This window comes from Pseudoliparis swirei, chromosome 8 (assembly GCF_029220125.1).
Source record: "Pseudoliparis swirei isolate HS2019 ecotype Mariana Trench chromosome 8, NWPU_hadal_v1, whole genome shotgun sequence".
Taxonomy (NCBI): Eukaryota; Metazoa; Chordata; class Actinopteri; order Perciformes; family Liparidae; genus Pseudoliparis; species Pseudoliparis swirei.
The window spans coordinates 345,077-397,550 of NC_079395.1; the positions used below are offsets into that span (position 1 = coordinate 345,077).

A 52,474-nucleotide genomic window follows, 5' to 3' on the forward strand; every position below is an offset into this window, starting at 1 on the left:
AGCAGAAGGCTGCTCAGTTCCGGAACAAAGATATCGGACAAAAGTTTACTGCTGGCAATTACAGCACAGCGACGAATTTAAGCGGCGAGTGTGGAGCATGTGAAGAGAACATGAGGAGGAGAGTGTCCCAGAAAGGGCGCCAGTGTAACAAGTGCAAGAAGCCAACCACTTTGCTATAATATGTGTAGGACGAAAACACAGTATCAGCCAACAAAGTACAAGCCCAAGAAAGTGCATACTGTTACAGAAAGCACGGAACAGGTACCAGTGGATCTGTACATTGACACTATTATAAAGAAAACGAAAATACAGCAAGGAACAGGCATTTGCAGAGGTGGAAATAGGGAAGGCAAGGCACAAGCTAAAGCTCAAGATAGATACAGGTGCCCAGGCTAATGTGATACCAGTAAACATATTTCACAAAATATTAGGAAGTATTACATTAGGTCCATCAGGCAGCAATATCTCAGGATATGGTGGACAGAGACTTGAAGTGAAAGGAACTTGCAAGTTAGCATGCAGATACAGGCAGAAAACAGCCATGTTAGATTTTGACAGTGTATGCAGAGAATGCCCCACCTGTATTGGGCGGCGTGCATGTTTAGATTTAAACATGATCAAGCTAGTGCACATGGTTGACGCACAACCAAAACACACGCCAGCATCACAGAAGAGTTTGCTGGACGTGACGAAGGCATTGGACTTTTCCTGGAGAATTTTCACCTAACCCTCAGCAACACCGTGGTGCCCACCACGCCGCATCCCATATGCTCCCATGCAACAGACTCAAAGATGAGCTTGATGATATGGAAAAAAGGACAAAATCCAAAAGGTCACAGAGCCGACTGAGTGGGTGAATGCACTAGTGGCAGTGGAAAAACCTAAAACAGGAAAGCTTAGGGTGTGTTTAGATCCCCGCGCCCTAAACAAAGCTATCCAGATACCCCACTATCCACTTCCCACTCTAGATGATGTCACACCAAGACTAGCTGGAGCACAGTACTTCAGTGGACTAGACGCTAGATCTGGATACTGGACAATAAAACTCAGCCAGGAATCATCCATGCTGACCACGTTCAACAGCATCTACGGCAGATATCGGTTCAACAGGCTCCCGCTTGGAATCATTTCCAGCACAGGATGAGTTCCAGAGGAGTTGACGAGGCCCACGAGGGCTTCAAGGTGTCGCAACCATCGTGGATGACATTCTGGTGTATGGGCTTCACTAAAGAGAGCACGATGCCAACCTGGCGCGCCATGCTGAGAGAACCAGAGAGAATGAATAAAGCTCAACAGAGACAAAGCATCATCTGTGAACTGAGGTGAGCTACTTTGGACATAAACTGACAAGAGAAGGCATCAAGCCCGACCCCAGCAAAGTCAAAGCAATTAAAGAAATGAGCCCCCCACGCAGCAAAGCTGGAGACCATACTGGGCATGGTCACCTACCTCTCCAGGTTTGCACCCAGACTTTCAGAGACAGTCGCCCGCTCAGACAACTGCTGAAAGAGAATAGTGAGTTCATGTGGGACTCAAACCAAGACGTTGCATTCCAGCAAATGAAAGACTTACTAACACAGGAGCCCGGCCAGTGCTCACATACTTCGACCACACAAAAGAGGTGAAACTACAGGTCGATGCTTCAAAATGCGGCTTAGGAGCAGTTTTGCTTCAGGGAGAAAAATCAGTCGCATATGCATCCAAGACACTGAATGAGACCGAAGAAAATTACGCTCAAATTGAAAAAAGAGCTGCACGCAGTGCTCTTTTGGCTGCAAGCGCTTTCACCAATATTCTGCCGGACGACAGGTGACTGTCGAGTCAGACCACAAACCGCTGGAGTCAATCATGTGAAATCCCTTGGCAGCAGCACCGCGCCTCCTGAAGCATGATACTGCAACTACAGAAGGTAACGACATTACCATGACACACAAGCCTGGAAAACAACCCGTCGGACGTACGCATCCAGAAAGCCGGTTGAGTGTAATGATAACTCTTATGAAGGCATGGATTTACAAATCCATCCGGTGATCAGCAGTGCACCGTGAGTGATCGCAAAATGGCAGAAATCAAAGCCGCCACAGCACAAGATGAGCAACCTCAATGTTGAGACAAGTTATCCAAGCAGGACCCGAAAGTCAAACAAACGATGTCCGCCTGCTATCGCTGAGGATTGGAATCATCGGACGAGATATCAGAGACTAATGATCCTGCCTGAAAGGTGAGGAAAATCATCGTGCCTCACTCCACCAGAGCTGAAATGCTTTCACGCACACACAGGACACTTAGGGATGGAAAAGTGTAAGCAGCGAGCAAGAGACGTTCTGTTTGGCCAGGAATGTGCAAACGGATAGAGGCACTAGTCGGATCTTGCAGCATCTGCCTTGAGCGACGCAGCTCCAATGCAAAGGAACCGATGCTCACATCCTATCCCAGAACGACCTTGGCAAACAGGAGCCACAGACTTGTTCACATGGAACAGTACTGACTATATAGTTCTTGTTGACTATTATAGCAGGTACTTTGAGGTAGAGAAAATCACCAACCTCACATCTACAACCGTCATAAAAAAGCTGAAATCCATGTTCGCCAGATTTGGAATACCACAGACAGTCGTCAGTGACAATGGACCTTGCTACAGTTCACAAGAGTTCAGAGGTTTTGCTCACGCATGGGACTTTGAGCATACCACAAGCAGCCCGCTGGACCCGCAGAGGAATGGTTTGGCTGAAAAGACTGTTCAGACTGTCAAAGCCCTCATGGACAAAGCACATGCACAGCAGATAGACCTTACCAGTTTACTGAATACAGAAACACACCAGTTGATGGACTGAAGTCGCCAGCGCAGCTGCTGATGAGCAGGCGCTTATACCAATTCTACCAGCACAGAGAAACAACTGCAACCTGAACTGGTCTGTCGCAGCCGTCACAGCAGAAGGCAACTGTGCCAGCAGAGACAGAAACAATATGATGACAGGAATGCTACGACACCGCACTCCCAGAAGGAGCTATGGTCCGTTTCCAGCTTCCAACAGGGACATGGGAACCCGCAACAGTCGTCGAGCCAGCAGGTACCCAGAGATCCTACAATATTCCCACTGATGGAGGTCACATCAGGCGAATCAAGCGTCACCTCTGCAGACGTAGGAAAGTGGAGCTGACCCGGTACTTCCACCGAACAACCACCAGATGGAGGTTGAGGACACTGAGTCTCAAGCAGCACAGCAGGACCCTGCAGGTCATACAGGTTCCAAAGAGCCACCAGACTGGACGACCACGAGATCAGGCCGCATCTCAAAGCCACCAGACAGATAGAACTTGTGATACCCAGCATTAGAAAAACTGAGGGATATGTTCATGAGAATGTTACATTTATCATAGTTGAAATGCCATTTAGTAACAGCTGTTCATATCTGATAACTGATAGTTTGTGTATCCTTCAGTAATCCAATGTTCTTGCAGATTTGGCATACATAACTGCCCATATTCAGTTTGTTACCTTTGCATTGAAAATGCGGAAGGTAATGTTTTGATCGCTGTATTTATTTATTTATATGTTATTCTGAAACTCAAAAAGTATTGAACCGAATCGCATGAAATTGGTGGGATGGTTGGTTATTTTTCGGGGGCCACTTGAGTAGATTTTGGGATCAATCGGGTCAAAGGTCAAGGTCAACATCTTTTTTTTACCATAGCACTTATATTTTTGTCCAATTGGCATGCAACTAATGCCAAATGTTCATAATTCAATGCCCAATCTTGTGATATGCGAAGGTATGCGTCTACCGAGTGCCCATTCTATTTTTGAAATGTTTAAGTAAGTGATGTTTACTATTTAATTTGGCAGCTATAGTCATGTTTATTTCAAAAGAAGGGGGATGTAGTCTGACTTCCGGTTCAAGGAAGTGTCGCTTTGTAAATGATGTCATCCAGGTGGGTGTTCAGATCGAGAATAAAGATGGACGACATACTGCGCCGTATATGATCACGCGAATACCAAGTGTCTTACTTAGACAATTAAATGTCAGTACACACACGTAAATATTACAGCTCTTAGATTTGATCACAAACGCCACACTATATACACGATATGCTGTTATGTTGTCATGGTAACAGGATGTATTCAAGTCCTACAGTCTCTCACACTTGAGCTCTTAACAGGTGACGTCAGGGAGCCTTTGAGGGTTCAGGGTTTATTATATTTTAAAATGTTATTGTATTGGGTCATCCAACAACAGAACACACCAGCCTCGACCTTTAGTCTGACTTTTCAACATGTAAACGTCTAAACAGAATGAAAGTCCATCACCAGGTGGCGCTAGAGGACCACCAAACCAGAGAGAGTCCAAGCCTGCAGACTGGAGAACTGGAGTCCAGCTGGGTTTTCTCTCTTCTTTACTGCTCACATGAACGTCTCACTTGTGTCGAAATAAAACCTTTTTTAAACAACATGATTTAAATTATCTCTCAAAGCATCAACAGCACACTGAATGCCCTTTGTTTACCTTTTTCCTTTCACACAGAGGGTTCCAGTGCATTCAATCTCTCTCCTTTCAATAAATACACAACAGAGCAGAAGGTGTACATGTTGTTTCACAAAACACACAGAGCAGCAGAATGATGGCAGGAATCAATAAAGTTACTTCTGACTATTCCAGGTAAGTTTCACATCTTTAACATATTGTCATGTATTCACTATTTATTATTTATTGTTGACGGTGTGAGACACGGTGTGGTTTGAGTTCTAGAGGACAGTAACTAATCGTATTAGTAGCACAACAACGACACCTTATGAATGTCTCTAAAGAGAAGTTGTGCCCAGCATCAGCAACTCAAAAGGGCCGATTCATGATACTGAGGAGCAGGAGACGTGGTTCACTAAAGAATCTTCATTTTTACACTCAATAATCACAACAAAGATTATAGTACACAGCAACTGCTACTAATAAAAGAGCCATATATACAACTATTTATAGAGATGTGTGTGACCTCTGTCTCCTAAAATGAATGTCATGGAGCATTGTTTATTTAATATAGAAATACATATGTATATATTTATATTTATTTATGAATATAGAAATTTATATTTATTCATGTATTTAAATATATATATTTTTTCAATATGTATATACAGGACTGTCTCAGAAAATTAGAATATTGTGATGAAGTTCTTTATTTTCTGTAATGCAATTAAAAACAAAATGTCATGCATTCTGGATTCATTACAAATCAACTGAAATATTGCAAGCCTTTTATTCTGATTTATTGCTGATTATGGCTTACAGCTTAAGAAAACTCAAATATCCTATCTAAATATTAGAATATCATGAAAAAGTATACTAGTAGGGTATTAAACAAATCACTTGAATTGTCTAATTAACTCGAAACACCTGCAAGTGGATTCCTGAGCCTTGACAACATCACTTGAAGAGCAAGAGTAATTTTTACTTGGTCTGAGGAATATTGTAACAGGTTTGAGATAGATTTTAGGTTTCTTAGCACATAGCCATAATCAACAGGTTTGCACAGCTTTAGGTTGATTTAATGAATCAGATATGAGACATTTTGTTTTTACCATTACAGAAAATAAAGAACTTTATCACAATATTCTAATTTTCTGAGACAGTCCTGTATATATAAATATAAATATAAATACACATAGACATACAGGACTGTCTCAGAAAATTAGAATATTGTGATAAAGTTCTTTATTTTCTGTAATGCAATTAAAAAAACAAAAATGTCATGCATTCTGGATTCATTACAAATCAACTGAAATATTGCAAGCCTTTTATTCTTTTAATATTGCTGATTATGGCTTACAGCTTAAGAAAACTCTAAAATCCTATCTCATAAAATTTGAATATTTCCTCAGACCAAGTAAAAAAAGATTTATAACAGCAAAACAAAATCAAACATTTGAAAATGTCCATTAATGCATTCAGTACTTGGTTAGAATCCTTTTACGGATTACTGCATCAATGCGGCGTGGCATGGAGGCAATCAGCCTGTGGCATTGCTGAGGTTTATGGATGCCCAGGATGCTTCAATAGCCTTTTAGCTCATTTGCATTGTTGGTCTGGTGTCTTCAGCTTCTTCTTCATAATACCCCACAATTCTCTATGGGGTTCAGGTCAGGGGAATTGGCAGGCCAATCGAGGACAGTAATGCCATGGTCAGTACACCAGTTACTGGTGGTTTTGGCACTGTGGGCAGGTGCCAGATCATGCTGGAAATGAAATCCTCATCTCCATAGAGCTTTTCAGCAGACGGAAGCATGTAGTGCTCTAAAACTCTTGGTACACAGCTGCATTTACTCTGGACTTGATGAAACACAGGACCAACTCCAGCAGCTGACATGGTTCCAAACCATCACTGACTGTGGGAACTTCACACTGGATTTCAAGCAACTTGGATTTTGCGCCTCCAGCCTTTCTCCAGACTCTGGCGCCTTGACTTCCAAATGAAATACAACACTTGCTTTCGTCTGAAAAGAGGACTTTGGACCATTCTGCAACTGTCCAGTGCTTCTTTTCCATTGCCCAAGTCAGACGCTTCTTCCGTTGTCTTGAGTTCAGAAGTGGCTTGACCATGGGAATACGGCTATTGTAGCCCATTTGCCGGACACGCCTGTGAACAGTGGCTTTTGATACCTGGACTCCAGCTTCAGTCCACTGTCTTTGAAGCTCCCCCAAATTCTGGAGGCGACTCTTCTTCACAATGCTGTTAAGGCTGCGGTCATCTCTCTCTTGGTTGTGCAGCGCTTCCGCCACATTTCCCTTCCAACAGACTTTTGTGGATGTGCTTTGAAACTGCACTCTGTGAACAGCTTGCTCTTTGAGAAACTTCTTTGTGTCTTACCCTCCTGATGGAGGGTGTCAATGATGGTCCTCTGGACAGCAGTCGATCAGCAGTCTTCCCATACTTGTGATTTAGTTTTACTGAACCAAGCTGAGTGTTTTCAAGGCTCAGGAAACCCTTGCAGGTGTTTCTTGTTAATTAGACGATTCAAGTGATTTGTTTAATACCCTACTAGTATACTTTTTCATGATATTCTAATATTTAGAGATAGGATATTTGAGTTTTCTTAAGCTGTAAGCCATAATCAGCAATATTAAAAGAATAAAAGGCTTGCAATATTTCAGTTGATTTGTAATGAATCCAGAATGCATGACATTTTTGTTTTTTTAATTGCATTACAGAAAATAAAGAACTTTATCACAATATTCTAATTTTCTGAGACAGTCCTGTATATATTAAAGAAAAATATTTAAAAAACATCTCTCTCTCTATATATAAATATAAATACACATATATATATATATATAGAGTTCTCGAGGACAGTAACTAATCGTATTAGTAGCACAACAACGACACCTTATGAATGTCCCAAAACAGGAAGTTGTGCCCCAGCATCAGCAACTCAAAAGGGCCGATTCATGATACTGAGGAGCAGGAGACGTGGTTCACGAAACAATCTTCATTTTTACACTCAATAATCACAACAAAGATTATAGTACACAGCAACTGCTACTAATAAAAGAGCCATACATACAACTATTTATAGAGAGATGTGTGTGACCTCTGTGAGATGTCTCCTGGCCAAATGAATGTCATGGAGCATTGTTTATTTAATATAGAAATATATATATATATTTATATTTGTATTTATGAATATAGAAATTTATATTTATTCATGTATTTAAATTAGGGCTGTCAATCGATTAAAAAATTAACTAATTAATCGCACATTTTGAAATTACATTAATTAATCGAAAGTTAAGTTAAAAGTTCATTCTTTTAAAGACAAACTTCACACAGAGCTGTGTTTTCAAAGAGGCCCTACATATACAGTGCCAGCGAGGTATTTAATATCGTGGATGATAAAATTGTTTCTTTAGTGAAACATCAGATTAGGAAAAAAATAAAAAGTATATTGAGACCCCATTGCTCCTGTAATCTTTAACATTGAACACAGAACCAGTGGCCTTGATAACTGACCGATATTCAAATATGTCACGTTAACCCTCTGGAGGCTGGGGCATTTTATACATTTTACAAAAATTAATTACTGTTTAATCCCTTTTTATATCAAGTCATTTGACCCGAATCAATCATTATTACCCTCCTGCCGCCAGGGTTAATTTGACCCCATTCAATGTTTAATGTCGGTGTTCTTCGGTAGTCAACAACAAACAACATAAAGTGCCTCACACTTAAACTTGGAAAACAATATTAATTCTAATCATTTTCTGGAGGTTTTAATTGTTACGTCAAATTGAACCCAAAGGGTAAAATATGTTAGTAAATATAAAGGTAACAGGAGGGTGAACATTGAATCGGTCAAAATGACCCAAAGGGCGGAGGGTTAAATATTTAATCGGTCAATGACCCAAGGCAACACAAGGTTAAAAGTGTTTCCTCTTTTCAAAGACAAAACTTCACACAGAGCTGTGTTTCAAGAGGCTCCTATATATAAGTGCCAGCGAGGTATTTAATATCGTGGATGATAAATTGTTTCTTCAGTGAAACATCAGATTTGTAAAAAAAAGAAGTATATTGAGACACATTGGTCCTGTCATCTTTAACATTGAACACAGCAGAACCAGTGGCCTTGGGAACTGACTGACATTCACATATGTCACGTTAACCTCTGAGGCTGGGGCATTTTATACATTTTACAAAATAAATTAAATTCACCGTTTAAAGTCTTTGCATGTGACACACCCCACGTGTTATACATCAAACATTCCAGAACAATCTCAGCTCTGAAATGAGCCTCATTGTCCTCAAGTGTTCTCTGGTTCTCTGATTGACAGGCTGCTAAATGAGCCTAACCTGTGAGGTGGGAGGTCCTTTGTGATTTACTGAGTGTTCATTGGTTTGACCAATCACGTTGAAGCTCTTTCGTGTCGCGTTCTTTCCGCGCCGCGTCACCGACGTCGCCCTCCGTTCCTCTGTGTCTCAGAGGGGGAGACGGGAGGAAGGAGGAGCAGGAGGAAACCCGACTGATTCATCCACGAGTTAAACTGATTTCTGCTCCTTATTTTCGCGGAGAAATGATTGTTTAAAAAACGGAAACAGTGTCAAACCGTACTGCCGCGGTTTAAAAAAATTAACAAAATAAAGTTGCGTTAAAATATTTTTGTGCGTTAACGCGGCCAAATTAATCGCATAGATTAACGCGTTAACGCTGACAGCCCTAATTTAAATATATTTATATTTTCAATATGTATATAAACAACTTCCTGACAAAGCTTCTTGCCAATCACCACAACTGACCTCAGTCTCAGAAGAGTCTGAAGCCTCTTCATCATCAGCATTTGGATGTGAATGACGATGTGGATTTAGGTTCCTGTCTGGTCCTGATCCCCCACAGTCCTCTCCATCAGTTTCTGTTTGTATTGGTGTAGCTGAGCTGCAGGCGGGAGGCTCCGCCTCTTTGTTGTTCTCCGCCTGGCTTTGATGAAGCCGTGAGGTCTGAGGTCCATCTTCACTCTTCACAGTAACAGCAGTGGATAAGAACTTGGTGATATCGGCCTCCTCCAGCACAATGAGCTGATCTCCCTCTAGACGGGTCCAGAGATCCTGCAGCTCCTCTTTTATGAGGAGGGGCCTCCTCTTTACGAGGAGGGGCTCTGGGTCCTTTATGAGGAGGGCTCCGGCTCCTCTTTTATGAGGAGGGGCTCCGGCTCCTCTTGGTCCTGGTCCTCAGGGGGGACATCTGGTTTGATCCAAACCAGCTGCTGGACATCTGCAGGGAGCACATTATGAACAACGGTGACTTCAGACTGATATCAACTTTCATTACTGACGAAATGTGTATTTGTTGCTCTTCATGTACAAACACAGAAATACAAAACAATAACATTTGTAAGCAGCGGGGCCCTATTTCTCGTACGCGGCTCAACAAAGTCGATCAAATGTCCTATTCTCCCGCTTAATTTAATGAGATGATTGACATCAGGCTCTCCGCGTCTCAAAGGCTGATCCGCCCTCAAACTGTCTCGTTAATTCTAACCAGACGTCAGTCCTCAGGACGTCAGTCCTTCTTCATCTCTTACTCTCTCTCGCTCTCTGGTACTGACAACCCACCCATATCTACAGACTCTGCACCTGTACGCCGCAACATTCGCACCCTCTGTCCCTCCTCTCTTGCCTCCTCTGTCCTATCTGCTCTCCCCTCAACTGACTGCTTCTCACTCATCCTAACTGCCGCAGACACTCTCTCCTCTCTGTCTTCATCTCTGATTATCTTTGTCCTTTAAGACACGACCGTTCGGAAATCCTCCGGCCCGTGGTTGTCGGACTCGGTCTGCGGTCTTGAGAGCCACCCTGCGAGCGGCGGAAAGAAGATGGCGCATATCGAATCAAGTGGAAGACTTGCTCTTCTATCAATCTCTGCTCTGCTCCTCTTCCTCTCTGCAGCCAAAAGCTCGTTCTACCTGACCAAAATTCTAGCCTCCTTCTCTAACCCCAAAAACTCTCTCTATCTTTTCCAACCTCCTTGATCCCCCTGTCCCCCTCCTCCTTCCACCTTTGTTTGGAGCCACTTTGTCGACTACTTTACAAACAAGATAGACGCATACACGCCTCCTCCTTTACAAATCCATCTTCTATCACCTCACCAACACTAACTTTCATCCTCTTTCCTCTTTCACCCCTTGTCTCCCAATCGTTCTTAGCTTGGTGACCTCCGCCGACCGACCACCTGCGCCTTGACCCGTCCCGTCTCCCATTCTCCAGGCTATTGCTCCTGACCTTCTGACCTTCCTCACCCATCTTATTAACAGCCCTCTCAACTGGCTGTTTCTAACTCTCTTGAAGGAGGCGGAGTCAACCCTCTCCTGAAGAAACCCACGCCAACCGCCTGAAGTCAGCAACTAGACCGTCTCTCTTCTACCTTTTCTCCAAAACTCTGAGCGAGCTATCTTGAGCCAAGTGTCCTCCTATCTCCACAGTAACAACCTTCTTGACCCTCACCAGTCTGGATTCAAGGCCGCCACCGACAGAGACGGCCCTCCTTGCTGTCTCTGAGCAGCTTCACATGTTAGAGAAGTTTTCCTTCCTCTGTCCTTATCCTTCTCGACCTTTCTGCAGCATTTGACACTGTGAACCACCAGATCCTTATCTCTCTCTTCAGGACCTGGGGATCTCAGGCACTGCACTCTCTTTTCTCTCTCTTCCTACCTTAAAGACCGCACCTACCGGGTAACTTGAGAGGATCTGTGTCTGATCCTTGTCCTCTACTCACTGGGGTTCCTCAAGGCTCCGTCCTGGGTCCCTCCTCTCTCTCTCTGTACACAAATTCTCTCGGCTCTGTCATTCGCTCGCATGGCTTCTCCTACCATAGCTATGCTGATGACACCCAACTGATCTTCTCGTTTCCACCGTCCCAAACACGGGTGGCGCGAATCTCTGCCTGTCTGACTGACATCTCTCAGTGGATGTCTGCTCACCACCTGAAGATCAACCCTGACAAGACTGAGCTACTATTCCTTCCAGGGAAAGGCCCCCCACCACGACCTGACTATCACCTTCAACAGCTCTGTGTTGGGCCCCTACCCGACTGCCAGGAACCTCGGGGTGACACTCGACAGTCAACTCTCCTGACGGCCAACATCGCTGCGATTTATCGCTGCCCCTGTAGGTACATGCTGCACAACATCAGAGAATACGTCTTCACTCAGAAGGCGGCCCAGGTTCTGGTGCAGGATCTAGTCATGTCACGCCACGACTACTGCAACCCCCTCCTGGCTGGTCTACCTGCTAAGGCCATCCGACCCCTGCAGCTCATCCAGAATGCAGCAGCCCGACTGGTCTTCAGCCTCCAGAAATTCACCCACACCACCCGCCTCCGCTTCCACTGGTTACCGTGGCTGTCGCATCCGCTTCAAAAACCATTGGTCCTGGGCGTACCGTGCTCTAGACGGATCGGGTTCTCACATCCGGGATATGGTCACACCGGACACCTGCACGTCAGCCGCCGCAACAGCCAATCGACTTGTGACTACTGCACCGAGCTAATCACTCAAATCCAGACTGTTTGCTGTCCTGGCTCCTCAGTGGTGGAACGAGCCCCACTGACATCAGGACAGCAGAAAGTCTCTACATCTTCCGTCGGAGACTGAAAACACACCTTTTCCGACTATATCTGGATTAAAACACAGATTAGCACTTCAGTGGCACTTAGATAGCACTTACTTATGGTACTTTTGTTGTTCGACTATGTTGAGGAAATGTTATTCCTGTATTCTTGTTCTTAGTTTGTACTCTAGGTTGAAATGCACTTATTGTAAGTCGCTTTGGATAAAAGCGTCTGCTAAATGACATGTAATGTAATGTAATGATTGCCCGTCCGACATCAAAAGGGGGAAGCGTCGATCACAGAAACATTGATTTTATAACGGCACAAAGTCAAATAAACTCAAAGGAAGAAATAACCACTATTTCTGCTCTATACTTGTGAAATCACACAAACGTGGAAACATCAAACTACTCAACGCGTTTGGTGTGAACATAAGTGTTAAATATATCGGCTAATTTTAAGTGCCTCGTCACCCCATCATATAACCATCTCTACTCTTCCAGAACAAGTCGATAATATAAATGTGTGCAAACATGTATGTGGAGATGATCATACAGAACAGGAGTTTGAATATGTGTGTGAATGTGTGTGTGTGTGTGAATATGTGTGTGAATGTGTGTGTGTGAATACGTGTGTGAATATGTGTGTGGGCCAGGGATCGTAATGAACACATCCAGAAGTTTAAGTGCTAAATAAACTTTATGAACAGCTCGGCATACAGCGGCTTTCCTGATGTTCTGCATCACCGACACTAGACCACACTGGACCACACTGGACAACACTATATTACTTTACATGTCATTGAGCAGACGCTTTTATCCAAAGCAACTTACAATGAGTGCATCAACCAAGAGTACAAACTCAGAACAACAAGAACCCAGAAAGCAAAAATTGTTCAAGAATGTCAAAGTACAAAAGTACCAGAAGTAAGAGCCACTGAAGTGCTAATCTGTGTTTTAATCCAGATATAATCGGAAAAGATGTGTTTTTAGTTTCTGGCAGAAGCTGTAGAGACTTCCTGCTGTCCTGATGTCAGTGGGGAGCTCGTTCCACCAATCAGGAGCCAGGACAGCAAACAGTCTGGATGTAGAGTGATGAGCTCGAAGGGCAGGAGTCACAAGTCGGTTGGCTGTTGCCGAGCGGAGCGAACGTGTCTGGGTGTACGGTGTGACCACATCCAGGATGTAGACGGGGCCCGATCCGTTCAGAGCACGGTACGCCAGAACCAATGTTTTGAAGCGGATGCTGCTCCACCGGTAACCATGAAGAGAGGGGGAACGAGAGGATCAGTTGGGTGTCATCAGCATGGCTATGGTAGGAGAAGCCAATGACAGAGCCGAGAGAATTAGTGTACAGAGAGAAGAGGAGGGGACCCAGGACGGAGCCTTGAGGAACCCCAGTAGTGAGAGGACAAGGATCAGACACAGATCCTCTCCAAGGTACCCGGTAAGTGTGGTCTGAGGTAGGAGAAGAGGGAGAGTGCAGAGCCTGAGATACCAGGACCTGAAGGGAAGAGATAAGGATCTGGTGGTTCACGGTGTCAAATGCTGCAGAAAGGTCTAGAAGGATAAGGACAGAGGAGAGAGGCTGCTCTAGCAGAGTGAAGGATAAGGACAGAGGAGAGAGGCTGCTCTAGCAGAGTGAAGGATAAGGACAGAGGAGAGAGAGGCTGCTCTAGCAGAGTGAAGGATAAGGACAGAGGAGAGAGAGGCTGCTCTAGCAGAGTGAAGGATAAGGACAGAGGAGAGAGAGGCTGCTCTAGCAGAGTGAAGGATAAGGACAGAGGAGAGGGGATGCTCTAGCAGGAGTGAGGATAAGGACAGAGGAGAGAGGGTGCTCTAGCAGAGTGAAGGAGAGAGGCTGCTCTAGCAGAGTGAAGGATAAGGACAGAGAGAGAGAGGATGCTCTAGCAGAGTGAAGGATAAGGGCAGAGGAGAGAGGCTGCTCTAGCAGAGTGAAGGATAAGGACAGAGGAGAGAGAGGCTGCTCTAGCAGAGTGAAGGATAAGGACAGAGGAGAGAGAGGCTGCTCTAGCAGAGTGAAGGATAAGGACAGAGGAGAGAGGCTGCTCTAGCAGAGTGAAGGATAAGGACAGAGGAGAGAGAGGCTGCTCTAGCAGAGTGAAGGATAAGGGCAGAGGAGAGAGAGGCTGCTCTAGCAGAGTGAAGGATAAGGACAGAGGAGAGAGAGGCTGCTCTAGCAGAGTGAAGGATAAGGACAGAGAGAGAGGCTGCTCTAGCAGAGTGAAGGATAAGGACAGAGGAGAGAGAGGCTGCTCTAGCAGAGTGAAGGATAAGGACAGAGGAGAGAGAGGCTGCTCTAGCAGAGTGAAGGATAAGGACAGAGGAGAGAGGCTGCTCTAGCAGAGTGAAGGATAAGGACAGAGGAGAGAGGCTGCTCTAGCAGAGTGAAGGATAAGGACAGAGGAGAGAGGCTGCTCTAGCAGAGTGAAGGATAAGGACAGAGGAGAGAGAGGCTGCTCTAGCAGAGTGAAGGATAAGGACAGAGAGAGAGGCTGCTCTAGCAGAGTGAAGGATAAGGACAGAGGAGAGAGGCTGCTCTAGCAGAGTGAAGGATAAGGGCAGAGGAGAGAGGCTGCTCTAGCAGAGTGAAGGATAAGGACAGAGGAGAGAGGCTGCTCTAGCAGAGTGAAGGATAAGGACAGAGGAGAGAGAGGCTGCTCTAGCAGAGTGAAGGATAAGGACAGAGGAGAGAGAGGCTGCTCTAGCAGAGTGAAGGATAAGGACAGAGGAGAGAGGCTGCTCTAGCAGAGTGAAGGATAAGGACAGAGGAGAGAGAGGCTGCTCTAGCAGAGTGAAGGATAAGGACAGGAGAGAGAGGCTGCTCTAGTAGAGTGAAGGATAAGGACAGAGGAGAGAGGCTGCTCTAGCAGAGTGAAGGATAAGGACGAGAGAGAGGCTGCTCTAGCAGAGTGAAGGATAAGGACAGAGGAGAGAGAGGATGCTCTAGCAGAGTGAAGGATAAGGGCAGAGGAGAGAGAGGCTGCTCTAGCAGAGTGAAGGATAAGGGCAGAGGAGAGAGAGGCTGCTCTAGCAGAGTGAAGGATAAGGACAGAGGAGAGAGAGGCTGCTCTAGCAGAGTGAAGGATAAGGACAGAGGAGAGAGGCTGCTCTAGCAGAGTGAAGGATAAGGACAGAGGAGAAGGAGGAAGAGAGACCGGTCTGTAGTTGCTGACTTCAGACGGGTCGAGGTGGTTTCTTCAGGAGAGGGTTGACTCTCGCCTCCTTCAGAGAGTTGGGGAAACAGCCAGTTGAGAGGGAGCTGTTAATAAGATGGGTGAGAAAGGTCAGAAGGTCAGGAGCAACAGTCTGGAGGATGTCAGACGGGGTCAAGGGGGCAGGTGGTCGGTCGGGCGGAGGTCACCAAGCTAAGAACTTGATTAGGAGACAAGGGGGTGAAAGAGGAAAGAGAGGGGGATGAAGAAGAAGTGGGTGGAGTGATAGAAGATGGGTTAGTAAAGGAGGAGCGTATGTCGTCTTCTCGTTTGTAAAGTAGTCACAAAGTGTCAGAAGGGTGGAAGGAGGAGGGGGACAGGGGGGTCAAGGAGGTTGGAGAAGATAGAGACGAGTTCTTTGGGGTGAGAGAAAGAAGACCGAATGTTGGTGAGGAAGAAAGAGCTTTTGGCTGCAGAGACAGAGAAGGAGGAGAGGAGAGATTGAGAGGAGAGCAGGTCGTCAGCTTGATTAGATTATCGCCATTTCCTTTCCGTCGCTCGCCATGTGGCTCGAGATCACCGAGTCAGACGACCACGGAGAGGAGAGGGAACCGGTCGAGTCTTAAGAGGACAAAGAGAATCGAGAGGAGAGACAGAGTAGAGAGAGAATGGTACCACAATGTACATTACTATAGAACATTGAACATTACTATAAAACAATGAACATTACTATAGAACAATGAACATTACTATAAAACAATGACCATTACTATAGAACAATGTACATTACTGTAAAACAATGAACATTACTATAGAACAATGAACATTACTATAGAACAATGTACATTACTATAGAACAATGAACATTACTATAGAACAATGAACATTACTATAGAACAATGTACATTACTATAGAACAATGTACATTACTATAGAACAATGAACATTACTATAGAACAATGTACATTACTATAGAACAATGAACATTACTATAGAACAATGAACATTACTATAGAACAATGTACATTACTATAGAACAATGAACATTACTATAGAACAATGAACATTACTATAGAACAATGAACATTACTATAAAACAATGTACATTACTATAAACAATGTACATTAATATAAAACAATGAACATTACTATAAAACAATGCACATTAATATAAAACAATGCACCACACTGTCACGTATTTCCACAACTGGATGTCTGAAGTCATAATTCAGCCAACGACCTTCTCTCGTTCTCTCCTTTCCAGCGGGAGGATTTATTCTCTGATCACGTGTCAAACAGAAGCTCATGTGATGCATCACAGAGTCCTTCTCAGGCAGCACAGGTCAGAACCCAAAACCACTCTGCTCTCCCAGAACAAGTCCGGCTCTTCCAGCACCCACATCCCGTGACGTGGTCCTGACCTCGGATCTGCTCGTGTGCTCCTTCCTCACAGGAGGCTCCTCCCCTCTCATTTATTATTATTTACTCGACACATCTCCTCGCCGTGTCGACGTAAACCCGAACACGAGCACGAAGACGGGAATAATAATGGAAAAGCACAAACCTGATCTGTGCAGCTGAACTCGAGGGTTGAACACGGCCTCCAGGAGTTTGTGTCGTCGCTCATTTTCCCTCAAACGAGAAACTTCCTCCTCATAATCTGCTGTGAATCTGTCAATCAGCCCCAGAGTGTGTTCAGAAGCCGCCTGGAGTCTCTGCTTCACCAACAGTCTCAGCATTTCTCCTGGAGACGGACACAGAAGGTCACAGTCCAACAGTCAGATCGTGACCTCCTAACGTCGCTTCCTAACCACTTCTCCTTGACCTCTGGGGAACACGTCACGGGGTCAAGGAGAGATGGGAAGGAGAGTTCATGAGGAGTTAGGAAAAGAGGATCAGATTCCACTCTCACCAAACTACGTAGTTATGATGCGACGGCATGTTAGTGAGGTCAGTCTGCACGATGGAACTACAACGTCCAGGAGATGGACTACAAAAAAGATCTGAGAGACTTTGTCATCAAGATGACATGAAACACCTGGTTCATAATATAACTTTATTAATATAAACAACCTGGTTCATAGTATTACTTTATTAATATAAACAAACTGGTGCATAGTATTACTTTATTAATATAAACAAACTGGTTCATAGTATTACTTTATTAATATAAACAACCTGGTTCATATTACTTTATTACTTTAAACAACCTGGTTCATAGTATTACTTTATCAATATAAACAACCTGGTTCAAAGTATTACTTTATTAATATAAACAACCTGGTTCATAGTATTCTAGCCAATTTTACCATTAAAAATGGAAATAAATGCAACAGAATTTATTTTTGCACAGAGGTCTTCTATGAAGTGTCCTGAATAACATACTAAAAGTCCTAAGAAATTACTGTTGCGGAAAAAGGTTAAATATGCAAAAATCCAAGATGGCCGCCATAAATACATAATGTCTCATATCTCGACTTTTAAAAGAGACATTTGAATAATTTAAAATATGATTACACATTTTTTTGACATGAGAAATCATTTAGAGTATGTTTTGACTTGATCGGATGTAATGGTCATGGAAAAAAAATCCAATATGGCCACCACAAATCCATTTCTTATCATATATATGTGCACTGACATATGACATTTCATTTAATTAAATTGTATACTAATATAATCAAGGCAGGTAAGTATTTTGTAGTTTATTAACTACATTGAACTTTAGTAACATACTCATCAACATAAATTCTACACATCACATGAAGAGTATAGCAGAAAAGTGACACAACATGCTACTATTGTCAATACAGTGATTGATCCTTGTAGATGATACACTGTTGGAATGGGTCCAACTCAACCGTCGTCATCATATGCATTTGACAAATCTGGTAACTGAGTTGGTACAGCGTACACCATGGCATTCTCTGCACACATTTGTGCAAGGCAGGCCATATTTTCGGCATGTGCACCTTTCGGATGGTACAGTCCTTTTTACAGCTATGACAGTTGACATCCAGCAGTTCTGATGAAGCGGCTGGTTGGTCGATCTGTATTGGCAGATATTGCCCATCAACAAAGTTCCATCCATAGTCCTCTGGGCTCATATTGATGCAGGCAACTTCCTATTCCATAACCTAATAGTATACACAAAGGCTGTGATACTAAGAGGAGCCAGAGGTTGGTGGTAGACTTTGGGATTCCATGGCGGTGAGTTTTAAAACCTTGTCACAAAACCGCTGGTATAAGAAGCCGTCTATTCCTTCGTCTTCGGCACCACCATACATTGACAACAATGCCTTCTCTCCTGCTGCAATGATCGCCTCCATTGCTGAATGAGATTGACTGAACACTTTGGCCTGATTGTAAAAGACAAGGTAATTCTCGATTTTCTTGAGTGCCACGCCTTCCGAGATCAAACAGACGACAGGTAGTATTACAGCCTGAAATTGCGTGGACAAAGAGCGGTGATCACAAAGTTTAGGACCGAGCAACTCCTGGATTGTTTTATGCAACAGACTCTCTTCTACTTGGTGGATTGTTTCTCGCTCGTGCCATGAACAACATGTGTGCGTCCATTTTGACATGGTGCAGTAGGAGAATCAGCAAGTCTGTGTCCTCCCTGCTCAGTTCAGTGTCTTTTGTTTGGGCCGAAGCAACTGCTGTTTGAACAATTAACGCAACGCCGTGCGTTGCCTGGTCTATGCTTCAGCCAGTTCCATCCAGCTTGTCGCTTAGATAATGGATGCATCGCTGCTTGTTTGCTTTGGTGTTCAGGAAATCTTCTTTCTTTGATTGAATCATTATGTCACCACGAAGTGTCTTGTCACACCAGCACAAGCCCCTGTTCATCTCAGTTGTGTAGCATCTTTAGTTGCGGACTCATCTTTGTACCCATAAAAGACAACGACAGCAGCGCCATACGTATGTGTGACGTACGCAACGGACATTTGACACACACTGTCAGATGTAGATCAGCTTGGTCATGACATGCAATGAAGTAGAACACCACCATCTAGTACATACTGGACATTTGCATTGGGTTCCCGTTGCTCTCCCTTCATAAACTCCTGAGCACATCGGCCAGTGTTGCCTTATTTGCCTGCAGGGGGAGTGCAGCTAATTCAAACAGTGCAGGTGGATGAGTGCAGAGCTCATACTTGAATAAGGATAAAACATCTTCTGAACGCTGTCCTATAGTTATTAACCTCTGAATTATCAACTGTGGATCCACCGTTACAGGTTGTCATTTGACCTCCACTGTTGATCTTGATCCAGGTGTCGTGGCCTGGTCAGCTTTCCTGAAGACATAATCCTCTACAGCAGGGATTCCCAAAGTGTGGTGCGCGCACCCCTGAGGGTGCGCGAGCTGTCTCTAGGGGGTGCGCGAGAGGAAAAATGTAATGGCGGTCTAATGGTGTAATAATTAATATTAAACATTCTCAGGGCTCTCACAGGGTGTCTACAGGAATAAACCAGTGAAATTTAAGACTTTTTAAGACTTTTTAAGACCACGTCGAAATAAAATTTAAGACCTAACTTACGATGGAAATATACATTAATCTAAATAAACTAATTCAAAGTAAACACACTGATGTCTGTTTAAAATTAACAGTATGGTGTAATGCAAAAGGATAACACAAATGTCATTGCTGTTGTAAATTATATTTATTAATAAATTTTCAGAACATGAACAAATGCTTATATCAAGTAAATATATTTTAAAAATACAGGCAACATAGTTCCTTTTGAACAAAAAAATCTATAAAATAACATAAATAACAATTCCAGCTGCTTTTAAAATGCAAATCATTTACATAATAGAATGTATGTGTGTGTGTGTGTGTTCTTATGTCTCTATGTGATGGATGTTTGTGCACAGGTTCATGTCTACTCCTGAGCTTTTGTGAATATACTAGGAAAACAATCCTTTTCAAACTGTATTAATATAAAAACTTCCAGTTGACATTTGGTCCATTCTCCTGGAAAAAAGAAATAAAAAAGGCAGACATTAGCCAAACAACAGTCACCACATCTCTTATGACACCACCATTTCAGATTAATGTCAGACTGGATAAATAGGAATGAATACTATTTTTACAAATTAAGCAACGTGAGCCATCCCTTGAGCCGAGTGAACACTATTTAGACATATTGACAGGTAAACACCACTCTACTTACTACCATTCTAAAACTATTTTTAATTAGTCTAATTCATGTGTAGTGCGCCTATCCATAGCTGTTATTAACTTGACACATGAGTAAAGCTTAACTATATGAAACACATACTCATATACATGAGGTTAGTTAATACATATATTTATGTTAGACTTACTTTGAGATGCTGAAGTAGGTCCTGGTGTCATGGCCCATGAGCTCCACAGGATCCTGACGGGAGGTGGTCATTTCACCAAGAGCACATGAAGTCCAGCTGTCTGCTCGCAGTGGTCTGGTCCAGAGTCTCGTGGAACAGAATGAAGAACACGGCGCCCTGTTGGACTTCGGTGATGAGCTCTTTGTTGCACGGCGCTGGATTTCCTCCGGTGACCTCCAGCGTTGTAGCGTTGACGTCGTTGCGAGCAGCGGAGCAGGAGCTCGCGGCGGCAGACCCGGCGGCATGGGCGGGCATTGGGGGGCCGTGCCCGCCCAATGAGTGAGCCGTGCCCGCCCTGGACTAGAAGCTATTTATTTTATCTTATTTTATTTGGGTTTTGTTTTTTTCGTCGGAGTAGCCTGCCATCATCTTATTATTCCTATCTCGACTCGTCGATCCTATAATTCAACCAATCCAACCAGCCTAGCAACGTGTTAGCCAATTACAGGTAGAGGGGGCGGGTCACGGGTCACTGAATCATACTATCGCTGTCAACAGATCAGTAACGTTACGCCGTCCGCCGTCGCGTCGCCACCAACCGTTATGGATATTCGGAATTTCTTTCAGAAGAATAAGGCGCTAGCGTTCATGCCAAGAGGATTAACGATGCGGACGGGAACGAGCAGGAAGCAGCACCATACAACACCCATTCCACTGGAACGATGAGCACGGAAGTCAACACTGAAGTAAGCACTCATGCTAGGAGGGTTAGCTACAGCAACTAGGGAGCACAAGGACTGGGAGCCAAGCAGCGTAACATTAACTCCGCATGCAAGAAACGTGAGTGAAGACGTCAACAACAACAACAACAACAACACGGTTGACGGTAACATTCCTGCAGCTGCGAGGAACAGCAACAGGTTATTGCAGCCTAGTGACCTTGGCACAGAGAAGCCCCAAAGACCGTCCATGCAGAACTTTCCTCCGCGCCTTTTCTCAGGAAAAAAAAGGTCATTTGCAGTTCCTGGTATGGAAGCTTTTCATGGATGGAGTATTCAGTTCAGGCAGATGCTGCATACTGCTACCCATGCAGAATGTTTCAGGGACCCAGATCCACTGACTCAACCTTCACTCTAACTGGGTTCCGTGACTGGAAGCATGCGGTGGAAACTGGAAAAGGACTCCACAAGCACGCTGCATCCAAAGAGCACCTGACTTGTGATGCCATGTGGAGGGACAAGGAAAGACGGATTCACACAAGTAAGGAAATCTCAACATTAATTAACACCGACCAACTGCAGCGCAACAGATATTATCTGTCTGCAATTATTGATGTTGTGGAGTTCCTTGCTGTGAACCAACTGCCCTTTAGAGGTGACCACGATGCATACAGTGGAATGAATGAGGATGGATGTGGGCTATTTTTGTCTCTATTTGAGTTTGCATTAAGGAAAGATGCAGAACTAGCAAAGATAGCCAAATCTATTCCTCACAATGCAAGATACACAAGTCACGACATTCAAAATGACTTAATAGACATAATGAGTGCTTTAGTAAGAGAGCACATAGTAAAAGAAGTGGGAGACTCGTACTACACTTTAAAAGCGGATGGAACCAGAGACCCAACAGGGAGAGAGAATATCTCCATAGTTCTCCGCTTTGTGAATGAACTGTGTGAACCAACTGAGCGCCTCCTAACAATAGCCACTGCTGACCAGGGAGATGCAGTTACATTGACTGACACCATCATAGAAGAACTGACCACAGCTGGCCTGAGCCCTGAGAAAATCCTCAGTCAGGTATATGATGGTGCCTCACTCATGTCGGGTAAACATGGAGGAGTACAGAAACTGCTGCAAAAACTGGACAGAGAGATACCATATGTCCACTGTTATAACCATCAGCTGCATTTGGTGGTCACCCATGCCCTGGCAGCGGAAAAGGCAGTGATGGATTTCTTCAGTGTGTGTAACATGCTGTACAAGTTCTGCAGAAGACCGACCGTTGCCATTCTCTAAAGGAGACACTCAAGCGCCTACTGGACCAGCGATGGAGTGGACATTTTGCTACAGGTATGTTGATATGGACTGATGGTCCATAGTTGATAGTTGATAATGATGATGCTCTATGTTTGTGATTCCTGCCTGAAGATATTAAAGTTGTTGTTTTTTGTATTCTACAGTCTCAGTCATTCTGAAATCATTTGATGACCTATCCACACTGTTCCAAGAGATCACCAGCACCCGGGCATTTGGAGCAGATGTGCGCGTTGAAGCAACGGGGTTGTGGCATAGCATGTCTGAGCCCAGCTTTAAGTTCATTGCTGAGATGGTGCACAAGATCCTTTCGTATCTTGACCCCCCAAATAAGATGTTGCAGTCTGAACACATGGATCTGGCTACAGGTAAAGAAAGAATATATTTTTTGTTAGTCTAGAAAAATGTAATTAAAAGTGTACTTATGTACAGTATCTTACACAATATTTTAGAACTTACTGTTGGATGTGTTTGTTTTGTTTCATTTCTCCGTCTTGTCATGTAATGCTGCACTTTTAATTTTGTTATATTCTGTACAGTAACAATAAGGAGGTTTGTATTTTCTTCTAGGTTTGCAGCTCATCAGCAGTGCATGCACCTGTCTTGAGAATATCCGCACTGAGACAGAATTCCAGACAATCCTGGCACATTGTGACAATGTTACAACAAGACCATCAAAGAGGAAGCACAAAACTCTGCCCTTGCTGACTATGTTGTTGAGGAAATCTGCACGAGTAGATACTGATGATACAGAGCTACGCAGGATTTATTATAGTTGTATTGACTCAGTATGTGGGAAATGAAAAATCGCTTGGAAACATAATTGTGACCTGATGGAGGCACTCAATGCCCTGGATCCTGCACAAGCGACATTCTTGGATGCCAGCAAGGTGAAGCCTTTACTTGACCTCACCAAGACACCTGCTGTGGACTCTGAATTCGAGGTGGCCGCAACTTCCTCAGGGCACAAATGAAAGAGTCTTCTCCACCGGATGAGGAGAAGTGGACAATGAAACAGGTGATTAAGGCTAGTCGAAAGTTCAATTTTGTTTTATTGTATTCAAAATCTCAAAAGCTATAAGGCTCCTTTTAAAAGGATTAAATAGCCTTTAATGTCATGGCATGGTCATTTGGGACCTTTAAAACACTGATATGTTTTGGCATCAAGCCATCATCAAGCAGTCAAACATCACATCTAACATGATTAGGTTCAATGAGATGAGCATTTATTTAATTTTTCAACTGCATACATATTTTAATGTATATTGGTGTCTGGGGAATCATTATGGTTATTATATTGATTTCAACCTAATTTCTCAATCCTTACAGATTCTGAAACAGTTCCAGAGGCCGCTGGAAGCAATGCCCACCGTCTTCACAGCATTTAAACATGGCCTGACTTTTGGAGCCAGCACCGCGTCCTGTGAAAATTCGTTTTCCACGCTCAAAAATGTCTACACAGAACATCGCCTAACTATGCTTCATCAACGCAAGGCCAATCTGATCCAGTTGGCATTTGAGAAGGACTTGACTCGGAAATTTAGGAATGAGTGGAAGGACAGTGTTTTAAGGAGGTTTCACACAGTCCACAAACGCCGCCTGCCACTCTACTAAAAGTGAGTTATTAAACCTTTGTCTGTTTTATTTCTGAGGTCTCCTCCAGGCTTTTAAAACCTAGACCTCATTTCCTCTCTCTCTCTCAACAAACAGGGTTACCACCAGCATATGAACTTTGCCTGATGTGTGAGGACAACACCTCACAGATCCATCCATCCATCTTCATCATCTTTTCTGAGGTTGGGTCATGGATGTAGCAGCTCCAGACGACCCCATACTTCCTTCTCCTGGCCACATCAACCAGCTCTGACCTCATAGATACTCCATATTTTGCGTTTTCAGACACTGCAAAACTCAAACTTACCAAGAATATTTGTCTTATTTCTAGTCAAAATGTCTCATTACACTTTTCACTTTATTTATTTTCTTTTAATAATAAACTGGCATATTTTTCTACTTATTTCAATTGAAAATTAGCAAGTGACAAGTGAAAAACAACTTACTTTTTGGGTAATGTGTTTTATTTTCAGTGAAATTAGACATTTTGACTGGAAAAAGAAATATTCTTGGTAACATTTTGAGTTTTGCAGTGCAAGAAGGTAACACTGCTTGGTGCTCCTTGTGCTCCCTAGTTGCTGTAGCTAACCCTCCTTGCATGAATGCTTACTTCAGTGTTGACTTCCGTAATCATCGTTCTAGTGGAATGGGTGTTGCATGGTGCTGTTTCCTGCTCGCCCGTCCGCATCGTTAATCCTCTTTGCAGGAATGCTAGCAGTATTGTTGAGTTTTTTTGTAAATAGTTATTGGTTTTCTTTCTTGTGTTAATGAAAGAATTAAGTTATGTTACCTAGATTTTATTTTTGATATTATATTATATTTATTATAATATAATTATATATATATATATTATTGAGATTATATTTTTTGTCTATTTTGTCTGTTTCATTTAAATAAATAGACATAACACTACACTACTGTTTGTTTGTTTTTGGATTTGGGGATGAACTGCCCCTTTTAATGAGAGCCAAATATGAGTTTTTAGCACCGTAGGAATAGCCACAGAGCCGTTGAAGCAAATAAAATGTAGCATGAAAAAGTGTGACCCCCCCAAAAAATTTAATGCCCCCCCTCTAATTTGTTTCTGCAGCCGGGTCTGGCGCTGCTGGCGGCCTTCGCTCGTCTCTGTGCTTCTTGCTCTGCTCGTGAGATTCCACCGCTGGAAAGTCTCGCGACACACAACGCAGCTTCAGAAGCATTTCACCCACCGTGACGAGAAACACTCGTTCTTTTCAAGCCGTTGTTGAACTTGCATCCTGCCATGTTTTCTAAACTAGTCGATGCTTCACGTTGTAGGGGATGGGACTGAATACGTGGGGCCCCTTTAAGAGAAGGGGCGTGGCCCCGGTGACACCAGAGACACTGCAAGGCGGCCGAGCAAAATACGGACCTGGCGGAACAGAATGCCTCATATTCGTAATGACATGACACCCAAAAAATTTAAGACCAATCCAATCTGAATTTAAGACTTTAAGACTTTTTAAGGCCTTATTTTTAGGAAAAGCAATTTAAGACTTTTAAGACTTTTATGACCATGGACACCCTGTCTCAAGTGTCACGCATTGAGCGTGAGACTCAGTGGCGTCCCTAGGCTAAAAAACATCCGGGGCTAAAGCCCCGGATGTTTTTAATTAGAATGTTAATTTAAAATAAAAAAGATTTGGCACACAAGTGGTTAACACCTCCAGGTCGCACGTGACGTCATTCACCCAAAACAGCGGAGTCAGACTGGCAGCAGGCGCACGTAACAGCAAGCTTCTGTCTGAGAGTGTTTCTATGTCTACAAATTTCGCTGCTTCACTCCTCTGGGCAAAGCCCAGCGCCGCCGCTCCCATAACGCGCATCGCTCTGCCGTGTTACGCGCTGACACATCCGCGCACACATGATCACGTTGGGCACCGACAATCTCACGAGAGCGAGGCGCTTGCAGTTGCTTCTCCACGGACTGCCTGGCCCAGTGCATGATGGGAGATCCCAACGAGGTCTGTAAACTACAAGTTGCCTACAGAATGAACTAACAGGAAGTGAGTGACTTCCTGTGTTTTCTTGACAGGCAGCTGGAGACCCTCCCACGTGATGACGCTGTTTTAAAACTCATATTGGAATTACATTTAGGTTATTTGCAAATAGTTGTTAAAATAAATATTTTGCATTTTGGATATTTTCTCAAAAATGAATAAAGTGAGGTGATGTAAAACATGGAGCAGGTTGTAACAGAGTCTTTGTCTGTAAATGAGGAACAAAGTTCACATTCACAGGAACCGCACCTGACCTGCACTGCTCCTCTCCTTGATAAGCCCCTCCTCTTCCTCCTGCTCTCAAACACAGGCGGCTGCACTCTGTCCACACACTTCCTGGTTCCTCCCACCCACTGACACGCCCACGCCCGTTCACTGAACCGTCACATGTTGTTCACATCAGAAGTCAAAGCAGAGTCGCTTCTGAGGAAGTGAAACTCAGACAGTCGTTGCTCCTGAGAGGTGAAAAGGAGCAGAAAGGAGTTCAGCCTCGAATCGTCGGCCCGGTGTGTGTGTGTGTGTGTGTTCCTTCTTCTTGTTATTGAAGTTGTCCCTGAGGAGGAGGCGGCTGTTGGACCCTGAACGCATCTTCCCAGCTGCCAGTGAGTGAACGCAAAGCGGGGGAGCCGAAAGAAACATGAATTCAACTTTGAACAACCAAAACATGAACAAGGGCGACACGGTGAGTCACGTGATCTGGTCGTAGCCGTGTAGCGTCAGGCACGTGTCTCTTTCTTCTATTCTTTCTTTCGGGGGTGAACATCTCCTGAACTCTGTCTTGTAAACGTGACGGACTTCTGTTGGACAGGATCGATGGTGGATTTGGATTTGGACCGTGACGAAGGGGGCGTGGCTGTGAGTGACGTGGGATGTTTCTCTGTGTCCAGTGTTTCAGTTTTTCTCGATTGCTAAGACACATTTCTTGAAACTCAAAACAGTTTGACCTGTGCTCAAAATCAAACACTGCTTTCAAATCATGAACAAAGTGATCCATATAATATTCACTACCAAGCAGTCAGTAAACAATACACCAATAAATAGAAAACACATTGTTCAAAACATATAGTTCTCAGGGAGAAGTAGATTTTTAATCAAAGAAGGAAAACATGTTTGATGAGTCGCTACACACTGATAGATTTACTCCTGTGCTTTGCTCTCTGCATTTCTTTTGTTCTTCCTCCTCCTTGTACCCTATTGTTACAGGACTGCACTCTGCAGCTCACAGCGTGTCCTTTGTCTCGGTCAGACGGTCATTCTTGTTCTTTGTTGGGATGAAGCTGCAACCAGTCAACATGTATTGGTCAGTCCGTCCTGTCAGCGTAACAATAGAAAGCAGGATGGTCAAGGCCCCACGGTGAGTTCATGGTCCATGATCCAGCCTCCAATGCACTGCGGGCCTCCTGCAGTCGACACTCCTCCAGTGAAGGAGTCAACATGTCACCAACGGGCTTCTTCTGGTCTCCGGGCGGAGCACTTTCCACATCACAAGCAACATGTCCTCTCCTGAGGCGCCGGGGGAAGAAGCCTCTTGTGTGTCTTTGAAGCAGCTGCAGAGAGCGGAGTCCAGAACATGTGACCACCGAGACCGAGACGGGAGCATCCTGACCCCGCCCCTGAACGTCACCATGGCGACGCACAACATCGGCTCACATCGGGCTGAGTCCAAGTCCTGCTGCCTCGCTGCCTGTGGACCATCACCTGGTCTCTGGCTGCTGCTCCAGGGTCGCCACGGGTTACCCTCTGTGTCCTCTTCCTCATCGTCGCCCCACTCGCACGCCTCCTCTTCCTCCTCTCGCCCACCCCACCCTCCTCCTCTTCCTCCTCACGCCACCCTCGTACACCCTCCTCCTCCTCCTCATCGCCGCCTCCTCCTCCTCTTCGCCCACCGCCACCTCCTCCTCTTCCTCCTCATCGCCTCCTCGCATACGCCCTCCTCCTCTTCCTCCTCGTCGCCCACCTTGCATACGCCCTCCTCTTCCTCCTCATCGCCCTCCTCGCATACGCCCTCCTCCTCTTCCTCATCGTCGCCCACCTTGCATACGCCCTCCTCTTCCTCCTCATCGCCCTCCTCGCATATGCCCTCCTCTTCCTCCTCGTCGCCCACCTCGCAAACACCTTCCTCCTCTTCACCCACCTCGCATACGCCCTCCTCCTCTTCCTCCTCGTCGCCCTCCTCGCATATGCCCTCCTCCTCTTCCTCCTCGTCGCCCACCTCGCATCTGCCCTCCTCCTCTTCCTCCTCGTTGCCCACCTCGCATACGCCCTCCTCTTCCTCCTCGTCGCCCACCTCGCAAACACCTTCCTCCTCTTCACCCACCTCGCATACGCCCTCCTCCTCTTCCTCCTCGTCGCCCTCCTCGCATATGCCCTCCTCCTCTTCCTCCTCGTCGCCCACCTCGCATCTGCCCTCCTCCTCTTCCTCCTCGTCGCCCACCTCGCATCTGCCCTCCTCCTCCTCGTCGCCCTCCTCGCATCTGCCCTCCTCCTCTTCCTCCTCGTTGCCCACCTCGCATACGCCCTCCTCCTCTTCCTCGTTGCCCTCCTCGCAAACACCTTCCTCCTCTTCACCCACCTCGCATACGCCCTCTTCCTCCTCGTCGCCCACCTCGCATACGCCCTCCTCTTCCTCCTCACCCACCTCGTGACACGCCTCCTCTTCGCCCACCTCGCCCTCCTCCTCCTCCTCGCCCACCATACACCTTCCTCCTCCTCCTCGCCGCCCACCTCATACGCCCTCCTCCTCTTCCTCCTCTTCGCCCACCTCCTCTTCCTCCTCGTTGCCCACCTCGCATATGCCCTCCTCCTCTTCCTCCTCGTCGCCCACCTCGCAAACACCTTCTTCCTCTTCGCCCTCGCCTCCTCCTCCTCCTCGTCGCCCACCTCGCATCTGCCCTCCTCCTCTTCCTCCTCGTCGCCCACCTCGCATACGCCCTCCTCGTCGCCCTCCTTGCATACACCTTCCTCCTCCTCCTCGTCGCCCACCTCGCATACGCCCTCCTCCTCTTCCTCCTCGTCGCCCACTTCTCATACGCCCTCCTCCTCTTCCTCCTCGTCGCCCACCTTGCATACACACTTGCCCTCATCCTCTCACATTGTTTCTTCTATCCATTCTCAGACTTTCTCCTTCCCGCCTTCAACCACCTGTTTGCTCTCCACTGGCTTATTTTGGTTGTGTCACATCATTTGATACGAGTTAAATCCATTTAGAGTGATTGTGTTGATCCATGACGTGTGTTCTCTCTTTGTATTTCATCGTTGCCCCTTGTGTTTACAGTATGGATGACGTGTGCATTAGAGGGCAGAATGTGTTTTGAGACTGAGGATGTGTTTAGAGTTTTGCTGAAAAGTCTAAGTGAGATCTGCAAATTGTGTTTTACCATGTGAAATAGTTTACGGGATTGACAACAGACTGCACAGTTAGCTAAATGAGTTCAGGCGTCTGAGAACTTTGTTCAACCAATGGGTTTTAGTGTTTTAGCAATTGATAAAAACTGTAATGGGGTTTGACCTCTGGGTGACCTCGACCCACGTGACTGAAAGGGTCAGGACGGGTCCATTTGTGTGGTTCTAGGACTACAGATGTGTAACCTGTGGCTCTATTTTAATTATTGTAACTCAGGTTTATGGACTAGTCACCAGGTTCAGCTACAGAGCTCAATTATTGTGGGGAAAAAGCACCAAATTAAATAGTTCAGGTTTTACTGGGATTCAACAAAAATCAATTAAGATCACACACATACACTACCGTTCAAAAGTTTGGGATCACCCAGACAATTTTGTGTCTTCCATGAAAAATCACACTTTTATTTATCAAATGAATATAAAATATAGTCGAGACATTGACAAGGTTAGAAATAATGATTAATATTTGAAGTATTTTGTTCTACAAAATTCAAGCTCAAAGGAAGGCCAGTTGTATAGCTCATATCACCAGCATAACTGTTTTCAGCTGTGCTAACATAATTGCACGGGTTTTCTAATCAGACATTAGTCTTCTAAGGCGATTAGCAAACACAATGTACCATTAGAACACTGGAGTGATAGTTTATGTAAAAGGGCCTCTATACACCTATGGAGATATTTCATTAGAAACCAGACGTTTCCACCTAGAATAGTCATTTACCACATTAACAATGTAGAGAGTGTATTTCTGATTAATTTAATGTTACCTTTATTGAAAAAAACAATGCTTTTCTTTGAAAATAAAGTCATTTCTAAGTGATCCCAAACTTTTGAATGGTAGTGTATATTTATAATGAATAATAATCTTCAAGGTGGTCAGTCATCCGTGTGGTTCACCCTGTGGGCAGCTCTCCATCTGATATCAAGTGGTGCTCCACGTGATCATCTGCTTCATTAACGTTAACCTGCTACTCAGTCAGACTGAAAAAACATTTATTATCCTTTGGGATGTTTCAGATGCTAAACTTTGTTTTTTGAATATTAAATATCCTATTTTTTTCTTCACTTCCTCTTTCAGCTCCTCTTCCAGGAATGAAGTACAGCTTGATAAGCCCCACCCTCTACCTCCTGCTCTCAAGCACAGACGGCTGCACTCTGTCCACACACTTCCTGGTTCCCTCCCACTAGAGCTGACACGCCGCTCACTGAACCGTCACATGTTGTTCACATCAGAAGTCAAAGCAGAGTCGCTTCTGAGGAAGTGGAACTCAGACAGTCGTTGCTCCTGAGAGGTGAAATGGAGCAGAAAGGAGTTCAGCTGGATCGGGAAACCTTCTCTTGTTCCATCTGTCTGGATCTCCTGAAGGATCCAGTGGCTATTCCTGTGGACACAGCTACTGCATGAACTGTATTAAAGCCCACTGGGAGGAAGAGGAGGGGAAGAAACTCCTCAGCTGCCCTCAGTGTAGGCAGACCTTCACACTGAGGCCTGTCCTGCTGAAGAACACCATGTTGGCAGCTCTAGTGGAGCAGCTGAAGAAGACTGGACTCCAAGCTGCTCCTGCTGACCACTGCTATGCTGGAGCTGAAGATGTGGCCTGTGATGTCTGCACTGGGAGGAGACTGAAGGCCTTCAAGTCCTGTCTGGTGTGTCTGGCTTCTTACTGTGAGAAACACCTCCAGCCTCATTATGATGCACCTCCATTAAAGAAACACAAGCTGGTGGAGCCCTCCAACAAGCTCCAGGAGAACATCTGCTCTCGTCATAATGAGGAGATGAAGATCTTCTGCCGTACTGATCAGCAGTGTATCTGTTACCTCTGCTTAATGGATGAACATAAAGGCCACGACACAGTCTCAGCTGCAGCAGAAAGGACCGAGAGGCAGAGAGAGCTGGAGGGGAGTCGACTCGACATCCAGCAGAGAATCCAGGACCGAGAGAAAGACCTGAAGCTGCTCCATCAGGAGGTGGAGGCCCTCAACCTCTCTGCTGATAAAACAGTGGAGGACAGTGAGAAGATCTTCACTGAGCTGATCCGGCTCATGGAGAACAGAAGCTCTGACGTGAAGCAGCAGGTCAGATCCCGGCAGAGAACTGAAGTGAGTCGAGTCCAAGAGCTTCAGGAGAAGCTGGAGCAGGAGATCACTGAGCTGAAGAGGAACGAGGCTGAGCTGAAGCTGCTGTCACACACAGAGGATCTCAAGCAGTTTCTACTCCACTACCCCTCACTGTCACCACGCTGAGTCTACACACTCGTCCGGCATCGATATCCGTCCTCTGAGACACTTTGAGGACGTGGCGGCTGTGTCAGAAGTCAGAGATAAACTACAGGACGTTCTGGGGGACAAGTGGACAAACGTCTCACTGGCAGTGACTGAAGTGGACGATTTACTGTCTCCTTCACAAGCAGAGCCCGAGACCAGAGCTGGATTCTTAAGGTATTCATGTGACATCACTCTGGATCCAAACACAGCACACACACAGCTGTTATTATCTGATGGGAACAGAAAAGCAACAGTTATGAGTGAAGAACAGTCTTATTCTAGTCACTCAGACAGGTTCACTACATGTTGTCAGGTCCTGAGTAGAGAGAGTCTGACTGGACGTTGTTACTGGGAGGTGGAGTGGAGAGGAAGAGGAGTTAATGTAGCCGTCTCATACAAGAATATCATCAGAACAGGGAGAGTGGATGAATGTCTGTTTGGATTCAATAATAAATCTTGGACGTTACTTTGTTTCAATAACAGTTTTACATTTCTTCACAACAAAGTCCAAACTCCCGTCTCTGGTCCTCGGTCCTCCAGATTAGGAGTGTACCTGGATCACAGAGCAGGTGTTCTGTCCTTCTACAGCGTCTCTGACAACATGACTCTCCTCCACAGAGTCCAGACCACATTCACTCAGCCTCTCTATGCTGCACTTGGGTTTTATTATTATTATTCTGGAGACACTGCTGAGTTCAGTAAACTCAAATAGACAGAAGTGAGTTCACGGACATCTGGTTAAAGTCTGTGTTTTAAGTCTTAAACTTATTTTGTTTCCATCATCGTCGCTGAGCAGACTTTTCTTCAGCTGTCAATCAAACCTTGTGGGCGGGACTTGTCCATCTTCTCCTTGTTGTTGTGTAGGTGTCTGAGTTCCTGTAGGTGGCGCTCCTTCCTGTGTGTGTTGCGTCATGGAGGCTCTCACTGCTCATGATGCTCTTTGTTTACCTGAACTCATATTTATCTGCAGGGAAATGTAAAATGCTCTGAGCTCTAAATGTTTGATGAATATTGTTATTGATGTATTCTTTAATTTAAGTTTCTCTTCCTCTGCATGGGTCTTAAAGAGAGAAAGCACCAGAGCTTCTTTATCCGAGATATTTTGTTCTTAGAACTTCATGCAAATTATTATATTAATACATTTGTGAGAATAAATGTTGTTGTTGTTGTTTTCCCAATCAACGTACACATGATGTACTGTGTTGCATTATAAAATAAAGTATCATAATCAATCAGTAAATCTCTCGTGGTTCTTTTCCATAACTGAGGTGGTGGTCCAACACGTCTCACAGACTTCACTGAAGGTTTCATGTAACGTTCAGGTTCTTTCCGTGCGTCGGCTTCACTTCTCAAACCCGGAGGTCGGCTCCTCTGGAGGTCACGAGTGTGACCCTGTTTCCTGCATGTGGTGTGTGTGCTGTGCCTTTAAGTGTCTGAACCAGGGATGTGAAAGAGGTGAGCGCTCCCCAGCTGAGTGCTTCTGCTCTTCCGGTCCACTGTGTCCTGACTCACGGTGTCGCTGTGGAAGCGAGGCGCCAACCCTCTGGTTCCCCCTCAGGGAAACACCCAGAATGCACTGGGGCCAGAGGCCACTGGACCGGAAACACAGGACTCACAGACGGGTGGAGTCACTTCTACATTTAATACATGCATCAAAGTGCACAGACAAGAAAGTAAAGCATGTGGGGTTAAATAAAAACATAACGTATACAGTCACACAATGTGTTGGTCATTTAGGAGTCACGCCCACTTACACTAAATAAAATGTACCTGTTGACAGCAACAATAAAAAGCCCACGCTAAGATGGCTGCTCTCTCACCGTGTGCTCTCTCAGGTGTGTCTGACTACAGGAAGAAAGGCCCAGGTGAGCTTCCCACTCCCTTGTCTCTCTGTCTGTGTGTCTGTCTGGACATCTGTCTGCCTCTTTATCTCTCTCTCTCTTTTTGTGTGTCATGCATGTCTGTCTGTCTGTCTGTCTGCCTGTCTGTGTGCCTGTCTGCTTCTCCGGTCGCCTCGTCCCTCACAGACAGGACCTCTCCTTTGCGGCGTTGCCCCGAGTGATGGAGTCGCTGTGCCTCTCCTCCATCCTCAGGAGGAGGCGTGGCCTCGGCTCCATCCTCAGGAGGAGGCGTGGCCTCGGCTCCATCGGGGCGTCACGACGTCTTCAGGTCGTTTACGTCAGAAAGACGAGCAGCAACACACACGCTCCGGGACAAAAGAATCCTGCTCAAAGGTTCTGGCTCCAGTCAAAGACTGCAAGGTTCTATGAGAACACGAACACCAAGTGGTTCTCCAAAAGTATTTATCGTTGGGCGAAAATGGGCTCAGTCATCGTTATATTATTACATATTATACTGTTAGATTATTGCTATCGATGCATTTTAATGTTCATTCGTGACATTGCTGTGTGGTTTAATTATAACATGCTTATTTATATTTCATTTACCTATTTAATACATAAATAAAACTATTTGCAATAAATGCAGTCGAGTGAAAATAAATATATTTCCCTTTGAATGTGGAGTTGAAGAATAAAAGAGCATCAAATGAAAACACTCAAGTCAGACTAACTGGGTAACTTACTTTAACACAGTAGTAAAGTACATTTACTCAGTTACCGCTGCATTAATAACATATCCGTTTCATATTTGTTATTTGTGTAGCGTGATTATTTTAAAAACTAATTTTCTTTTCCACACCAGCTCAATAGCTTGTGTTTGGCCTGCAGTGTGCAGCCTCCGACCACCAGAGGGCAGTAGAACACTGGTTTTCAGTCTGAGGTGAATTGAGACGCTCCTCGCACACAAATAAGACTCCACCATATCAGAATCAGAATCAGAATCAGAATCAGAAACAGTTTTATTGCCAGGAATGTTTACACAAACGAGGAATTTTTATTGGTGGAAGGTGCAACATTTGGACATGACAAACAAACAACAATCAACACGACAGAAAGACAACAAATAATGTGAAAGTGTTTGGGTGTGTGCTTCAAGTGGTGTGTTTTAGTTAAAAGTGTATGTATGTTACGCGTGCGTGTGTAAGTTAAAGTGCATGTAAATAAAGTGGCATGTGTATGGAGGAGGCCTCAAGTTAAAGTGCATGTTAAAGTGACGTGTGGAGGAGGGAAGAAGAAGGAGGAGGGAGGAGGAGTGGGAGGAAGAGGAGGAGGAGAGAGGAAGGTGGAAGAAGAGGTGGTAGTCCTGGGGGTGACAGTCAGTCAGTCCCGGGTCCATTGATGAGCCCGACTGCCGACGGGAAAAACTTTTGGTGTGGCGGGTGGTCTTTGTCATGATGGACCAGCCTCCTCCCGAGGGGAGGGACTCGAACAGGAGTGTCCAGGGTGGGAGGGTCAGCGACAATCTTTCTGGCCCTTCAGTGACCTGGAAGTGAACAGGACCTGGAGGAAGGCAGATTGCAGCCGATAACCCTCTCGGCCGAGCCGGATGATGCTCTGCAGCCTGCACTTGTCTTTGGCTGTGGCTGCAGGGTGCCAGACGGTGATGGAGGAGCAGATGATGGACTCAACGATGGCCGTGTAGAATTGTACCATCATTCTCCCTGGCAGGTTGAATTTCCTCAGCTGCCTCAGGAAGAACATCCTCTGCTGGGCCTTCTTGGTGATGGAGCGGATGTTCAGCTCCCACTTGAGGTCCTGGGAGATGATGGAGCCCAGGAAGGTAGGACTCCACAGCGACGGGGAGTCACACAGGATGAGAGGGCGGGTGGGGCTGCATTCCTCCTGAAATCCACAACCATCTCCACTGTCTTTAGAGCGTTGAGCTCCAGGTTGTTCTGGCTGCACCAGGTCACCAGGTGGTCAGTCTCCCACCTGTGGGTCTCGTCCCCACCAGAGATGAGCCCAATGAGGGTGGTGTCATCCGCGAACTTTAGGAGCTTGACGGACTGGTGACTGGAGGTGCAGCTGTTGGTGTACAGGGAGAACAGCAGAGGGGAATGAACACAGCCTTGCTGGGAACCTGTGCTGGTGGTCCGGGAGCCTGAGACGTGTTTCCCCAGCCTCACGTGCTGCTTCCTGTCGGACAGGAAGTCTGTGATCCACCTGCAGGTGGAGTCGGGCACGTGCAGCTGGGAGAGCTTGTCCTGCAGCAGGGACGGGATGATTGTATTGAAAGCAGAGCTGAAGTCCACAAACAGGATCCTGGCGTAGGTTCCTGGGAGTCCAGATGCTGGAGGATGTAGTGAAGGGCCATGTTGACTGTGTCGCCTGCAGACCTGTTGGCTCTGTAGGCGAACTGCAGGGGTCCAGGAGTGGGTCGGTGATGGTCTTGAGGTGTGACAGGACCAGCGTTCAAGGACTTCATGACCACAGAGGTCAGGGCGGGCCTGTAGTCATTGAGTCCTGTGATCTTGGGTTTTGGGACGGGATGATGGTGGAGACCTTGAAGCAGGCTGGAACGTGGCATGTCTCCAGGAGGTGTTGAAGATGTCGGTGAACACCGGAGACAGCTGGTCAGCACAGTGCTTCAGGGTGGAGGGGAGACGGAGTCCGGCCCGCTGCTTTGGGGTTCTGCTTTTGAACAGCCTGTTGACGGTTTCTCCAGGATGACGAGGGTCGCCGCTGAGTTGATGGAGGGTGCCCAGAGGTGTGAGCCCCTGATGGGCTGGGGGAGGGTGGGCTGATGGTCTGTGGCTTGTTGATGGGGCTGTGGGGGATTGCCTCAGGACTGCTCCACTCAGTGCGTTTACATGCAATCGAATTATTGGCTTAGTCGGACTGAAATCGAATTATCCGTTTCATGTAAACACCTTAGTCGGACTATGTGCGGTCCGACCGTCCGATTAACACCCTGGATAGCTCGGTCCGATCCAGTTGATAATTCGACTCGCGGCATGTAACTCTGAATTGATTCGAACTGACTTTGCCTTTGCGCATGCTCGAGATCCCGCCGCCCCTCCTCCCTCCCATGTCGTGACCCGGAAGTCGAAGAGACGATAAATTGTTTCTGCCGGCCAGGTTGCAACAAATAACCAGTCCGCTGCTAACCATGTTGGTGCCCTAAGCATAACTCCTCATGATGCCCCCCTGAGATAGGGTCTGTGTGCGGATGTGTCGGGCGCATCACGGCAGAGCGATGCGACGACCCGAAGTGTTAACGGGGAGTTGCTGAGCGATTAAATATATCTCTTGTTCTGCCTGTTTTCTGCCTAAAGGCGCCTAATATTTCTAGACTGAAATAATATCGGCATTATAATTATTATAACTATGAGGATTTTATTAGTTGCCTATTTTGTGGTGCCCCCCCAGGGCTTGGTGCCCCACCCGCAGCGCGTCGTGGGCGTTATGGGAGCGGCGGCGCCGCAAACAACGCTATGGAGAACCCAAGAGCCACCACACATTTCTGGACCAAGAGCAGACAGAATTTATGCTTAATGTATTGAAGGAGTTGAACATACTAAAGTTCATGGTTCTTTCTCGAAATGTTGATGTTGTTGTTGGTGGTGGTGAAGAGGTCAAGCGGAAATGGCTGTATCACCACGAGTTGTAATGAAAACAGCGCCACCTATCGTATCGGATATGACATGCTTTCGGCCAATGATTCGAATTACTCACTGCCATGTATATTGGGATAACAGCTGATCCCCCAAAAGATAGCATAGTCCGACTAAAGCAAGATTCGAATTATACCATCATGTAACCGCACTCATTGTCTTTCAAAGCGGCAGGAGAACTCATTGAGCTCGTCTGCCAGAAGCACATTGTTCATGGAGTGGGGTGATTTGGGCTTGTAGTTGGTGATCTGCCTGAGCCCTCTCCAGACAGAAGCAGAGTCGTTTGCTGAGAGCTGCTGTTGCAGTTTCTCAGAGTACAGTCGTTTAGCATCTCTCACCGCCTTGCTAAACCTGTATTTTGACTCTGTGTACAGGTCCTTGTCCCCACTCCTGAATGCCTGGTCCTTCTGCAGTCTTAGCTTCCTGAGCTCCGCTGTGAACCAGGGTTTGTCGTTGTTATAACTCACCCTGGAGCTGGATGGAATGCAGCTGTCCTCACAGAAGCTGATGTAGGAAGTTACAGCCTCTGTGTACTCATCCAGGCTGTTGGTAGCAGTCCTGAAGACATCCCAGTCAGTACAGTCCAAGCACGCCTAGATCCTCCAGAGCCTCACTGGTCCACTTCTTGAACTTCCTCACCACAGGTTTGCAGAGCTTTAGTCTCTGCCTGTATGAGGGAATCAGATGAACCATGACGTGGTCAGAGTTTCCCAGTGCAGCTCGAGGAACGGCGTGATAGGCCCTGCTGATTGTTGTGTAGCAGTGGTCCAGAATGCTCTTCTCTCTAGTAGGGCATTCAATTAACTGTCTATATTTAGGAGTTCGTGGCTGAGGTTTCCTTTGTTAAAATCCCAGTACAATAACTAAAGAGTCCGGGAAGGTCCGCCCACACACCGTATCTGTTCGGCGAGGGTCCGCTGTGCCTCGTGCACGTTCGCGGGCGCATGTAAACTCCGCCAGGATGAATGAAGCGAACTCACGTGGGAGTAGAAGGGTTTGCAGTGAATGATAAAGATTCCAGGTCCGGCAACAGTGCTGTAGGATCACCGTTACGTCGTTGCACCAGCCGTTGTTGAGGTAAAAGCAGATTCTCCACCCTTTGTTTTTCCGGAGAGCTCCGTGACCCGGTCCGCTCGAACAGCTGGAAGCCAGCGAGCTGGAGCGCAGAATCTGGTATCGATCCACTTAGCCATGATTCCGTAAAGCACAGGACGGAGGATGAGGAGAAGTCTGTCTCCCCACCAGCAGCTGGAGTTCGTCCAGTTTGTTGCACAGTGAGCGGACGTTGGAGAGAAATATGCCCGCAGCTGTACGAGATCCCCGTGCTCCGTAGCCGCATAAGCGCCCCTGAACGCTTCCTCTCCGGGCGGCGCCTCACCATGCTAAAGGTGAGCACACTTTACAAAAATGTCCAGTAACTCCACAGAAGTTAAAAACGTTGGAAATAAATCCGCTGGAGTTGTTCCCCTGATGTTCATGAGCTCTTCTCTGGTGAAAGAGCTCCGGGAATCACAGCAGAAAACAGTATTTAAGACGAAAACAACAAAAAACATCGCGCACCAACGCACCGAGGACAGATGTTTGACATTGCTCCGAATAATTGATTATTGACACACGGGAACTAACTAAACTACCAACACTCTCCGGGCGTCACATTTTCTTTGTCCGTTTTTCAGCCAAAGTCCCGAAAGTTGAGATAATTCGGACGTGGAAGGTTTCGTGCTTTTGAGGCGATGAGGAGCGTCATTCGTTGCAGAATCCTCCCAGTTCGCTTCTTTCCATGTCAACGTCATCGGAGGGGAGAAAGATTAAAAGAGTTATTTACTCAAGTGTAAAAAAGAAAAAAGGGATGTGTCAGTTGTATTTTGCAAAATGTTGATAAATGGGATTCCAGGACTTTCACAAAACACACATTTTGTGAAATCTCGCTATAGACATTAGAAAATGAGAAAATGTCGTATTTAAAATAACAATGAGAATTCCAAAACATACAGTATATAACCTTAAATGACAACAAATGAATGAGAGACAAAGAGAGAGACGAGCGGGAAAGAGAGATGAGCGGGAAAGAGAGACAAACGGGAAAGAGAGAGACAAGCAGGAAAAAGAGAGACGGGCGGGAAAGAGAGATGTTGATTTCAGCTGATACTTGTATTGTTATTAATTTGAATGTGAAAGTATTGTTAAATAATGAAGTGGAGGGAGTAAAGTGATAGAGCTACACGTTGCACGCCATCAACCAATCAGGGCCTTTCATATAAAATAAGAGCTTTGACATCAAACCACCACCAGATTTGGAATTATTCTAAAAATACCTGCATCATTTCGTAAATTGAGTCCCCCGAAAATGATTTCTTTTTTCTCCCAGTCCATCAAGCGTTTGCTGAGCTCGGCAATCTTTCCTCGTCATCCCTCATTTCCTTCACTCATCCGCTTGCCGCCTTTGTCCTATTTTCTCCGATGGAATGAATGTGTACGTTTGGATGTTTTTAAATGTCCTTTTGTGACTAAATCTCCACTGCTGGTATTTACCCGGGGAAAAAACAACAACAAAAAAGAAAGAAAAACATTGCTGCACGATTGAACACATGAATGTTTTTTTTCTGTGTCTCGCACCTTTATAGAAAAAGAAGATTTTTGGATTTAATATTTTCAAAGCGCTCCCCGTTTTGAACTTGTAGTGAACTACCGGGATTTCGCATAATTGAAGTGGACACCTCCTCCTCTCCAACAAGGTTATCTAAATTTAGAGGTCGCCTTCAAAATAAAAGACTCCGATGTTGCTTCATTTTCAACACGATGGGAATCCGTGAAAAGACGTAACGACGACAGAAGTTGGGGTGAGTTTTGAAAAAATGAAAAAAAAACTGATGAGATGAGCCAACACTTTTATTAGGAGGATGACATTAAAAAAAATATATATATGGTTCCCCGATGAGCCGTTCGCCTCTGTGGAGTCCGGATCCCAAAAAGTTTCCCCTTTTTTTGATTCCATTCGCGACGGAAGTCGTTTGTGTTGATTGTTTCAAAGAAGACGAGCGTGACGAAATGTTTGCGCGTCACAGTGTCCGTATCCACCTTTCCTTTGAATCATCTCATCACCATTCATTGGGAAAGCCAGCAATTAAATGAACAACCAGATGGGAGCCAGTCATCGAAAGAAATGCTCTGCAACATCGTTGAGCGTTTTGATGGTAACTGATTGGGTAGAAGAGGGATATGTATCAGTCTATGTTTTCAATGCGTTTACTCTGGGCTCAATTTAATTTAATGAGCAAAAATCCACATTAAAAGAAAAGCGGTGGTTTGTTTTTTTAGCTTTAGCATCTTTTTGATGTCGCTCCTGTTTTATAAAAGCCTTTTTCTGGTGTTGTTGCTTGTCTGTTGCGTCTCTCGTTGTCTATGTGAATCTTTGGTGGCCAATGAGTTTCTCCACTGAGGATTAATAACGTTAGCTAATCTGATTTCCGCTCGATTCGACTGACCTTTGGCCCCCCAAGTCCTTTTCACAATGCCGTGACGAGTGAGTCTGGGTCAACTCTTATATATAAATATATATTTATATATATATATATGTATTTATAAATATAAATTAGGGCTGTCAGCGTTAACGCGTTAATCTATGCGATTAATTTGGCCGCGTTAACGCACTAAAATATTTTTACGCAATTAATGCAAATTTTTTTCTTTTTTCTTTTTCTTTAACTTTATTAATCCACAAGGGGAAATTAGTTCTCTGCATTTAACCCATCCTTAATTATTAAGGAGCAGTGGGCTGCAGTGATGCGCCCGGGAAGCAACTGGGGGTTCAGTTCGGGTTTCCTCCTCCTCCTTCCTCCCGTCTCCCCCTCTGATACACAGAGGAACAGAGGGGGAGACGTGTCGGGTGACACGGCGCGGAAAGAACTCGTCACACGAAACCTTCAACGTGATTTGTCAATCCGTTTGTCTGTCAACATTTCGGGAAAAAAAACAACCAATGAACACTCAGTAAATCACAAAGGACCTCCCACCTCACAGGTGAGGCTCATTAGCAGCCTGTCAGTCAGAGCACAGAGAACACGGCACCAGGACAATGAGCCTCATTGAATAGAGCTGAGATTGTTCTGGAATGTTTGATGTAGAACACATGGGTATGTGTCATATGAAAACGCCTTTAAAAGGTGAATTTACATTTTTTTGTGAAATGTATAAAATGAGCCTCCAGAGGGTGAACGTGACATATGTGAATGTCAGTCAGTTACCAAGGCCACTGGTTCTGCTGTTCAGTGGTAAAGATGACAGGACCAATGGGGTCTCAATATACTTCTTTTTTTTTACGAATCTGATGTTTCACTGAAGAAACAATTTATCATCCACGATATTAAATACCTCGCTGGCACTGTATATGTAGGAGCCTCTTTGAAAACACAGCTCTGTGTGAAGTTTTGTCTTTAAAAAGAAGGAACAAACTTTTAATCGCGATTAATCGCGATTAATTAATCGCAATTTCAAAGTGTGCGATTAATTAGTTAATTTTTTTTAATCGATTGACAGCCCTAATATAAATATATATTTATGCAAATAAATATGTATTTATATGTATATATATATATTTACACATATACAGGTATATATATTCATATATATATTTATATGTATACATATTTCTACAAATATTAATGTTTAAATATATATTTATATGTATATATATATACATATTAATGAATATTTATATGTATACATATATATATATACATATTTATAAATATTTATACGTATAAATATATATTTATACGTATACACATGAATCTATATTTATATATATATATATATTATGCAAATATAACCTTAAGATATTACATTGTTCTGCTGATTAAAAACAATGTAGATATGTGAGATTAAAGTATTAATCAAATTACAGTAAAAAATAAATAAATTACCTGCGATAAATAATCAGCAAAGTATTTCAACTATCACGTATGATTTACAGTTCCCGTTAATATTCTCCACCGTCCTTTCATCCATAAATGCTTTGCACACAGTTTAATTATTGGGACAAAAGATGTAAATGAAAGACCATGTTCCGTGAATACCATTAATAATGAATGCATGACAGTGAGGGGAAGCAGTGGGAGGGTCCTTGAGCAGAAAATATTCTTTTGCATCTGGAGATGGAAGATCAATTCTAATGAAAGTCTGATTAATAAGAGGTAATTCACAGAGAAAATTAGAGTTTTTGGTGTTTTTGATGTTGCAAAAATATATATATATTTAAGATAGGAGACAAAAACAACATTATTCATGATTCAACCAAGGTTTTCAAGAAATAATGGCTCATGCTAACATCTTTAATTTTATATTTATAGACACCAAAACTTCCACAAGCTGCCTTCTCATGACACAAAAAAACATTTAATTGAAAATCGAAAAGAACATGAAAGAAAACACAAAATATTCCCAAAGGAGATGTTTTTGTTTTATGAGTTGGTTCTAACCAAAAAATAAATAAAAATTGAATTCATGGGAATTTATCCAATATAACCAAAATGACTCGGATACAATTAATTAATTAATATTACCTAACTTTTATATTTTGTTATAATAATTTATATTAATATATATTCCTAAATTCATCCTAAACATTTTTAACACTCAATATAAATCTATATATATATATAAATATATATATTCATATATATATATATATATAAATATATACATATTCATATATATATTTAAGAATAGTTTTATATATTAGAAAATGATTTACTTCGTGTTTCTATATTTTGATTGTTACTTCGTGACCTTTGTAGAGGTCAGCGTGTTTTGTGATGCTAGCTCTTTCCCCCCGCTCCCAGTCTTTGTGCTAAGCTAAGCTAACCCAGCAGAAGCTGGACCCGTCCATCGTGCAGATATGAAAGTGGCCTCTTGTAATCTTCAATCTCTGAAAGATAAAATAGACATAATTTCCCAAAATGTTAAACCTTTAAAAGGTATGACAATGTAACTTTTGAAGACTAAATATATATTAACATTGAAAATCCCTGATTTGTCCTCGAAAAAAAAGAAGGCAAAGAAAGAAGGAAGGAAAGGAAGCCAGGCAAGGAAGGGAAGGAAGGAATAAAAAGGAAGGAAGGAAGGGCACCAGGGATGGAGGGAAGGAGGAAAGGAAGGAAGAAAGCCAAGCAAGAAGGCACAGAAGGAAGGAAAGGAATGGAAGGAAGGACAACAGGCGAGGAGGCAAGGAAGGAAGGAAAGGAAGGAAGGAAAGGAAGCCAGGGAAGGAGGCCAGGAAGAAAGGAATGAAGTCAGGCAAGGAGGAAGGAAGGAAAGGAATGGAAGGAAGGACCCTCCTCACTCTTCAGTCTCACAGTGTCTCTCCGCTACGCAGGCAGGCAGTTGCAAAATGACCTCATTAACACAGCTCACTCCTGGTTATATATATATATATATTAGGGCTGTGAAACGATTAAAATTTTTAATCAGGTTAATCACAGGTTTCTGTGGATTAATCATGATTAATCACACATTACAGATATTCTCGGTATATTTTGTGAGAACATAGAGATTTATGACAAAAGACGGATATATACATTTATACATTCTTCTATACAATGGTGCTGCAACTCAGCAGTTATTTAGCAGTTTTCTTCCATATGGAACATTAATACATCTTCATCCTAAACAGAATGTTTCACCCTCCTGTTACCTTTCGGGTCAATTTGACCCCATTCAATGTTTAATGTCGGTGTTCTTTGGGGTCAATTTGACCCCAGGCTGTTTTTCACTGTGTCAAACATATAAGAAATATCAACTTTTTTATTTATTTAAAGGGCTATTTAGGTAGTCAACAAACAAACATAAAGTACCTCACACTTAAACTTGGGAAGCAATATTAATTCTAATAATTTTCTGGTGGTTTTAATTACTGGGGTCAAATTGACCCCGAGGGTAAAATATGTTAGAAAATGTAAAGGTAACAGGAGGTTAAACAGAACATGTTTCTCTTGTTTGTCAACCATTAACTCCACCATGATACAATCTAAAGGCCTCTAGTCTTCCTCTAGCAGCTGCTGAGGCAAACTGACTGTGTGGGTTTTCTTCATGAACTGGGCCGTGATGAAAGGGACGGCGGGGACACCGCTGCAAAGCTGAAACCTCACCGCCCGGACAGGTGGACAGATTGACAAGTGACTTTTTTTGCTCGGTCCCGATCGCGCGCGGAGCTCTGTGGCGCGAGAGACGGAGATCGATAAGTGTTAACGCAACGCGAAGAGACAGAAATGACATGCTGCTGTGGAGATACGATCAACAACAGACGTTTAGTTTAATAAAAGAACAAAGACGTGCTCTAGAGAACATGTCAGGGGCGGGCCAATCTCTTTAATGTCATGCGATCTACCAACACTACGCGCGATCGACTGGCGGGTCGCGATCGACGTGTTGAGACCCTGATCTACAGGAAGTAAAAGTCGTAACAAGGTTTCCGTGAGTGAACCCGCGGAAGGATCATTACCGATGAACAGACCGCCTGCATGAGAGCGACAGAGTTCAGATTGAAGTGGTGGATTGGGCTCATTTTGCAAGTGACTTTTTTTTCGTCGATGAGCGCAGACACGCCGGCATCCGAGCTCTGCGCGAGACGGAAATCGGAGTGTTAACGCGACACTAGAGACAGAATGACATGCTGCTGGAGAGACGACCAACAACAGACGGATTGGAAGCTCATTCTGCGCGACAAGTAAATCGTTTAAAAATAACGACGTTAAACCTGTAATTTAATTAACTGAGTTAACGCGTTATTTTTCACAGCACTAATATATATATATATATATATATATAATATATATATGTTTATTATCTATATATATATATATATATATATATATATATAATAAACACCTCTTGGTAGTTTCCACACCATCTAAATACTTGAGAAATGTTCTTGTTATTATTATAGCCGTTATTGCTCAGATATTGTTGCTGCTAAATCTGAGCACGGTGTATTTTGTGGGGAGTTTTTCTCGAGGGTCTGAAAATAGATTTTTGTGTTGTTTGCTTTAAAAACTTTTATAAACCCCCCGGAGGAACATTTGTGATTTCGGGCTAGATAAATAAATAAATTGACTTCTTGTGAGCCACATGAGACTTCCATGCAACTCGTGTTCCACTGGCAGGTGACACTGAAGGCCCTGAGAGCATCGGGCCCCGGACAGAGTTTGCCCATTATTGCTATAGCTGCGTTTATGCCTGTGGGCATTTTGTGGCAAATGATCATTGTTGTGCACAAATGCACGACCACCCACCGGAAAAACAACATGGTTCAGCCCAATGTAACACAATACACTATATTGCAATATAATATCTATTTATATATATATATATATATATATACATATATATATACATATATTTTTTAAAATATATATATATATAAATATATAAATAATATATATATTTATATATCTATCTTTATATATAAAGATATATATATATAAATAACTATAAATATATAAATAATATAAATATTTAAATATAAATATATACATAATATATATTCATATATATTTATATATACATATATAAATATATATATATATTTATAAAAATAAATATAAATATAAATTATATATATTTAATATATATATATATTTAATTGATATGTATATATTTTATACGTATATATTTATACATAAATATATATATATATATAAACAGCCACTGCAGCTTGTCTGTCGACAAACTATTATTGTGGTTTCTGTGAAGAATTTGTTTTTAGACGGCAAAAAATCCATTTCCCTTCTCGAAGAGAGAGCAATTAATTGTTAAAGTTTGCATCTTGTGACGCTGAGGAGCCAGAAGGAAAAGAGTCGAGTGATTCTACTCACCCTCCAATAGGAAGAAGACACTCGACGGTCAGAAGGCCTCCTCCTTCGGCGGCGGGCGTGGCCCCACAGCGTGGGGCTGTTGGTGCTCAAATCAACCCAGATAAATAAAAAGGAGGAGAAAACCGTGGACTGCTTCTCGAAAGTCAGCGTCGAGTAAAGTCCCCCCCCCCCCCCTCCCCCCGAGACAACAAAAGACCGGAGCTGAAAACAACAGCGAGCTTCACTCAGTGCGTTTACATGATGGTATAATTCTAATCTGGCTTTAGTCGGACTATGCTATCTTTTGGGGGATCAGCTGTTATCCCAATATACATGGCAGTGAGTAATTCGAATCATTGGCCGAAAGCATGTCATATCCGATACGATAGGCGGCGCTGTTTTCATTACAACTCGTGGTGATACAGCCATTTCCGCTTGACCTCTTCACCGCCACCAACAACAACATTTTGAGAAAGATGGCGAACAGAGAGCAAGGCGAAGCTACATCCCTCTACTATTCTTCCATGGTGTTAATAGGAGTACAGCGAATGCAAATGGCGCTATTGGCTGAGTTGATAACGGAGAGAAGACGCCGAAGGTACACGGAGAATTTAATTTATCGCCTCTTTCGACTTCCGGTCACGACATGGGAGGGAGGGAGGAGGGCGGCGGGATCTCGAGCATGCGCAAAGACGCAAAGTCCAGTTTCGAATCGAATTCAGAGTTACATGCCGCGAGAGTCGAATTATTAACTGGATCGGACCGAGCTATCCAGGGGTGTTAATCGGACCGAAGTCGGACCGCACATAGTCCGACTAAGGTGTTTACATGAAACAGATAATTCGATTTCAGTCCGACTAAGCCAATAATTCGATTGCATGTAAACGCACTGACTGACGCGTTGGCGTGTATTCGGCTGCATCGTGATTGAACATGAAGTAAAACCGGGGTTGTTGTTGTTGTTTTCCTTTCCCCAGGTGAGTCCCCAGACAACAAAACAATCCATCAAGGGACCAAATGGACGTTGGAGGGCGGAACCAGCCTGAATTATGAATCATACCGACGTGAACAGAAAGACCCCTCACACGACCGTTAAATGGGAAATTAAATGACATTCACTGACAATCTCCCCCTTTTTGATCCAGACTCTCACGATCAGAGACGTCTTTTAAACCACTTCTCGAGAAGAGAACGACTTTTAAACTACCCGACCAAAAATACGCAGCCAAGTGGTCCCGACTCTTCCTCGATGAGAGCACAGCAGCTCCAAAGGTTGTTGAATGTAAACCGTTACGCAAGAGGCCTGTAAGCATAACTCAGTCACAACGTGTATGTTTCAGGCTCTTTAACACACAAAGGGTCGCCTGCAGTAGATTTAGTTTTAAAGGGCCGTGCAAACATGTTTTTTTCTTCTATTTTCAAAGTTTTGAGCGAACATGTTCACTGAAATGATACGGTCACAAATGTCAATCAGCTCTATGAGCTGAAAGAGGCATTAAACAACATTGCGCTACTTAGAGAGAATGAATCATTCACAATAAATTATACATTGCAAACAAAATAAAAGGAAAATGTGTTGATATCACATTTTATATATTTTAATTGAGCAAAAATGTGTCAAATTGAATTCCTTGCTTTGATTTTAAAATGTGGGTGGAGTCAATAAAAGCGACGGTGCCCGTGACGATCAGGCTGAGTCCATCACGACGACCCGGGGGACATTTTTCATTCGGGCCCTAACGGGGGGGGGGGGGGGGGTGGGTTGCCAGGGGTTCTGATCTCTGACGCCGACACAAAAGGTTTCAAGTCGCTCGAGGTGAATTAATTCATATTTCCCCAACTCTAACTCTCCATCAGCGCTTGCGGTGAATATTTCATATGATTACGTGCCGCACATAAAAACACAGCGTAGGTGTCGATCAAGCCGAACTAAGGTGATTAAATTATATTATTTATGCCGTATGAATATCTTTTTTTCTGACTAAAAAAGAAAACAGTTCTATATATTCAATTCAATTCAATTCAGTTTATTTGTATAGCCCAATTTCACAAATTACAAATTTGTCTCAGAGTGCTTTACAATCTGTACACATAGACATCCCTGCCCCAAAACCTCACATCGGACCAGGAAAAACTCCCAAATAACCCTTCAGGGGGAAAAAAAGGGAAGAAACCTGGAGGAGAGCAACAGAGGAGGATCCCTCTCCTAGGATGGACAGATGCAATAGATGTAATGTGTACAGAAGGACATATTTAGAGTTTAAATACATTCAATGAATGTGACAGAGTGTATGAATAGTTCATAGTAGGCATATTCCGCGATGGAGACCTCCACGATCCATCAGGCAGATGGCGGTGGGGAGGAGGAGTGGGCGGTGTCTCAACAGTGGGCGGAGTCTCAACAGGACAGTGGCGTAGTCAGGAACAGGAATTCCACAACCCAAACCTCGATGATCCATCAGGCAGATAGGATCTATGCCGTCTCATAGGGTCCGATGACCCCATGAGACGTGAAGTCAAAAGGACTCCGGGGAGAAAGCAGAGTTAGTAACGTGTGATTGAGATGAAAATTCATCCTTAAGGAGAAAAAAGAGGAGATAGGTACTCAGTGCATCCTAAAACGTCCCCCGGCAGCTATAAGCCTATAGCAGCATATCAAGGGGCTGGACCAGGTGAACCTGATTCAGCCCTAACTATAAGCTCTGTCAAAGAGGAAGGTCTTAAGTCTACTCTTAAACGAGGTGACTGTGTCTGCCTCCCGGACTGAAATTGGAAGCTGGTTCCATAAAAGAGGAGCTTGATAACTAAAGGCTCTGGCTCCCATTCTACTTTTTAAGACTCTAGGAACTACAAGTAGTCCGCATTTAGTGAGCGTAGCTCTCTAGTGGGCAATATGGTACGACAAGCTCCTTAAGATATGATGGAGCATCACCAATCAAGGCTTTGTACGTTAAGAGAAGAATTTTAAAAGTGATTCTTGATTTTACTGGGAGCCAGTGCAGAGCAGCTAGTGCAGGAGTGATGTGATCTCTTTTCTTAGTTTTAGTGAGAACACGAGCTGCAGCATTCTGGATCAACTGGAGGGACCTAAGAGATTTATTAGAGCAGCCTGATAATAAGGAGTTGCAGTAATCCAGTCTCAAGTAACGAACGTGAACCAATTTTTCTGCATCTTTTGAGACAAGATGTGCCTGATTTTTGAAATATTACGTAGATGAAAGAATGCAGTCCTTGAGATTTGCTTTACGTGGGAGTTAAAGGACAAGTCCCGATCAAAGATAACGCCAAGATTCTTTACAGTGGTGTTGGATGCCAGGGCAATGCCGTCTATAGAATCCACATCACCAGATAATTGATCTCTGAGGTGCTCAGGGCCGATTAAAATTACTTGGTTTTGTCTGAGTTTAACATCAAGAAATTGCAGGTCATCCATGTTTTTATGTCTTTAAGACATGCTTGAATTTTACCGAGTTGGTTGCTCTCCTCTGGTTTTATCGATAAATATAGTTGAGTATCATCTGCATAACAATGAAAGTTTATGGAGTGTTTCCTGATAATATTGCCCAAAGGAAGCATGTATAAGGTAAATAAAATTGGTCCAAGCACAGAACCTTGTGGAACTCCGTGATTAACGTTGGTGGTTATCGGCGCCATCGTTTACAAATACAAACTGAGATCGATCTGATAAATATGATTTAAACCAAATTAGTGCCGTGCCTGAAATGCCAATCGACTGCTCCAGTCTCTGTAACAGGATGTCATGGTCAATGGCGTCGAATGCAGCACTAAGGTCTAACAAGACCAGGACAGAGAGGAGTCCTTTATCTGCTGCCATTAAGAGGTCATTTGTAATTTTCACCAGTGCCGTCTCGGTGCTGTGGTGTTTTCTAAATCCTGATTGAAATTTCTCAAATAAACTATTATGATGTAGAAAGTCGCACAACTGATTTGCGACCACTTTCTCAAGGATCTTGGAGAGGAAGGCAAGGTTAGAGATCGGTCTGTAGTTAGCCAACACCTCTGGATCCAGAGTGGGCTTCTTCAGGAGAGGTTTAATAACCGCCACCTTGAACGCGTGTGGTACGTGGCCTCTTAGCAGAGACACATTGATAATATCTAATAGAGAGCCGCCAATTAAAGGCAAAACGTCTTTAAGCAGCCTCGTCGGGATGGGGTCCAAGAGACAGGTAGATGTGTTAGAAGTAGAAACCGTTGAAAATAATTGGTCACGGTTGATGGGAGAAAAGCCTCAAATATACACCAGGGCATACAGCGGTTTCCAAGGCCATTCCACTTGAGGACAGATTGGCACTGGTTATGGGCAAGAGAATATTAATCTTGTCCCTAATAGTTAAAATCTTTTCATTAAAGAAGTTCATAAAGTCATTACCACTAAGGTTTATAGGAATGCTCGGCTCCACAGAGCTGTGACTCTCTGTCAGCCTGGCTACAGTGCTGAAGAGAAACCTGGGGTTTTTTCTTTCTTTTTTCTATTACTGATGAGTAATAGGCTGCTCTGGCATTACGGAGGGCTTTCTTATATGTTTTAAGACTATCTCGCCAAACTAAGCGGGATTCTTCGAGATTAGTTGAACGCCATATGCGTTCAAGTTTTCGTGACGTTTGCATCAGTTTGCGGGTCTGAGGGTTATACCAGGGAGCAAACCTCCTCTTCCTCACTGTCTTCTTCTTCAGAGGGGCTATCGAGTCCAGTGTCATTCTCAAAGAGCCTGTGGCACTGTCAACAAGATGATCAATCTGGGACGGACTAAAGTTAGACCAGGAGTCCTCTGTTATATTGAGACGTGGTATCGAATCAAATACAGAAGGAATCGCTTCTTTAAATTTAGCTACAGCACTGTCAGTTAGACATCTGGTGTAGAAACTTTTGACTAACGGAGTACACTCCGGTAGTATAAATTCAAAAGTTATGAGGTTGTGGTCTGACAGAAGAGGATTCTGTGGGAAGACGTTCAAATGCTCAATGTCAACGCCCATAAGTAAGAACAAGATCAAGCGTGTGGCCAAAGCTGTGAGTGGGTTTCTGTACTCTCTGACAGAAGCCAATCGAGTCCAACAAGGAGATGAATGCAGCACTAAGGCAATCATTATCAACATCCACATGGATATTAAAATCTCCAACAATAATAACTTTATCGGTTTTAAGAACCAAACTTGATATAAATTCTGAGAATTCAGATATAAACTCTGAATATGGACCTGGTGGCCGGTACAGAATCACAAATCGAATTGGCTGTAGTGTTTTCCAGGTTGGATGTGAAAGACTAAGAACAAGGTTTTCAAATGAGGTGTAGTGTAATTTTGGTTGAGGATTAATTAATAGGCTCGATTCAAAGATGGCTGCTACTCCACCTCCTCGACCGGTGCCTCGAGGAATGTGAGTATTAATATGACTTGGAGGAGTCGATTCATTCAGGCAGACATATTCTTCATGGCTCAGCCAGGTTTCAGTTAGGCAACATAAATCAATGTGATTATCTGATATTAAATCATTTAGTAACACAGCTTTAGATGACAGAGATCGAATATTTAGGAGACCACATTTAATAGTCCTGTTTTGTTGCACTGCTGAAATAATGGTGTTAACTTGTATAAGGTTATTGTGTACGACTCCTCTTCTGCTTACTTTTAATTTATTTAATTGAAGTGGCCGTGGGACAGACACAGTCTCTACTCTAAAGTCATGGGTGGGTAACTGCTCGAATGGAAGAGCAGAGAAGGTGTTAAACTACAACTCTGCTCCCGGTTCCTGATCTGAACCCTGGGTTGTCATGGATTAAGTCCGCTGATCAACTTGGTCATATTCGCAGAAATGAGACGCGCTCCGTCCAACGTGGGATGAATGCCGTCTCTCCTCATCAGATCAGGTTTTCCCATGAAAGTCTTCCAGTTGTCTACGTAGCCCACATTATTCGCTGGGCACCACCTCGACAGCCAGCGGTTGAAAGACGACATTCGGCTATACAATTCGTCTGTCTGCAAATTTGGGAGAGGGCCAGAGAAAATTACGGTGTCCGACAACGTCTTGGCATAAGCACACACCGATTCCACATTACTTGAGTGACTTCCGACCGACGGGCTCAAGGCCATTACCACCGGGTGTATTACAATCTGACTGTATCTCCGCTTATCCTTAGCCAGCAGCTTCAAACAAGACTCCACGCCGCCCCCGGGGCC

The 52,474-nt window shown here is 44.1% G+C and overlaps 3 long non-coding RNA genes and 1 pseudogene across 3 annotated transcripts; 3 read left to right on the forward strand and 1 right to left on the reverse strand.

Moving 5' to 3' along the window:
- Window positions 1-13,025: 13,025 nt before the first annotated feature.
- On the reverse strand, window positions 13,026-17,075 carry LOC130198279 (uncharacterized). The gene is made up of 2 exons (XR_008832614.1): window positions 16,828-17,075; window positions 13,026-13,333 (listed from the first exon to the last, which is right to left on the reverse strand). It is a non-coding gene; the product is annotated as an uncharacterized LOC130198279 (long non-coding RNA).
- Window positions 17,076-22,568: 5,493 nt separating this feature from the next.
- LOC130198271 (uncharacterized) lies at window positions 22,569-23,291 on the forward strand. The gene is made up of 3 exons (XR_008832603.1): window positions 22,569-22,649; window positions 22,760-22,981; window positions 23,184-23,291. It is a non-coding gene; the product is annotated as an uncharacterized LOC130198271 (long non-coding RNA).
- Window positions 23,292-23,432: 141 nt separating this feature from the next.
- LOC130198269 (uncharacterized) lies at window positions 23,433-24,429 on the forward strand. The gene is made up of 3 exons (XR_008832601.1): window positions 23,433-23,631; window positions 23,943-24,229; window positions 24,324-24,429. It is a non-coding gene; the product is annotated as an uncharacterized LOC130198269 (long non-coding RNA).
- Window positions 24,430-30,917: 6,488 nt separating this feature from the next.
- Window positions 30,918-33,152, forward strand: LOC130198261 (tripartite motif-containing protein 16-like; annotated as a pseudogene).
- Window positions 33,153-52,474: the final 19,322 nt, after the last annotated feature.